Source organism: Prionailurus viverrinus, chromosome B3 (assembly GCF_022837055.1).
Source record: "Prionailurus viverrinus isolate Anna chromosome B3, UM_Priviv_1.0, whole genome shotgun sequence".
NCBI lineage: Eukaryota > Metazoa > Chordata > Mammalia > Carnivora > Felidae > Prionailurus > Prionailurus viverrinus.
In genome coordinates, this window is record NC_062566.1 from 85797138 (window position 1) to 85869226 (window position 72089).

Genomic DNA, 72089 nt, shown 5'->3' on the forward strand with positions numbered 1-72089 from the left:
TTGGGAGCCAAAGGAGAGTTTTGTAATTTTTCATGAAAACACTGTATAGATATAATTCATGAGACATTGAAATATGAAACTTTTTCTAAGGCATGATTAACTAACATATTTTGTGGACTGACTCTAAGAACCGTATGTCCCAGTATATAACTAAAGACCTGTTGCCTAAATTATACCAAAGTGATCTGATTTCCTTTAAGCTGTGAGATTTGGGTCCATTTTGGTTTTTTTATTTCTATTTTTTGGGCCCATTTTTATTTTTGTCATTTTCAGTTGTGATTCTACATATTGAAAGTTAGATCTCTTCTTTCACTTTTCTACATATAGTGGATTAAAGTTCCTCTGGGTTATTCTTCAACATGGTATATAATTTAGGAATTGCATTACTATAGTCCCTCTAGGAAACAGTTCACCAGTGGTTACAAATTGTTCCCAAATGATGAGTATAAAAGGACAGCATGTTAATATTTTTGATTTTAGGACTAAGAAAAGCATTGTTTTAGTTTTGTGATGAGACTAGAACCCATTACTTTGCAGTAAATGGTATTTTGTTAAGGCCAGCAAACCATACTGGATTCTGAACACTGACTCAGATATATCCTTCAAAAAAGAACATTTAAACTGTACCATGATATTTTTGAAAACTGTCTTAATTGTTATAAATTATTTTAAAGGACAGGTACAAAGCTTGTATATTCACAGGACTCTCTATATACAATATATCTGAAACTTTACAAGTCAAAAAACCCAAGTATTTATATGTCAAGATTTTGAGTTCAGTTTTAAAAGTTAATACCTGCAGTAGAAAGTTAAGTTGAAATGCCTTATTCTTCAAGTAAATGTAATGATTTAACAGATTTTCCTGAGTATCATAATATACTATGTACTATAATGTGAGTGATTAAAAGATAAGGAAGTTGTAATTTTTGTTTTAAATAAAATAGTTATATTTTGGGGAAATATGACAACCTCACAAATGAATCTAGTCAAAGGAGAATATGAATGGTGCAATAGGAGACCATGGGGTTATGAGGTTTTATGACAGAAAAAACTTATAAAAGTATATCTTATAAGATCTAGTTAGGAACCCAGAAAATATCAGGAAGAAGGATGTATCTGATATGGTTCTTGAAGAACTGGTAGAATTTGAGTGGTTTGAAGTGAGAGAGTAGGGATTTTATTTTATTTTTAAAGATTTTATTTTTAAGTAATCTCTCCACTCAATATGGGGCTTAAACTCACAACCGCAAGGTCAAGAGTGAGTCACCCACTCTACCAAGTGAGCCAGTCAGGTGCCCCCAGAGTAGGAATTTTAGAACAAGAGGACTGTGTGAAGAAAACAAAAGGAGGATGAACAAGTCATATTTAGGAATGACTAGTCTAAATATTCCTGGAGTTATAGGGTATAAATAGGATAGCAATGGAAGAAAATGCCTGAAAATATTTTAGAGGTAGGGAATTCATATGAAATTTTGATGGAAATTGAAGTTTAATGAATTGAAGTTTAATGAATTGAAGTTTAATGAATTGGGGAATTACACAGTTGGAACTTCCTTGTGAGTATAATCAGAAAATGGTTCATCTGATGAGTTAGAGAAATACTGGGTGTAAAGAAACTGGTTAAAAGACAGCGAAAGCATTCTGGGTGGGAGGCAATAAGGACCTGCATTGTGGAGTTTGTATCAGAAATGGAAATAAGCATCTGGCTCAGTGATCTCAGTGAATTCCAGTTTACTTTCATTAGAATTCAGGAATTTTGTTTTAATACATTTTCTTCTGTGAGATCACAGTAAGAGTTATTAATAAACTGTCTTTTGATCTCAAGCTCATAGAAGGGGATTTGTTTCATGGATCTCCCACACTCTTACTGACTATGGGCATTTGCTGTGGCCTTTGGGCCCCTCAGTACCAGTTCCATTGTTTAGGCCAGATAGAAAAAAGGTGCTCAGGCAATGGTCTTCAGTGGGAGGTGCTCCTTGTCAATCAGGCTCCTTTAGTCTATGATTTTAATTAGCGAGAATTACTCTCTCTTCTTGTACTTCCATCATTTTATGATGGTAGAATTATTTAGTTTTCAGCATGTTGTGCTCAGGTATATTGTTTTGTTTTGATTTAATTACATGGCACTTTGAAACTACCAGAATTGAGGTAAGGAAGAGGACGGGATTTTTATTTCTTTTTCTGAAGCTGCTTTCTTCCTTTCTAGGCATAAGCCAAGGTGCTGTGATTAGATCCAGAATCTGTCCAGAGTCATCTCTAACTCTTAAAGAATTCCATTCTGAATTTGTACACCCTACCCTTAGCCTGGTATCCCAGCGCAATAGTCAGAACTAGGATTATTCTATTTACCCAGTTTTGGGGTTTATCTCAGTCAAGGGCCAGGCCTTCTGGGGTATTTATTTTATTTTATTTTATTTTTTTGTTCTGAGCTTTTTACATTTCATTTAGAGTTGTTAGATAAATATAGGGTTGCTTAGGGATAAGTGAAAATTGCAGTGTATGTTGAAGGGCAGGATCAAAAGTATTAAGAGCTGCTTGACTTGCTTTTTTAAATTAAGAACCTGAGATATGATGACATTCTTCACAATTTCAAGGAAGTCTTTAAAACCTTGTGGCAGGAACCTGATCAAGTCATTTCAGAGCCTTGAACAGTTCTTCTGTGCCCCTGGGCTACCCTGTGGGTACCTAGGAAGGTTTCTTTCTCAAGTTTAAATTTTCCTCAGGGAATCTTTCCAGGTTTTGCATGAAACAGATTCCGTTCTCTGTTTACTCCCTTGGATATAAGAGATTTAAGATTGAGACCTTCCCTTATTCCCAGATTTATTTATGCCTCTCCCATCAACACCAAACCCACTTGGCTGTGGCCCTGTGGCTTCACCTATGAGGAGTTCTGACATTCTGAATAGATGCTATCATATGAGATGAGTCCATCTACATGGGTCATGAGACCCTGGATTCTTTATTCATCTCACAGACATGATGCAACCCTGAGGACTTTGGACCTCTGGGGTTTCTGCTGTTACTAGTGAGGAATTTATTGATGCTAATATATATTCTTGTTGTTTCTCCTAATTAAAATGGTAGGGCATTTAGGATTCAGGATGGTTCTACCAAGAGCTGTTGCATTTTCCTTCGAATTCAGCGGGGTTTTTTGTAGCAACTCCACACTGTCAGGGCCTGCTGTCCTCAGAAGTTACTGTAAGGCGGCTCACTACCCATTTAGGGAAGAAAAAATAAAGTTCCAACATTTTGTATAATATTCTAATTGCTTTCTCTTGCTAAATGAAAAGAAAAAAAAGCACTGAAAAATATCTGACTTGCTAACTTCTAGTTTGCAGTTCTTCTAGTGTTGAATATCAGTACTCACTAAAATTTATATTCTTTGAGAAAAAGATCCTAGTCCTTAAAAAAAGTAATTCTAAGCAATCTTAATTTTTGGAAGTCAGTTTTAAAATTAATATAACCTAATTATACGAGATATGTATTTTTATAACACAAGCTAAATTATAGGCAACATAAGCAAATTTAAATTGTGTAAAGCTTAGAAGTAATGATAATGAAATATGTTAACATACATTAAATATTTTTATCAGGGCCTTTAATTATGTTTCTGGAAATACATTAGATGTGGTACTTATAATACAGAAAGAATGATATTAATTTATATTTGTGTGTCTCTTTGCATCTGATAGAAAGCATTTTTCTCATGTCGTTTTATTTAATCCTTACAGAAATACCGTGAGGTAGAAAAGGTTGGTATAATTGTTGTTACAGTACAGATAGGAAATTTGCTCAATAAAACATACTTGAAAAGTGACAGAAATGGATTCCTAATATTTTAGTATCTTAGTATTATTCTGACTCTTAGTACCATTTTCCCTCTATCAAAATTCTAACAATTTTTAAAAATTTTTAAAAGTTTATTTTTGAGAGAGAGAGAAAGAGCAAGAGTACACATGAGCAGGGGAGGGTCAGAGAGAGACAGAGAGAATCCCGAGCAGACTCTGTGCTGTCTGCACTAGGGCACGGCATGGGGCTCAATCTCATGAACTGTGAGATCATGACCTGAGCCAAAACCAAGAGTCGGGTGCTTATTTGACTGAGCCACCCACGTGCCCTGCCTCTGTTGAAATTCTAAGATAATTTTTTTTTCCCTAGAGACAGAGCTCATGAACTACTCGTCAATAGCAGGAATCCATTCTTTTCCTTTTATGACTAGTATTTTATTAGGCATTGGGAATGCAAAGTAGATAATACTGCCTTCGCCCTCAAAGGATGGATGGTCTGGTTAATATTTTTTATAGACCATGTCATAGCCTAATTTGGAAATCACAGACATAGGGAATAATTTGCCTCTTGTTCCCTTAGCAAATGATAAGATTCAGTATTATTTTTTTTTCCTACAGTGTTACTAATTGAGCAAAGAGAAGGTCATGAATCCAGATCTACTTGTTTTTTTTTCTGCTGAGTTGGAGTGGATAGCCTTAAAAAGGGAACTCTCCTAAGAACAGGACATCTGGTTTTTGTCTTCGCCTCTGAAACTAACTTGTATGACTTTGAGAATATCATGTAAACTTCTCAGTACTTTTTTTCATTTATAAAACAATCATATTAAAACTTACCCCACTTACCTCACAAGATTGGTGTGAAGAAAAAAATATTATTTTTTAGGTGAAATTGAAATAGAAAAATGTGTGAGGACTAAACAAATACAGACTAATAATGTCTAATTCTGGATACTGTGTTGAGAAATTCCTTACAGATAACTGGAGTTATGATAAAAACTGCCACCTTGACAATATTTATCACATTCTTTTTTTAAATTTTTTAATGTTTATTTATTTTTGAGAGGGACAGAGTGTGAGTGACTAGGGAGCAAAGAGAGGGAGACACAGAATCTGAAGCAGGCTTTAGGCTCTGAGCTGTCAGCACAGGGCCCGACGCGGGTTTCGAACTCGTGAACTGAGAGATCATGACCTGAGCTGAAGTTGGACGTTTAACCGACTGAGCCACCCAGGCGCCCCTCTAGCACATTCTTTAGGTGCCATTATCTACTAGGATCAGAGGTGAAAGGAAATTTAGGTGATGGAAATGTCAGAGGTAAAAACATACTTGTCAGTCTGAAGATCCTGACATTCCAAGTAAGCTTTGTCAATATAGTCTTACAGTCTGAGGTAGATTGGAGTGCCATTTTTCCCTTGCCTTGGGCTGTTAATATAAAAACATATTTTTGGGGGCGCCTGGGTGGCGCAGTCGGTTAAGCGTCCGACTTCAGCCAGGTCACGATCTCGCGGTCCGTGAGTTCGAGCCCCGCGTCAGGCTCTGGGCTGATGGCTCAGAGCCTGGAGCCTGTTTCCGATTCTGTGTCTCCCTCTCTCTCTGCCCCTCCCCCGTCCATGCTCTGTCTCTCTCTGTCCCAAAAATAAATAAAAGTTGAAAAAACAAAAACAAAAACAAAAAAAAAACGTATTTTTTTATGCCAAAGCAAGTGGAAATATGTATAATAATTCCAACATTGGAAGACATCAGAGCACTATATGGTAATGCAGTTCTACACTACAGGAAAACTTCTGCTTTGGGATAAGCAAATCGAAGTTGTGTTTCCACCCCGTGATTGTTTCCATCGTGATGTTTATTATATCACATTTTACTTGCGTTTATATCATCAAAGGAGCGACACACAGGAAAGACTAGGACACTGTGAAGACAGAATCATGTTGGGAGCACTCATGAAAAATTAAATGCCCTCAGCATACCCAGAAGTAGGTCATTTCATTCTTTATCAAATTTATATATATTCTCTATTAAATTTATATATCATAGTCACTGATTAACCTGTATTTGGGTACTATAATTAAATAAATCAGAACTTTCTTTATTATCAAAGAATATACCATGGATAACAGACAGTATCAAGTTAAAAGATTATCCAAGAAATTTCTTAGTCAAATTTCTTTGCCCTTTGTCTCATATCTCATGATTTTACACCTCTGTCTTGCATACTTCTGAGATTCTCTACCTAAATGACCTATTTTTATCTTTGGTAGCTTATATCAGCGAAAGATGAAAGATCTCAGGTCTAAATAGAATACACAGGGCATTACCTTAGAACTATATCTGAATCCCCTGGTGTTAGAATTTCAAGGATGAGTATTTGAAGAAATAGCACTAAGAACTTTATGTTTTTCAAAGATATAGGATGGCTGAGTAGACAAAGAATAAAAAAAAATCACTCTCTCTCAAGTGCAAATTATATAAACTGTCGGCTGATATTCCCCTCCTAATGTAAAACCACAGCACAGTAACTTGAGACATATTTGATCATTTCTGGAGACAGGATGATCTTTGGTGGGCATTTGAAAGCAATATTCTGAAGGTCTGAAAAGGACACTGGATGGGTCATATAAAATATTAGCTATACATTCAAGTATTATATTAGAGAATTCCAGAAAAATGAGAATGCATTTGATTGTGGATTTCAGAAAAAAAATGGATGGATGCAATAAATTCTTATTTCTGTTTCACCAACATTGAGAAAATATGACCATGTAATCATTTTTGATTACATGCTTATAGGTTGGAAGAGTAATATTTTGGTTAATTTAAATTACAAATTTTAGCTATTTTATGATAATATATTTTTCAAAATAGTATATTTTTCTAAAACACCATGCTATACCAATAAGATTACTATTTTTCTCATTTCATGTACACATGAGTACGTTTAGTATGAAATGACTTTCCTATGCATTTTTATATGCATATATTTAGAGTTCTTGGGAAGATAACACAAAATTTCACACCAGATTGCTCCTTAAATTCCACAAATATGTTGCCAAAGTCATAATTATCAGGTCTGTAGTGTCCTATATCAGATATTCATGTGGTTCTTTGTGGTTTGATAATGGCTTTATGATTTAAAAGATTTTGAAAGGTGAAGGATAATTCTACTGCCCTGAAACATCACAAATTGATAATGTGAAACATTACTGTAGTCCATAAATCAACCGATTTCCCTTTGTTTTCATAGTTCAACACATTTTCCCTTGTTGAAAATGAGTGCATCAGCATAAAAGCCTCTTGAGCAAGAAAAATGTATATTGATCACTGAAAGTGCATTTCTGTAATACTTTGAAGTTATTGAAATTAACCCTAAACTATGTTTTATTTGACAATAGATTCCTTTCATGTTGTTGATATTTATTGTTTTATACCTTAATAGAGATGCAAAAATAATTTCCATTGAAAAAAAACCCATGTAAGACCTGTCTTACTATTTGAATTTTTTGTAACATTTGGTAAACATCACAAGCCTTATACTCAATGTAAGAGTTAACAGATTATCCATCATAACTTTTATAACACTTTTGTCCCCTGATAAGGTGTTGAAATATATATATGGATGCTGAATCATCTGTGTTACTACAAAGTACACCTGTCTAGTAAACATACAGAGAAGATAGACTCTAGAGCAAACGGATGTTTGTGTTGTAACCTGAATACTAGCTTTTCTGATTTACCATATCATCCCTTTGCATTTCACATTTTCCATTTGGAAAATGGTGATAACATTAGTCTTCATCTAGCTCAATGAATGTTACAGAAATAGATGAGACAGCATATTCGAATAGCTCACAGAGCTTTGAAAGAAAGTTGCTATGCAGATTGAGGTAATGTGTAGGTCAAAGCTACTGGCTAAGGCAGGTGCTTCCTCACTGATATTTGGTTTCTCCCATTCTAAGATCAAAGCAGGCTGTCTGCCAAGAGACATGAGAAATCATGAAGAACTGGCATAAATTTCGAGATTTTAGCCCTGTTCCCCACTTCTCCATTCCTGATGACTTGAATTAAATGGTGACTGCCAATGTGGATTGATAGAAAGACAATTTGCACCATGATTCGTAGACTTATTAACCAGCTTTTTTTTTCTCCTTTTTTGTTTTTTCCTTGGCATCTTGCACTCTGAAGTAAAAGGCTGTCTTATACAAAAAAGATGTCTTATACAAAATTGTAAATAATATGACATAGGTGTTTTGAATGCTAGGTAAAGGTTAGAGAAAGATTAATTAGCTGGGTTAAATCACCAGTCATTTAAATGCAAATCATTTGGTATGCCTATATGCTGATACCTCATCCTTCATTGTCACAGTTTATACCATATATATTAACAAAATGTAATAAAAACGGATTAATGGCCTTTTGTAATCAGTCACACTAAATTCAGTATAAAAATACATTTTAATTGATTTATAATTGAGCAAATCTAATGCTTAGGAAAATCATTTGTACTTTTGACTCTCCAGATGTTTTATTGGTAAACTAATTTAGGATTGTACAGGTATGAATTTTGTAACTTTTTCATAAAATAAATCAAGAGGAAAAGATACCAATCTGAATTTTAAAATATTCTAAATTTCACTATATTTGTTAGAACATGGTGCGTAAATAAATTTGGCCAAACAGAAATGAAACAATTGAAACCAATGGAATGTTGAATATATATTAGTGCAATTAAAGATATATATTTTGATTTATACAATATCCTGTGAAAATATTGAGGTGGAGAAATATTTTAGAATGTATTTCCTTTCATGGGTATTTTTGAAAGCTAAATAAAATATCTCCCCAACCCACTAATAAATTATGCATATTAGTTTCTAAATGTTCTAGTATATTTGAAACTCCATTGTTTTTACATGAGTGGGTTCCTTCAAGATCCTGATTCCATCTTCAGTAGCTCCCCAGCAGGCACTAAAAAAAAAAAAAAGGTAAATTCAATAATGTCATAAATAATGTCATTTCATGTTCTTCTATAAATTATCTTCCCTTGGGGCGCCTGGGTGGCTCAGTCGGTTAAGCCTCCGAAGTTGGTTCAGGTCATGATCTCGCAGTTTGTGAGCTCGAGCCCCACGTCGGGCTCTGTGCTGACAGCTCAGAGCCTGGAGCCTGCTTCAGATGCTATGTCTCCCTCTCCCTCTGCCCCTCCCCTGCTCACGCTCTGACTCTCTCTGTCTTTCAATAATAAATAAGCGTTAAAAAAATAAAAAAAAATTATCTTCCCTGGGCACAACCTCTCCCTCGCCACTGGGACACACACACACACACACACACACACACACACTTCCTGCTTAAATTTATTTACTGTCAATTCCATATATTCATTAACTGTCCGCTTTAGGTGCTCTAGTATTCTCATCTTTTCACACACAGGAAACCATTGTTTCCCTCTCTTTGCTTGTGCTCAGATTTTCCTGGGACGGAATACTCCCTATTCTAATCTCTACCTGCCAAAGTCTCAAAGTGAATTCTTCACTTTTCCAAAAGTAATCTTTTCCTCCTCAGAACCACTGTAGCCAATGCACAGTTTGGCAAATTGCCCCATATAACAGGTGGTGATGTAAAAATAAATTGCTAATGTAGAAAATTGAAATCAGAAGTAATTAGAATACTTTTCCTGCTTCTTGAAGTCACTGTTGACAATGGAAGTGGTGTTTTGTTTTTGATACTATTCACTGGCTGCTTTATTTGTGCAAACTCTGAGAGCTTTAGAGTTAACAGACACTCTGAGATCCTAAAAGTCCTATAAAATGATTGTAAGCAGTTTTGGTACTTCAGATACTTCGTATATGAATTTCAGACCAGCAAACTAAAACCATATGTATTTACAGTGTGCATGCAGGCAGATTCCAAGTGTTATCAGTCGGTCATTGAATCTCTTTTAAATAATATGGCTTTATCTTAGTGCACATTAAAAGATAAAAACCACAAAAGCCATTTATGTTGCTTTCAATAACTGTTCAATACTATCATGTAACCAGAAATATAGTTTCTTTAAATCTTCTTTTTTTTTAATATTTATTATTTTTGAGAGAGTGCAAGTGAGAGTGGGGGACAAAGAATCAAAGGCTATCTTTGCACTGAGAGCAAGCCCCATGTGGGGCTTGAACTCAGGATCTGCAAGATCCTGATCTGAGCTGAAGTCGGACGGTCAACTGACTGAGCCACCCAGGTGCCCTTGAATCTGCTTTTTAATGCTTCTATAGCATAATAATCTATAAACTATAAATTATGTTGTATAATAATTATATATAATGCATAATCTATAAAATGACACGTGTCCTACTGTATGCCATCGGTTTCATTACATATCATGAACCATATAGATATAGCACATACTATGGCAGATAGCAGTAAGCAGAGAGACAGAAAGAGAAAGAGAGTATGTGTGTGTGTGTTGGCAGAGGTAAAAGTTGAAGATACCTTTTGATGCCTGTAATGAAAGGGGAAACAGGGATGATCCTAAGTAAAATGTATGTTTCTGTCAGCATGAGTTTTATGTCCTTCCCTTGCTTCCTCCAACTTTCAGGCACTCTATTATTTGATAGTTCAATCTCAGACACCGAAGACCAGAACAGATGGAAGCCCAAATCCTGGGAGAACGTTGGCTAAAGACACGGGTTTATCTTTCCTAAAGAAGACAAGCACAGAGAATCTTAAAAGTGAGATGAGAAGAAATTTCAAGGATCATCTTTACCATTCCAAATTAAAGCACAAATTCTTTTTTATAGTCTTCTAAAATAGCTGTCTGCTTCCTTGAGAACAATCACAGCAAAGTAACTAATGTAATGGTTAATAGCTATTGCTGTGGGTAAGTCCAACTGGGTCTATCTCTTCTACCTTTGCTAGCTCAGAGAGCTTAACCTTTTTTATGATTCAGTTTCTTTGTAATATAGAGTTAGTAATAATGATACTTACTTCAGAGTGGTTGAGGAGATTAAAAGAGATGATGCACTTCAAGTATAGCATAGTGCCTGGAAGAAAACTCTCAATGCCTATTAGCAGTTATTTTTATATGATCATATTGTTGGAGAGCTCATTAAAAAGTTTTCCCCATATTTTAAGTCCCAAACAAGCATGCTTTTACAACTTAGAAGAGTTTATGCCTTTTGGAAGTTATTCAAAAGGACTGTCCATTTCAAATGAGAACCATTTAAGTAAGGATTTCAGTACCTGTAACGTTTCTCTAAATCTTTCTAAGGCTAAAAAGTCATTTGATCTCTTCATATGTCATGATTTATCATTGGGACTGTTCTCCTCTTGGTATTGAGTATGCATTAATATTTCTGTAGATATTCAATGCAGTACTTGTAGCAGATTGGACAGGCAGAGTCAAGCAGAATAATCACCACCCTTTCCTATGTTCTCTGCTTCTGCTGCCGATGGCACTTTTGCATATGATGGCAGTTGACATTTCATTTTAAACAGGTTAAGTTTTCTTGTTATGTTGAGGCAGTTGCACATGACGGTTTGAGCAGCATCACTGAAATCAAGTTTGCAGCCAACTCAAAATCTGAAATGATTTTATTCTCTGTCCCTATGATTGGATGCTATTGCCATGTTTCCTTCATCATGTATATCTTAGTTTTAGTTGATATATTTCTTTAAAAGTTTATTTATTTTGAGAGAGAGAGTACAAGTGGGGAAGAGGCAGAGAGAGAGAGAATCCCAAGCAGGCTGCACACCATCAGTACAGAACCCGATGAGGGGCCCGAACCCACGAACCACGAGATCATGACCTGAGCTGAAATCAGGTGCTTAACCGACTACGCCACCCAGGCTCCCCTTTAATTGATATTTTTAAGTCTTAGTTAAGAAATTTCCCTCTATTCCTATAAAAGTAATTGAAGCCCCTGAGAACATCTTGTCTGTTACCAGACTAGAGCAAGTATTGCCTCAGTTTCCTGGTGAGGATATTCAAAGGGGAAGGAGAAATAGTGTTCCCTAGACAAGGCAGAAGTCTCAGGGACACAAACTTACTGTTTCCATCCCATTTCCCAGGCTCACTTCCCCCTGTAACTAACCCCCAAAATTCTTTCCTTAGCTATGTAAGATAATATGAGAAATCTGCCTACTAATTATGCTCTGATGAGCTCACAGTATCAGTTTACATGGGGCTAATTTTTTTTTAATGTTAGTATATCCTCAGTTGTGTTAGAAAGTTTAGTTCAATTTAGTGAATATTTATTGAGTATCTATGCTGTGCAACACTGTGCTCCCTGCCATTTGGGGGATCTCTCCTCACAAAGCACCTTTGATAATGGCCGTGGGCCTCAATACAAGTTTGGGAGCCACCTTCTTGTGGACAAGTGTGACTGACAGGATGTTTCCCAAGAGCCTTCAAGTCTAATTGATTTAGAGTTGGATCAAGGCAGAACCTGTGTGGTCACCACCATTAACAAATGTAAATTTACACAAGGGCTGAGAGTATTCACAGAACTCTAGGACTCCATTGGTTTTCCAGGAGTCTGTGAGGAAGTAGAAGACATAACTGGAAAGGCAAGTTTGATGAAAGAGTTTTGAAGTGTAGATGTGCATATTATGCTTTTATTGTTATACATCCATATAGGCACCTGGACATTAGCTCAAAAATTATTTCAGGAATTGGCTCCCACCTTCTTTGAGCCCTGTCTCATCAAGTTCCCCTGTAGTTTATACTTTGTTGGTTTTACAACCAATAGCCCCTCCCATCCTGCTATTATAATTTATGTATTCGGACATCATGAAGAGATTTTGTTTCTGCATATCCTAAAATGCTTTCAGTGGTCACCACTCACCATATCACAGGAACAAAAGATGACACATAACAATCCCTGGCTAGGTACCCAGAATATGGATCATATAATGGGCCTGTGACCCCAGGTTATCTGGAAAAGCATATCAGTCATCAAATATCAGAAAAAAGGAAGTTGAACATTACTCTATAAATATTTTATGTTATGGAGGAATTTAGGCAAGAAGTATTATGACCAGCAATTTCACGTGGATAACAATACACAGGAGATGGGATTTGGGTTCCTCAGGAGACCTGCAGTAGGTATGAGCAGAAGACAAGAGGCCATGAAGAAGCACAATCCACAGACACTGGCAAATGAAGGGGGAAGAGAAAAGGAGGAAAGGATTAGTTGAAATGATACTATGGGGTTTTTGTCTGATTCATTAATGGAAGAATTATGACTTTAACAAGGGTAATAAAGGCTGGCGAATCTGGGTCATCAAGAAGAGGGAAGGCCAGTTTAGAAATGTTGATTTTAAGGTGATTTTTCAGTTGCAAGTAGGATAAGAGCAGGATACTTTAATATAAAATAAAAGTAAAAAGAGAGGCCAAAGCTGGATCAAGAGATTTGGGGTCAATTAGAGAAATGTTGAAGTGATTAGATGGATAAGCCTATCAATTGGGAACAAATTGAGAGGAATGGACCTACATGGTAGGGAGAATAATGACAAATTTTAAATAACAGGAGGAGCACTATCCAAACCCAGGGAATTTCATGAAGAGTAAAGATTACGTAGGCAAATAGAAGTGAATACAATCATAGCTAATAAGAATAATGACCAAACTACTATTCAGCTTAGTAGTTTGAGATCTGTCTCTATGTAAACCCGTTTTAACTTATCTGCATCTGTATCTTTCTCTATATTTTCATATTGTTTTAACACTTTTTAAAAATAGGAATACACTTTTGAAGCTAATATCCAAGTTATGTGAGCATCATGTCTAGTGGGTAACCATCAAATCCATTATTGGAAATCGAACAATAGCAGTGATTATTGTTATCACCAATACTATTTAACAAGGTTCTGGAATATGCCTAGCTGCCTCAGTTGGTAGAGCATGGGACTTTTGATCTGAGGGTCTTGAGTTTGAGCCCCACACTGGGCATAGATATTACTTAAAAAAATCAAAAGAAAATAAAATTAGCAAGGTTTTGGAATGGAAATTATCATTATTGTTTTACATTATTCTCATTGAAGTATACTAGAAAAAAAAATAAGTGTTGGAAATCAAGAGTTCTGTTTATTATTAATTGCAGATTAATTTTTCAATCTGGAATTCTCCCCAAATCAATAAATATATTAGAAATACTAGGAATTGATTCATATGCCTGGTCAGAATATAAATATGTACAATTGAGGAGGTTGCTTTTGAAAATCAGCAATAATAAAATGCTTCGGTTGTCAAAATAGTAACAAAAGCATAGTATACCCAAGAATGATAGCAACCAGATGTATAGAATCTTTTAAGTAAATAAAACTGTAACATATCATGAGGGAAACTTAAGATACAAATAAATGGCATTAACAACTCTTTTGGGTAAGATGTCCCAATATTTTAAAGATATCATTTCTCCCAAAATATTCTATTCATTTATTAGAGTCCCTGTATCACCCACTCCCTACAGATCTTTTTCTGGGACATGACCAAATAATTCCCAATTTCATTTGAAGAATAAACCTGTACGTTGAAAGAATAAATCAGGAAAATTATGGCAAAGAATAATAATAATATAAAACTTGCTCTGTTAACATGTTGTTTTCTAACATGTAATTAAAATATTGATGAAAAAGGGGAACCTGGGTAGCTTAGTTGGTTAAGCATCTGACTCTGGATTTCGGCTCAGGTCATGATCTTGCAGTTTCGTGAGTTTGAGCCCCGGCACAGACTCTGCTTGGAATTCTCTCCCTCCCTCTCTCTCTGCCCCTCCCCTGCTCGCGCTGTCTGTGTCTCTCTCAAAAGTAAGTAAACTAACTTAAAAAAATAATATTGATGAAAAAATTGACAAGGAATTCATTGGGACTAAAAAGTTATTAGGGAAGCAGGCCCGAGTAAATATGGCAATTTACTTTTGAGGCTAGAATTTTTACAATCTTGAGAAAAATTAGATTATTTAGTAAATAATGTTGAGGTAATTTTAAATTTGGAAAATACTTAGAGAAGATATTTATTTATCACCATAGGCCAAAATAAACATTCAGGTATTAAATATTTAGCTATTCAAGTACTAAAATAAAAAGAAGTGAATAAAATTTACTTTTGTAGTGCTTAAAGTAAGAATCATTAAGAAAAAAAGATTTCAGTATGTAAACATTATTTTCTTTGTTAAAAAACAGAAACAAAGTTAATAAGTCAATGATATACTAGTTAAAGATATTTGCATTGCATATGAAGGACAAAGATTTAATATGTCCATGATATAAATAAAAACATGACAATATAAAAAGGACCAGCAATGATTAGGCAATTTATAATAGGCAAAATGGTCAAAGCCAATAACAATGAAGATATAACTAAATTCATTGGCAGTCAAATATGTGCCTCAGTGCACAAATATGTGCAAGTCTGTGAGCAAATGGGAATTTACATGAACTCTTTGTTGGAAGATAAATTGATAGGTCCTTTTGAAGGGCCACCTGATTGTATGTATAAAATTTGAAAGTAAACAAAACTTTTAGTTCAAAAAATCCACACTGAGAAATACCTGTTAAAAAATAATTTTAAAAATATGAATACCAAAATATATTATAAAACTAGAAAAGAAAAGCATCTTAAATTATAAAAGTCATGGTTAAGTTAAAGTACATTGCTGTTGGGGCGCCTGGGTGGCGCAGTCGGTTGAGCGTCCGACTTCAGCCAGGTCACGATCTCGCGGTCCGTGAGTTCAAGCCCCGCGTCAGGCTCTGGGCTGATGGCTCGGAGCCTGGAGCCTGTTTCCGATTCTGTGTCTCCCTCTCTCTCTGCCCCTCCCCCGTTCATGCTGTGTCTCTCTCTGTCCCAAAAATAAATAAAAAACGTTGAAAAAAAAAAAATAAAGTACATTGCTGTATACAAATACACGCACATACACACACACATATACTGGAATATGGTGTGGCTACCAAATACTTAAACTAACATGTCTACAATATACTCTTAGGTAAATACTACAGGCTACATGTGTAATACAATCCGATTAGGTAAAAAAGAGACAGGTAGAGGAAAAGGGAGAGATACATGATTTTAATATGCAGTTGCTGGAAATATATACACCAAAATCACAAAAATGATGCTGGGCCTATAAATTATTTTCATTTTCTTCTTTGTACTCTTTTGTATATAAAATAAGCATATATTAATTTGTGGCTGCAGAGATAAGCCTATTTATAAGTATTGTCTTATTTATTTAGACATGAAAACAGCAAATAGATTCTGTGCTCAGCTCATGGAAAGAGAGCAAATTGTGCAGATTATTTGCTATTGCAACACTGTCAAGAATCCTCCACAACCACAGTCAATTTGAGCTTCTTTAATGGAAACTTTTAATGAGTGTTCGAGTTACACTATACTAATGCAGTGTTACTCAGATGACTTTTGCAGATAATGTTGAGGTCATTTTAAATTTGGAAAACACTTAAGGTAAGATATTTACTTATCACCAGAGATCAAAATAAAGACCCAAATATAAAATATTTAGCTATTCAAATACTAGGATAAAATGAGGTGAACAAATTGTACTTTTGTAGTGCTCCAAGGCAAGAATCATGAAGAATTTCAGGTTTCATTTCTTAAACATTATGTTTTTCTTTTTATAAAAAGAAATGAAAACACAGTTAATAAGCAAATGATAAGTTGGTAAAAGATATTCTTAGTGTAGAGACAAAAGTTTGATATATCCATGATATAAAGAGAAATATAACATTATAAAAAGACTCTTAGGATGGAATGATCTCCATGTGTTGAAAGGGCAGAAGAAGGTGATTGTGTCTAAAATGGTGTGATAAAAGAAAGTGGAGGGAGGGATTGTGTTCAGAGACAGAGAGAGAGAGAGAGACGCCTTCAGATTACAGAGATTTGAGAATTTCACTATAAAGTTTAGGTTTTAAGTGTAAGTATATTCCATTGAAAATTTGAGGCAGCAGAGTAACCTGACCCCCTAAACACTTAAGAAAGATCACTCTTACTCAGAAGGGAGGCTGGGCGAGGAGTATGGAGACCACTAGAATGGCTGCTCTACTGGTATTGGAAAGAGGTAAAGATGGACTCCAGAAGGGCTGGAGAAGTGGAAATGGAGAGAAGTCACCAAATTTTGGATATATTTTGGAAACACAGCTGACAGGTCATGCTGAGTGAAACAGTAATGTTCAACCACTGAGTTTTTTGTTTTTCTAATTGAGGTATAGTTGACATAACATTATATTAATTATAGGTGTACAACCTAATTCAATATTTGTAAGTATTGCAAAATGATCACCCCAAGAAGTCTTGTTGACATCTGTCAACAGTTACAATTTTTTTTCTTATTATGAAAACTTTTGCAATCCATTTTCCTACTACTTTCAAATGTGCCATACAGTATTTTTAACTATAGTCATACTTCTGTACATTACATTCCCATGACTTATTCATTTTACAACTAGAAATTTGTACCTTTTGATCCCCTCACTCATTTCATTTACCTCCTAGTCTCTTGGCTAAGGTAACCATCAATCTGTTATCTATATCTATGAGGTCGGTTTTTTGCCCTTTTTAAAATTTTTATTTTAGATACCACATATCAATGAGATCATGCAGCATTTACCTGTTTCTGTCTGACTTAATTCACTTAGCGTAATATCACCAAAGTTTATATGTGTTTTTGCCAATAGCAAGATTTTATCCTTTTTTATGGCTGAATAATATCCTATACACACACACACACACACACACACACACACACATATATATGTATATATATATATATATATATATATATATATAAGAAAATGGTGTGTGTGTATGTGTATACACACACACACACACATACACACACACACACACACACACATATATATATATATATATATATACACACACATACACACACAACATTTTCTTTACTTTCTTTATCCATTTATCATTTTGAATACTTATGTTGCTTCCATGTCTTAGGTGTTGTAAATAATGCTGCAATGGAAGTGCAGGTAATCTTTATGAGATACTGATTTTATGTCCTTCTGATAAATATCCAGAAGTAGGATTACTGGATCATGTGGTAGTAGTCCTATTTTTAATTTTTTGACTAATCTCATACTGTTCTCATAGTGGCTGCACCAATTTCTATTTCCACCAAAAGTGTACAAGAGTTCTCTTTTCTCTACATCCTTGCCAACACTTGTTATTGCTTGTCTTTTTTAAAAAAAAATTTAACATTTTATTTATTTTTGAGAGACAGAGCACTAGCGGGGGAGGGGAAGAGAGAGAGGGAGACACAGAATCCGAAACAGGCTCCAGGCTCTGAGCTGTCAGCACAGAGCCGGATGCAGGGCTCAAACTTGCAAACCATGAGATCATTGTCTGAGCCGAAGTTGGACACTCAACCAACTGAGCCACCCAGGTGCCCTTGCTTGTCTTTTTGATACTAGCCACTCTGACAGGTGTGAGATGATATCTCATTGTGGTTTTGGTTTGCATTCCCCTGGTGATTAGTGATGTTGAACACCTTTTCATATACCTGTTGGCCATCTGTGTGTTTCTCTGGAAAAATGTCTATTCAGATCCTCTGCCCATTTTTTAAATCATGTTGTTTGGTTTTGCTATTGATTTGTGTTAGTTCATTTTATATTTAGATATTAATTCCTTATCAGATATGTAACTTGAAAATATTTTCTCCCATTCTGTAGGTTGCCTTTTCATTTGTTGATGGTTTCCTTCCCTGTGCAACCTACAGAATGGGAGAAAATGAAATGAATGTTGTCTGAGCAAGAAGGATGTTGAAAATGTGAAGAAGGTGATGAATAATGAAAATCTGATATGGTAGAGAAGAGGCCTCCATAAGATCAGAAAGCTGTTGAAGTGATTATTTTAGAATAAGGGTGACTGGGAAGGATTGGATGTGATAGTCAGATAGGAGGTGCTATTCTCAGTTATGAGAGGTCTGTTGTACAACCATATGCTTGAGTGACTGAGGTATGATGGAAGACAATATCACTGAGCCAAAGATACAAGGAAATAAAAGCCCATGGTGTTAGATGGATCATATTTCTGACTTTAAATGTAGCTAAGAATGATGAGGGTGTCATTTGTAGATGAGGATACAGTAAACCAGGAACCAAAAATGATTGAATGAGGAATATGATACAAAGAATGTCAGCTGGTGAGAACAACTGGGGAGGATATGGAGTGGAAAAGTCTGATGACATGCATTTCAAAGGAGTTGGGGTTTTGAAAGAGGGAGGAAACAGTTAAAAAATACCAGGGAAGAGCAAAGAGGACACTTACTCTACCTCCATGCTTTTCTTACTCTCCTTATTTACTTCCTCTACTTCTGTGTATCAGAGGGGGAAAAAAGCCTCTTCTTGAGCAGGGGAAGGAGAAGCATGTCTTCAAGAAGAGCCAAGTATCAGAGTAATAAGTTGAAGTGAATTTCAGAGAAGAATTAGAGAATCAGAGAGCAAGTTTTAAAGGGAATAATAGTAAGTCTTGTGAGGGAATACAATACAATAATTGAATTATATTGTTTTAAATACAATAATCACAACAATTGGTGTTTTAATGATGGATGAGTGAGGAATAGTTGTAAGGTATCATAGCAATATCTCTGGTCCTTAGGTCTGGATGTTATTTAAAATATCAGGGAACCTACCACCAGGGACTGATGAAATTTTGTCAAGGAAGGAAAAACGTGCAGTGACCATTCAAGGAAGTTGTTTGTAGTCTTGGGAGAATGAATGCATGAAAAAGGAGGTGATTGAAGAAGGGCTGGACTCTGGGTGGAGGAAGGCTCTGGATTTTCCTATGGCTGGAGGTATTTTTAAGTCATTGTAGAACATAAGTCAGGAAGGTATCTGTCATCTCCTGAATTGCTTAAATCAGTGTCAATGCCAACCACCATCTAATGGGCCTTCCTGTACGACAAAGGCTGGAAGACTAAAGGCTATAGTACCCAGCCAAATTTCAACAGAGTTTCTGTATGTGTTTTAGATTTTGTCAATCAAATGGGTTTGAGTATGAATTGAATTTGGAACTGAGTTAAGGGGAGGAGGGCACACGAAGAAGGCCATCGTCATTCTGCTGGTACAGATGGCGAGAGGGCAAAATGCTTGTGCAGTTGGCAGTTCCCAGCCCCAACACCTGGTTTTAGTGGAAATAGTAGCAGCTCCTTTGCATTATTTTTGGAAGCATAGCCTGGAATCTGCCTCTTGGGCCCTGTCAGTGGATTTTTAAAAAGTCATCTCTATACCCAATGTGGAGCTCAAATTTACAACCCTGAAATCAAGAGTTGCATGCTCTACTGACTGAATCAGCCAGGTGCCCCTGTCTTAGTGATTTAAAAAATATTTTTTTAATGTTTATTTTATTTTTGAGAGAGAGAGAGAGAGCGCGCGTGCAGGGGAGGGGCAGAGGGAGAGAGAGAGAGAGAGAGAGAGAGAGAATCTGAAGCAGGCTCCAGGCTCTGAGCTGTCAACATAGAACCTGACCCTGGGCTAGAATCATGAACAGTGAGATCACGACCTGAGCTGAAGTTGGCATTTAACCGATGGAGCCATCCAGGTGCCCCATCTCAGTGATTTTTTTAAACCATTGTATATCCTATGATAAATGTCCTTTGCTTAAACTACCAGAGTGAATTCTTTCCTTTCCTAAAACCACCCCTCCCCAATGTAGATGATTCACCTGAGGTTGGGCAGCCGATCTAATATTACATTTGTTGGGAAGTTAAGAAGTATTAACTAGGATCATCAAATTTTCTCTCATGATTTTTTTTTAGAAATAAAGTCATTTATGAGAGATAATGGATGTTACTTACAAATTTTTTTTAATCTTTATTTATTTTGAGAGAGATACCGAGTGTGAGCAGGGGAGGGAGACACAGAATCAGAAACAGGCTCTAGGCCCTGAGCTGTCAGCACAGAGCCCAACACGGGGCTTGAACTCACAAACCGTGAGATCATGACCTGAGCCGAAGTTGGACGCTTAACTGACTGAGCCACCCAGGCTGCCCCATGGATGTTACTTATAAAAGGTGAGCCTCATTCACTGGATAATTGGAGAGAGATAATCTTGAGTGGATTTGTAGTGTGTGTGTGTGTGTGTGTGTGTGTGTGTGTGTGTATGCACATGTGCACACGTACTCGGGTAAGCATATGTCTCTGAAATATTGCTGAGTAGCTTAGAAATGCTATAAAGTGACTCTTGATCATGACACTGTTTTCCCAGAATCAGAAACTGCCCTCACCAACATACTATCGATTCTTTTCTCCTATTCACCTTTCTATTCTCAATTAGACAGAAATGTTACTTGAAACAAGTCACTCATTAATTTCTGAGATATTTATGGTAAAGCCTATGTGTGTGTCAGCCAGTAGGCTAGGTGTTGGGAATACAGGTAAGGAATGAACAAGCAGGATCTTTGACAGCATAAAGCTTTCTGTCTGCTACAGAGGTAGATGCTAACAAAACATATTAATTAAATATGATGAATATTTTGAACAGGGAAGACTGGGTTTAGGGAACAACTTCAACAGGGGGATGTAAGCTCGTGTAGGTGGTTCTTCTTAGGGAAGTTTGCTGCCAACTGATTTCTGACAGATGTAATAGTAGGTTTAACAGTACATACGGTAGCAAACGCAAATCTCAAAGGCTTGACCTAACAAAAATTTATTTCTTGCTCCCTTGAAGCAAATGGAGGTTGATTGGGTGGCTTTCCTCTCAGTGTGAACCCACATGTCCTTTCCTTTCTTCCCATTGCTCTGTTTTCTCTAGGGTGTCCTCACATTCCCCTGCTGCATCGACAGCATTCAGCTGCCCAAAGAACTGAGTCGATTTGAGGAAGATTGTGTATCTGATAGTTAATAATTTCAACCTAAAAGAGATTGCTCACATTCCATAGAGAGCAGTCACATGGGCCTGCGGAGATGCACAGGCAGGGTGGAACAGAGGCATTTGGGAAACACAGTCCTTGACAGAGAAACTGCTTCCCAGTACTCTGCAAAAGAGGGAGACATTTACTAGTTTAGTAGCTAGTTGTCTCTGCCACAGGAACAGAAACAAACACACTTGCATTTTTGAGAGATAACTAGCCTCATAAAAAGCTGACTTAGAGAACAATATGACTGAAAGTGAACTGTTACTATTATTAACTTTAGTACCTTTGAGGAAATGCTGGACTTAAATAGATATTTTCATCCAGCACATAGAAAATCTAACCCTTTAAATTTGGGTCAGAGATTAAAGTGAATAGTGGGTATGATGTGCTCTGGGAGCTAATGCTAGTGTTCTATGGAAGTAATCTCCTAGAATTTAACCCATGACCCCATTTACAAACTTGAAATATTTGGGAGAATCCCAGTGGTAGAAAAAAAGTGAATTTGACACAAATTCTACTTTCAGTTATTGTGTAATCTTCAAATTTAACCATTGTTATTGACATGTTTTTATAATAAATTTCTAATATCTGAGAAATCAATGCAAACAATGGAGAAAAGCTACAGAATTTGAATTGTTATAGAAGAATTGCAGGGTACAAAAAACTCAGTAGTAATACAAATGGGCCTGGGACAGCAAATTTTTTTCTTTTTTACTTTTTAAAGTTTTTTAAATGTTTCAAAATCTCTAATGTTTTTAGAAAGCAGACTGTGATAGTGTGATTTGTCATAAAAAAATATATGTATCTGGTCTTTGTCCCTGTGTTTTGGCACTGAGCTCCTAAACTCTTGGAATTTCCAGACAGAAGCAGCAAAGGTGTTTCTTGTTATGTTAATGAGGTGACTGTTAGACACCCCCACCCCCACCCCCCAACCTGAGGATGGCAGCTGGTTGCCAGGAGAACCAACGTTTGATTGAGAGTTGGAACTCTAAGTCCCACCCCTGAGCTCTGGGGAGGGGCAAGGGCCTGGAAACTGAAACTGCCCAAGGCTAAGGATTTAATCAATCATGACTGTGAAATGAAGGCTCCTTAAAAACCCAAAAGGGCAGGGTTCAGAGTTTCCTGGTTGGTGCATGCTGGGGGAGTGGCCTCCGGGAGAGGGTATGGATGCTCCTAGCTCTTTCCCTCTCCCTTGCCCTATGCATCTCTTCCGCCTGGCGGTTCCTGAGTTATATCTTTACCATAAACTGGCACTCTAGTAAGTAAAATGTTTCTCTGAGTTTTGTGAGCTGCTCTAACAGGTTAATTGCATCGAAGGAGGAGGTTTTGGAGCCTCTGATTTATAGCAGGTCGGTCAGAAGCAATGGTAACAACCTGGGCTTGTGCCTGAGCATCTAAAGTAGGAGGGGGTGGGGGATAGTCCTGTATGTAGGACTGATGCTATCTATCTCTGGGTAGTGTCTGAATTGAATTGAATTGTAGGACACCCCACTGGTGTTTGAGAATTGCTGGTTGGTGTGAGGAAGCCTTCACACACACATGTTGGGTCCAGGAACCCAAAATAGAGCCTTTTCTCCAACTATTTTTGAAAAAAAAAATTAGCAGTAAAGCTGAAAAAATACATTTCCAATAAATTTTCCTCGAGATGAGTAATATTTTGTCACATATTTGTTCCCTCTTCCTGTTTCTTTCTCAGATAAATGGATAGCTAGCTAGCTAGAGATACAAATGTTTTGCTGACTAGATGAGCTATTGTAGTTATCATGACCCAAGACCTCTATATACTTGAGCGTAAATCTCCTCTAAGAACCAGGACATTCTTCCGTATAAAAATAATACAGTTTGCCATGCAAGAAATGTAACACAAATGTGATACTCTTATCTAAATATAGCGTGCATTCAAAGTTCTCTAATTGTCTAGTCATGTCATTTTTAGCTAGCTTTTAACCTAATCTGGGATGCAAACAGAGATCATGCATTGCACTTAGTTATTGGGATGACTTTCTCTGCCTTTAAAGATAATATTTTAATGGCACTGACATTTTTGAGGGGTCCAAGCTAGTCCTTTGCAGAATGTTTCTGAGCTCTCATTTGTCTGGTCATTTTCTCATGAGTAGATTCAAGTTGAACATTTGTCATAGGGTATTGCATTAAGACGCCTGTGATACTAGTTTCCCCCATTATTGCTGATGTCACGTGTCTATGTAGTTAACAGTGGTGTCTGACTTACTTCTCCATTGGAAAGCTACTACCTTTTTCCCTTTTGTCATTGATAAGTAATCAGAGAGGTGATATTTTAGGAATATGTAAAAATCGCTTTCCTTGACAACTTTAATCCTATTGAAGAACATGGACTAAACTGAAGGGTTAAAAGCTTATGGCAAAGTGATTATTTCTATTTTGATTGTTCCCGTGTCACTCCTTCCCTACACACTACCTGTCTCTCTTGTTTTGTCCGGCCCTCTTTTCCTTCCTTCCTTCCTTTTTCCCTTTCCTTCTGTGACTTCACTGCAGAGTCATGGGTTCAATCTTTATACCTACTGTGATCTCAGTTTCCTTTTCTATAATTCCACTAGGCAAAGACATTGTGGTGGTGTCTACCACATCCGAGATACGTTGCTGCCTCACACGCAGTAAAATGTATGTCATATGCAGAGTTGATTTGGGGAGAGCACACAGAATGATGCCCTATACATGATAGTTATGAAGTATGTATATCCTTTTGATACAACTTCTCAGTTTTCCAGTATTTCCTTACTTCTGGCACAAGAAGGTTGCTTTGTCCTCTTCCTACCAGTCTTGTTATCAGTTATGTCTCCAGGAATTCTAGTTCTTCTTAATAGGATCTGTGTTTAGAAACCAAGGTCTGGGCATTAGGTTTAATGATGTCTTTTAAAAAAGCAGCCTTGGGACGCCTGGGTGGCGCAGTCGGTTAAGCGTCCGACTTCAGCCAGGTCACGATCTCGCGGTCCGTGAGTTCGAGCCCTGCGTCGGGCTCTGGGCTGATGGCTCAGAGCCTGGAGCCTGTTTCTGAATCTGTGTCTCCCTCTCTCTCTGCCCCTCCCCCATTCATGCTCTGTCTCTCTCTGTCCCCAAAATAAATAAAAACGTTGAAAAAAAATTTTAAAAAGCAGCCTTATAACAACAAGTAGAAAATAAGTGAGGGCAGGGCATTCCTACAGTACTGCTATTGTAATAGCATAGGTATTTTTAGGTCACTGGAATTTATCTAGAGAGCAGTGTGTTCAGTGGCTAGGAGTGTGCACTCTACCACCACATTACACAGTTGTTGTTGTTTTCCAAGCTGCGCCTGATCTACCTTTGTGACTTACTAAGTTATTTTATCTCTGTACGCCTTTGCCTCTTCATCTCTAAAAGGGATGTAACATAGAACTTACCTCATTGAATTGTGATTCCGTTCTTTTGTTCAACGTATTTTTATTGAACACTTAATATGTGACAGATACTCAGCTGTGTACAAGACAGGCAAACTGTATCTTGGAAGCCTTCATTGTCATGGGGGGATAGACTCCCGTCCCCTCCAAAACAAGCAGACAAACAATATATATGTGTATATGCTGATAGGTTCCAAGGGAAAATGAAACTGGCTAAGGGTGGGTGGTTTTGGGGAAGCCTGCGATTTTATACAGACCGGTTGGAGAAGTGCTCAATGATAATATTTGAACAGAGACTTGAGGCAAGTTGAGCACTAAATCATGCTAATGACTAGGAGAGTTTTTCAGACAAGAAACTGCAAGCACACAACCCCTTAAAAGGGTGAGTGATACCTGGAATGTTCTAGAACAGGTGGCCGTGGTAGTGGACCTGGGTCAGTAGGAGGCACAGTTAAGTGGCAAGGATGAAGCCATGTCAGGAGGGCCTTTTAGAAATTTGTAGAGACCTGTATTCTGCCTGGGGTGTGAGGAACCATTAGAAAGTTTCGAGAGAATAATGGTGACACTATCAGATATGGTTTAAAGAGATTGATTATTCTGGCTAATTGGTTAGAAAACAGACTTGATTAGGAAGAGAAAGAGTAGTTATTGCAATGATCCTATATTATTCTGCAGATAGGGTGTGGCAGATGGTGGGAGGAGGTCAGATTCTAGATATATTTTGAAGATGAAGACTGCAGGATTTGTTAGGTCAGATGTAGAATGTGGGAGAATAAATGAAATCAAGGATGGCTTCACAATTTTGGCCATTAATTTTAGGGCTATGATAAAGATTACATAGATAATTCATATAAAGCATTTTCAAACAAGGCCTAGGACGTGATAAACAATCAATATATGTGGGCTTTTTACTATTTTTCATGGGTGTCACTCTTTTTTCCACTCTTTTCTTTATGCCTTTATGTTTGTTTTCATGTTCTTGACTTCTGGATTTTAACTTGGCTGACACCTTAATGCTTTTTCTGTCAACTGCTAACCATCTAGCTATATAAATTTTAGTAACGCAGTAATCTTAGTGCCAAAGACTAGGCCTGAAATCAGCATATAGTTCACTTACTGTGTAGCTATGGGCAAATTACTAATCTCTCAATTTCATCTCCTATGAAATGAGGATAATGATATTTACCTCCCAAGGCTATTATGAAAATTAAAGAATATCTAGATTCAAAAATGAAAGTCACTACAAAGTATGAGTTATTGCAGTTTTTATTGTTGCCTACACTCTGAGAAGGCTCTTTATGCTAATCCTAGCCACTTAAAGGCATGAAAGAAATGAATTTGAATGCATTAGTCATTCACACTGAGTTTTATTCTTGTTTGGTGATATTTGAATGTTTTTATTGGTGAGATTTGTTTTTTATATTTCGCAGTTTGGGATTTATTGAGACCTGAGCAGCTCTATTGAACCACTTTTAAAAAGATTTAATGAACCCAAATCTTTCACTCAGGATGAACATTGGACCCAGGAAGGGAGTGAGGCAGAAGGCAGTTTTGAATATATGTTTAAGTCATTCAACCTAAGAGGGCTCCACACCTTAGTGCATATTAGATGCTGCCAGGGTACGACTATGGAACACTACTGTTAGGCTTTGAATGCTTTGATCACTTATGCAAAAATTAAGGAAGGAACACCAAGGGACTGAGGGTGGCTTTTGTTCACCTCATTTCAGTTGTTAGGTTCTTACTGAGACTGAAGTTGGGGGGAAAAAGCCCTGTATGTTTTTCTTAAACCAGGTAGGAACACATAGCACCACCACTGTTCATTATTTTATAGGAGTTTGCGGCTCACAGATCTCTTCACGTAGACTTATTTTAAACTAAAAATCCTCATTCTCTCACCCATGGAGTTATGCTTCTTAGCCTGATATAATTATTCCTAATTATTAGAAAAGGGAATTGAGGCCAAAGGAAACTAAATCACAGGGTCATTTGCTTACTAAGTGGAAAGACAGGAATAGAACCTTGTTTTCCAGTGGGTCCTCTGTATCTCCCATCTACATTTCGGACCTATGTTTGCTTATGAAATATTGGTCTTTAGGTATCAGAATTGTCCGAATCAGCAGAAAAAAAAAAAAGGTGATATTTGAGCTTTTGCATTTCTTTATAAAAGTTTTATGGAGAAGAAGCAAGGTTATATTTTAATTAAGTTTTAAACACAAGACAGATAAAATAACTTCACAATCCTGTTTTCAGTAAAGGTTTGGGGGTCCTTATGTAATCTGTTCAGCCAGCATGTGCATATGCATTTCACTTTTACCATAAATGATGTAAGAGCAAGTAGAAAACTGTGCTTGTCACCAGAATTAGTTCTCCTGTCTGACCCATCTCAGGAGAATATCAGAAATGTAGCATTTTAGAATTAAATATAAAATAACTGTATAAAAATAGTTACTGCATTTGGTAGGAAGCTCATAAGGTAACTTGAAAAATTCCTTTGTAACTAAGATACAAATAGGATTTAAAACCCTTTGATATTTATGAGCACCTTCAAAATATGGGAAAAACATTTAAAGCCATTTAAAATATTTAAGTATTTTTTTTAACATTTATTTATTTTTGAGAGACAGAGAGAGACAGAGCATGAGTAGGGGAGAGGCAGAGAGAGAGGGAGACACAGAATCTGAAGAGCCTCCCGACATGGGGCTCTAACTCATAAACCACGAGATCATGACCTGACCCAAAGTCAGATGCCTAACTGACTGAGCCACCCAGATGTCCCTAAAATATTTAAGTATTTATAACTTGTTAGGCAATATTGTGATCACGTGATAAAGCCATATATATATGTGTGTGTGTGTGTGTGTGTGTATACATATATATATGTATATACATATATATATATACACATCGTCATTTTGAAAGCTTAGTTATAAGGGGAATAGGTATGAAATAACTTAATAAGTCCAAACCCCCCCCCCCTTTTCTTTGTCAAAGACACCTTATGGAATTGATGAGTCTTAAATATATTTGTTATCAGGAATATTCTTGCTTTCTTTTACACAGAGAATAGGAATAGGAATTGTTTGGTTAGATGAAAGAGGCTTTTGAATATGAGATTTGAAAAAAACCCTGTAGCCTATATCTGCATTTTTTCAAGCCTTAATTAATTTTTATGAATTAAGCAGGAATTTTATTTCTAAGTCATCAAAGATTGTTACAAACACAAAGTATCCTTTTAAAAGTATCCCACATTAAATCAAAGGCACATCATCAAAGTAAGGGCACCTGGGTGGCTCAGTCTGTTAAGTGTCCAGCTTCAGCTCAGGTCATGATCTCACAATTTGTGGGTTTGAGCCCCACAACAGACTTTGTGCTGACACCTCAGAGCCTGGAGCCTACTTCGGATTCTGTGTCTCCCTCTCTCTCTGCCCCTCCCCTGCTCATGCTCTTTCTCTCTCTAAAAAATAAATAAATGTTAAAAAATTGAAAAAAAATAATTCATTTAGGTTGTAGTATTTTCACATTATTTTGTTTTTAATCATTTGCACTTGTTCTGAAGATCACATTTAAAAATTTTTTAAAGACATGAAATAATGCATTTTTATTTGTTTTTAAGTATAACCATAAGTATAAAGTAGAGGAACTTAAGACAAAGACCTAATTTGCATCATACACAGACAGGATGGGGCAATCTAATACACAACACAATGTGAATCTTTCCAAACAAGTTTGCTAAAAATACAGCTCCCATGTTTAGTGTTACAAATAAAACAATCTTCTCATTTAGAAAAATCAAGACATCATCTGATTAATAAAGCCTGTTCTTCCCCCTGTTTTAGCGTTGCTTGTCTTCATTTAGAAACTGTAAATTCATGAGGAAAAAAACAGGTTTTGTTATGGTCTATAAAGATCTTAGGAACAAATTACAAATATGCACTTTTTTAACAATCACAAATGTTTTCTTTCTCAAAATGTAAACATTCAATAAATAAAGCAAACATAATATTCCAAGTATAGAAACACTAGTAATTCATTTATGAAAGAGGTATATTTTAGTATATATTTGGTGGTGGTGATGTAGAAAACATTGGAGCTCAAGGAAGAATTCTTGAGCCGTCTTTGGGGCAAAAAGGTGGTTTTATTAAAGCACAGGGACAGGACCCATGGCAGAAAGAGCTGCCCAGGGTTGACTGGTGACTGATTATATACCTTCAAGTTGGGAGGGGGTCATGGACAGTGTTAAGCCTCTAAGGAATTTTGGAAGCACGGTTTCCAGGACCTTGAGGGGGCTAGCTATTGTTAAGATAAGGTTATTTACTATTCTCTAGTAAAATATTAGTCATGAGACCCTTCAGATGTATTTCAGTGGGCCATAAATTTGGAGGATTATTGCTAACATATATCTGGGGCAGGGGGGTGGGTTGGAGATAAAGGAAGTTTCCAAAGGGATTTTTATATGTTAAAGAAGACTTACTGGGTCCTAGAGGTCTGGCTCATGTCAAGCTAAGGTTGCCTTCTGCCCTTAGCAAAGTGTCATCATCCCCGCAGCTGAGTTCCTAGAGGATTGTCACTGCCTGTTTCAAGGACTTGTCCATGGGCTGTAGACAGTAGGGAAATTTACTTTTTCACTTGCCTTAGTTTCCCACACCAGTAACTTTTTTTGGTCTTAAATATAAAAGCACTTCACCAACAGAATCAGGCCATTATTATTTAGTCTCCTTATCAGAGGCGAAACAGTAGAATTTGGCTCTAGGATCAGGTGACAGGAAAGGATTGAAATATCTAAAAGTCATTTGGCTGGAGAAAAGTGTTTTCTTGAGACTTGGAGGCAGTCATTCATTGCTTTGCACTTACAAGTATTCCTCAGTGAACTTCTTCCCTACAGACTTTAGAATAAAGCATAGGATCTGGACTCCCAAAGGGGTTCCTTCCAGCTGGAGCACCTACCAGCAAGGCACCCTTGCGAGCATGCAGAATGCTGTGCTGTTGAGGCTGTGCTGTTGATAGCCACCTGCAAGACCTTGATTTTCTCCATGCTGGCCTCTAGCTGGAGCTGCTCCCTCGGGCAGTGTGGGCGTTCTCGCTGGCCCCGGAAGACAGGGTGGCCAACTGTGCTAGGTGCCCTCAGGCCTGAATTATTACATTCATCTGTAGTCTAATAATTTACAAAGTACTAAATAATCAACAATTTAATACTACTTTACCATTAATTAAAGGAACAAGAGATTTTCTTAAATCTTAAACCTAAAAAAATCATTATTTTTGTGGGGTCCTGTGCTTAAAGAGTTAAGTTATGTCACAGGAATCTATAAATCATTTTAGACCCAGTGCAGACAATAGCTGTTAGTATTTTACATTTGAATAAGATATTGAAAACACATTTGTCAGAGATATTTGACCTTGAGAAAATACCAGACTGATTTTCCAATGAAAAGACAGGCATTTTTATTCATAGAATTATGAAGGGGAAAGAAGAACCTATAATTTTACTTGATATACTTGTGGTAAGTGTGTGATTGGCACTTAGACCATCTTCCTTTAATCACGACTTAATTAATACATACAACTTTGTTCAGGAAAAGTGGTGAATAATAATTCATTGATGCTTTAGTTATTCACTTTTTACTCTCTGAAAGTAACCTCTAAAATCTTGTGTCTTTCAAACCGTTTTTTTTTTTTTGTTCAATGTGTGCCATGGAATTCATTTCTAATATATCAAAATTTTCTCATGTAAATGTAAATAATTTATAATGAACTTCATAAAAATTTTGCATATGTAGCCAATGACAGATATTTATCCTATTAAAAGATTGAATTACATGTACCTTTTTCAAAAAATTTTTAATGTTTATTAGTTTTGAGAGAGAGAGCATGTACACACGAGTGGTGGATGGGAAGGGGAGAGAGAGAGGGAGAGAGGGGATTCCAAGCAGGCTCCATGCTGACAATGCAGAGCCCAATGCTGGGTGGATCTTGAACCTGTGAGATCATGACCTGAGCCAAAATCAAGTGCTGATTGCTTAACAGACTGAGCCACCTGCGCCCCTAGCTTTTTCAAATTTTTAGCATAAGTTTCCCAAATACTTTAATGCCTTGAAAATTTTCTCACTGTTTATTTTTCAGTTTAGAAAGAAGGACAATCTTTATTTACTATTAGTTTACTATTACCTATGCCCTTGGATATGATATATCAATGGTCACTACATTTTAATACACGTAGTTTTTGTTCAACCCATCAGATGATTTCTAATCACAGATTTTTGTTTTTTTAATGTTTATTTTTGAGAGACAGAGAGAGAGAGAGAGAGAGAGAGAGAGAGAGAGAGAGAGCAAGCGAGCAGAGGAGGGGCAGAGAGAGAGGGAGACACAGAATCTGAAGTAGGCTCCAGGCTCTGAGCTGTCAGCCCAGAGCCTGGCACAGGGCTTGAACTCACAAACCACAAGATCATGACCTGAGAGGAAGTTGATGCTCAACTGACTGAGCCACCCAGGTGCCCCTGTAATCACGGATTTTAGGGTTAACACCAGTTTATCTAATTAAGCAAAACTGGTTGCACTTACTTATTTTTTTTATTTTATTATTTTTTTTGCATTTACTTATTAATTCATAATTCTCTTCCTTAATTGTTCTTTTCTCCTGCCTCTCTGTATACTGTTTTTATTGCTGTTGTTGTTGTTGTTTGTCTTAGCCCCCAGAGCCTCTTTCTACTCTTTGGTCATCTCTCAGATCCTGTTCATTGCCTTTCTTTCTACCCAGAACTATGCTGGATCAAAATTTTTGAACATTTGCAAGGCACTACTTATATACTGGATTATAATTGTATCCTGGCCCACAGCCTTGATTCTCCCACTCCTAAAGTCAGAAAACATGCTGTTTTAGTCCACATGACTGTGCAAGGATTTTCTGTGCATGTTCAGAAGACTGGCTTGCATAAGACATTAGAGGATTTATTTATCCTTTTGTTCTAGAGATTGGAGCAATTCATTTGTCATATTTACCTTAATGTAACTACTTAGATTATGTGGATCAGTGGTACTCCGATGGTAGGTAAGTCACCTGGGGTGCTTGTAGAGATACTTACTGTTGGTCAAACATTCTGATTCAGTAGGTAGTGGGTGCTACCTGGGAAACTATAGTATTAAGCAGAAACCTAAGTGATTCTGGTTCATGTGGTCCAAGGATTATACTCTTTAATAAAAAATGGTAATATTTCTCCTTCTATGAACTACTTAGGGTAAGAAATTAAAGAAGTTAGGATACTTTGGCCAAGTCCTTTACTTTTTTCTACCTATTTGCAACAGTAAGAATAGCTCTAGCCCCAACTTTGGATTCATTACACTTAAATCTCTTGCATCCTTATATGACTTGAAATTTATTTCTATGACGTACAAAAGACAGACCCCAGTTTCAGATGGCTTAGAGGAAATTTAACTTGCAAGTATATCACTGGTTCTTCAAATTATTAAAACTAAGAGAATGTTTTAGAGATAGAAGATACATATTGTAGATAATTTATTCTAATCCCCTGCTTCTAAATTAAAAAAAAAATCTAGTCTTTTTAAAGGTTTTCTAAATTAAACATAAGCTAGTTATTGGTATCGTCACTAGTAGAAGACAGGTCTCTTCAATCTAAGTAGGAACTTCTTCCCACTGAACCAATATTTTATTTTATTTATTTATTTTTAAAGTTTATTTATTGAGAGAGAGAGAGAGCGAGAGAGTGAGCACATGTATGCACGAATGGGAGAGAGGGAGGAGAGAATCCTAAACAGGCTCCATGCTGCCAGCAGATAGCCCAATCTGAGGATTGAACTCACAAACTCAGGAGCTCCTGAAGCAATATTTTAAAATTTTTACTATTTATGAGAATAACCTGAGATACCTATCAAGATGAATATTCCTGGACTCAACCTTGGAAATCTTGTTATATAGTAAGTAGGGAGCATAGGAAACTTTTTTTTGGTAAATGTTTATTTATTTTGAGAGAGAGAGCATGAGCAGGGTGGGGGTGGGGCGGGCAGAGAGAGAGGGAGAGAGATAATCCCAAGCAGGCTCCATACTGTCAGCATAAAAGCCCGATGTGGGGTTCAAACTCATGAACAGTGAGATCATGACCTGAGCTTAAACCAAGAGTTGGAGGCTTAACCAACTGAGCCACCCAGGTGTTCCAGGAAACTATCTTTTTAACCATCATCTAGGGAGATTTGAGTATAAGTGGTCCAAAGACCACATTATGTGAAATATTGTATAATATCCTGCTAAAAGGGTTGAAGAGTTAAATAAATAAAACATGATAACAAGCCTTAATTAGTTAAGGAAAATCATTCAACTAGGCTCCACAGGAGGCCCTGGGCTAATAGATTTAGTCTTTACCCTTCAAGAAACCCACTGGCTAGAGGTGGTGGTGACAATTAGGCAAATGAATTATTTACAGCGTGTTAGATGACATGGAGCACAGGGAAAGGAGTGTCAGTAAGGCCATCAGGAAAAATACCCAGAGAAAGTGACCTTGATGGGGTGAGTAGACTGTGACCTAGGGCTCTCAGGCAGTGCGTGTAGCTTGGGTGGGGGGAACCATAAACAACAAAAATTTGTGATGAGGGAAAGCATGACACATAGGATTGTTACAGGATATAATATATGTGCTTAGCACCCATTGTAAACATTCGGGAAATGCTTGTCATTATGTATATTTAACAGCAGACTAAGGCTGTAAGAAATTGGAAAGAGAATCCCATGAGAGACATTGATTTGGGAGGGCCTCAGGCCACTTGAAGCTTTATATCAAATAGTGAATAAATACTTAGGGCGGATGCTACTGTCTATAGCTCATTTTTATGAACTCACTAATTATTTGTGGGAGAGCCAGCAATTTTCTAGGACCTGGGCCTTGAGCATCTGGGAAGATGAAATTTCAAGGAGATATCATAAATGGTATCAAATATTGCAAAAAGGTCAAATGTGAATAACAGCTGAAGAGTCTCCAACAGATAAGGTTGTTAGCTCTTCATGACATGATTCTGATGTGGGTGGTTAAGAATAGTTTAGGAATGCTGATAAATATTCACACCCCTGCCTTCCAAATTGGGACTATTAAATTAGAATCTCTGGGGTATATGGCTTAAGGATCTTGACTTAAAAAATATCTGGGAGATTATTTTGCAGACTGGGGTTTGAGAACCAGTGAACTAGAGAAATGTATTTCAGTATGTGGTAGGAACAGAACTGAAAAACTTTAACCAATATACAGGGGAGAGGAAGTGTAGATAAAGTGTAGATAAGATTTGTTATGTAAGCAAGGCAGGAGTTAGGAAGGTGATTAGGTCAATGGAGGATTTTTGTTTTTGTATTTTGTTTGAATTAACACAAACCCTGGGAGTCCTTAAGTATGTTATTGTCTGATTAGAGACTTCAGAAGATACTCTGGGATAATTTGCTTACTACCAAATAACTTGTATCTTTATTTGAGTTCTGAGGCTGTAGGTTTTTACTAATTTGCCAATACAGTGATCTAATTTATCCAAAAGTTAAACATTTAGGAATCTTCAAATTTGAAGCACATTCCCCCCAAAAAAAGACTTAGTAAAAGGACTTAGTAAAAAGATTTAGTAAAAAGACTTAGTAAGTGGATCACAGAGCTGGGATGTGAGAAGGGCAGAACAGCATTTTAAATTGTCACATCATTCATTTTAATAAAAAGTTTTTAGGTTCTTACTGAGAGGTAGTTTAGCACACCATTCTCATCATTCTTTTTTTTTTCTTAGTTACTTTGTTTATTTTATGTATGTATGTATGTATGTATGTATGTAATCTCTGCACCCAACATGGGACTTGAACTTCTGATCCCAAGATGAAGAGTCGCATGCTCTTCCCACTGAACCAGCCAGGTACCCTTTAACACATCATTCTTAACACCCATGTTTATATTTCTAGTACTAGCATGATTTTTATGCCAGATAGCATTAAACTCTTTAACTGTCTTCTATGCTAAATACCAAATAATGACTATGCAACCACGTTTGTCTGCAAAAAGACTGTCAGGAAGTTAGATAGATGCTTCACTTCTGCTTTCTAAATCTTGCAGAATTTCAACTTTTGGTTGACTCTCACCTGGGCAATTCAGAGAAGGAAATTCTGTGAAGCATAGTTCCCAGCTTAACCAAGTTGCCACAGCACAATCACCCCATAACTTATATTGGGAGTACTTTGTGTTTAGGAGTCTTCTGTACTTTGTATTTAGGAGTCATGATGGTTCCACATACGTTATGAAATTGTGCCTTGACAACAACAGAAGGGATGCCATGTGAATCAGAAGGCAGTCTTTACTATTGTTCTTATTTCTCCTCTTCCTCTTACTTTATAAAGAGATAGCTTTTATTGGCTATGGTCTGCATGAACTGTGGAAATTGTTTACCCACAGTTTAATTTTATTTTCTTAGAAACATGAGAGCTAGGGTAACATTATCATTTTCTTCTAACAGATGAGAGAGCTGAGGTTAATGGATATTGAGTAATTTGGCAAAATTATAAGATCTTTCTATTTAAAAAAATGTTACTCATAGTTTGTTAGATTCAGGAGTATAGTCAAACCACTGTGCTATGGAGAGAAAAACTAGGATTTCATTATTAGTTTGAATAATGGTAAGAAGAATGACCAGAGTTCAGGTAGGTGTTTATACTTCTTCCTGTTTGGAGAGGACTCACTTTGATCCCTTGATGTAAATAGGCCAGAGGTTGACAGAAAGGCCAACCAGAAGGTCACAGCTCACCAAAACAAAGAGGACTGGGAGACATAGTACAGAGCCTCACAGGACAGAAAGAACTGATAGGAGGTAAATTGCTTGCCTTGGTATTGGTAGGGGAAAGCCTCCTAGTTTCTAATCTACTCTGAATCCTTTGTGTAGAGACAGAGCGGGAAGAGTACCTAGAAATATCTAGTTATCAGAAAAAAATAAGAGTAAGGAAGGATCAATTGAATGGAGTATAATTTTCCTTTTAGAAAACATTGCTCATATGTAAAGCAACTGCTCATAAGAATTATTCCATTCTTCACTTTCTAGCATAACGTGACTGTCCATTTTAGTTGTGCATTGATAGCCTAGTGAGAATCTGGCAGAGAGTTTGTTTGTTCATATGTGCTCTGTAAGCTGGTCTTCATGCAAACAAAGCAGGACATGGAGCCATGAACTTGGAATTAAAGAATGTGGGAAGAGTTACTAGTTATAGGGAGAAAAAAGGTAAATGATACCTGTCCAGTCTAGTTTATAAAGGGATTATACTTAAATATTAAGGTGAGCTGATACAAAAATCAAATGTTATTCTTTGAAAATGAAAAATATCTCATGGGAGGGATACAGCTTGATCAATATACATTAAACAACAAAAATAGGTTTACCTTATTATTTTTAAAAATTTTTTAATGTTTATTTTTGAGAGAGAGAGAGAGAGAGAGAGAGTGTGAGCAGGGGAGGGGCAGAGAGAGAGGGAGACACAGAATCTGAAGCAGGCTCCAGGCTCTGAGCTGTCAGCACAAAGCCTGACGCGGGGCTCGAACTCACAAACTGTGAGATCACGACCTGAGCCGAAGTTGGACGTTTAACCAACTGAGCCACCCAGGCACTCCCAAAATAGGTTTACTTTAGATTGAAATTGTTCATATGTTCACAGTAGCAATCATGATAATATGTTTTCCATTATTTCTTTCCTCCCCTTTTTTTCTCACATAATAGTCCTGAGTGTTACAAACACTGGGAAAATATCCTCATTTACCTCACCTTCCATCATTCCCAGAAACATAACTACAAAACTAATCTCTCCTTATAAGTGTTTGCAGATCATTTGTATGGAATACATAGGAGTTAAAGTTACAGTAATATTCTCTCCCATAGGCAGTTGCTAATTTTATCTGAGTGCTGTTACACCTTTAGTATTTATTTATTTATTTATTTATTTATTTATTTATTCATTCATTCATTCATTCATTCATTCATTTATTTATATTGAAGTGTAGTTGACACACAATGTTTCAGGTATACAACAGTGATTTCACAAGTTTACATGCTATTGTTTAAAATTTTTTTTTTTGAATTTTTAATGTTTATTTTTTGAGAGAGAGAGAGACAGAGCTCAGATGGAGGAGGGGCAGAGAGAGAGTGGGGGTGGGGGGTACACAGAATCCGAAGCAGTCTTCAGGCTCTGAGCTGTCAACACAGAGCCCATCGCGGGGCCTGAACCCATGAACCGTGAGATCATGACCTGAGCCAAAGTTAGATCCTCAAACGACTGAGCCACCCAGGTGCCCTACATGCTATTCTTTTAACTAAATTTTAAAGTGGTGTCCAAAATAGCTAATAAGTAAACAGTATTTAAAAATGCAAAATGTATGCTATTTTTCTAACTGCAAAAGGTAACAGCACGCCAGAACATGTTTAAAGCAATTTTCAGTTATTTGTGCCAACATTTTGTATCTTTTTTCCTAGTGGCAGTTTTTCTTGGTGGTATTTATTACTAAGATTAATGAGTTTGACTTTCACTAGCTTGAGAGCTAAGTAAATAAGTTCTTAATTTACTTGGGGTGTTTTAGCACTCAGACATTCTGGAATTTCTTTTTTAATCCAATGACATTAAAAAACCACTTAGGAATAATTATACAATGTACATTCAATCTCAGAAGAATTGTTTTTCTACTGTGAGGTAGAATCCAATCAGAAAGAATTTTTAAAAGACTTTCTCCTAACGTGTTCGTATTGATTGAATTGAGATATGGTCCACACAAATCAATACATGAGAAGACAAGTTGTGTGTGATGACAGTAATTCTATCTGCAGGGTAACTGCCAAATGTCTGGGTACCAATGATTGTATTTCAGCTGGCTGGTCAGCACATGATAATTTGTCAGTAAGTCATTTTGCTTTCTCAGACTTACAAAATAATACTTATTTTCCTCAAAATATACATTTTGCTTACTATATCAATATTATTATATTATATATGTAATATATATATTATATATTAAGACTAGAAGGGTTGAAAATGCCCATTTTTAAATTTGACTTCCTTATCTGGCTCTTCAGAGAATGGATGGTCTCAGAATCCACATGCTGTCTGGTTTCCAGTATTGGTTTAGGCAGGAAGGTGCTTGTGCCCAGGTGTAAGACAATGATACGCTACTGCAGCTACTGAAATGTTCTCTACTAGGGACATTTCTGCTTACCAAGGCTAAAGAAAACCAAGGAAGTAGAGCAGCAGATTACATTAGGAATTTCTATAAGGGACTATCAAAAGAAGGGGTAAGAAGTACCATTCAGAGAACAATGTAATTGGGTGGGACTTAGAAGTCTCTAATCTATCCTCCATCCAGTGCAAGAAGCCCACCGGGGCATTTTCTCCCACCACTTACTCATTTCTTAGATTGGCAGTGTTAATTATCAGTCAGTGAAACACATTTTACATAACTAAGAAATGATAAACATCAGAGTACCAGAAAAACAACCCACAAAGAAGAAATATTTAGGATATTCAGTTCAAGGGCAAATACACTTTACTATCATATGATCCTGCTTAGTTTCTTACCTTTTTTAGTTCTGAAATTTTTAGTAAAAACATGCAATTTCTATTTTTAGAAACCAGGAATGAGATGAAGCTGAAGTTCTCTTCAACAAGAGAATAGTGGTTCTTTAAAAAAGACCCATTGCAGTTTTAATGTCTACAACTGATACCCATTATTCACCTAAATTACAAATTACATTTCTTTTATGATATATATGTCCATTTCTAGTTAGAAATGTAAATCCAACTATAATACTGTGTTAAATTTATTTTTACATCTCTCATATTCCATTGTGACTGAATATTTCATAAAATTTAAGTTACCAACTTTGTTATCAAGGCATATTTTGCATCAGTGTTCAATATGTTTGGTTGTATATTAATTCATGGTTGTATTTTCTTTTAACCAGAGAGATTTCTTCAGAGACCACTTCTCACTCCAAATTTAACCGCATTCTGTTTTGTTCTCTTAGGAAGAATCTGTATTATTAACAGTAATTGAAAGATGGTAAGAAGTCACATATTCTAAGAGTTTTTACATTATGTTATCTGGATGTCTGTAGGTGCCTTTGAAAGAAAATTGTTTAATTTGTGCTTTTCTTGTTTTGTCGACACCCTGAGTAGTAATTGTGGTTACAAGGCATTGAAGTCCATTTAGAGTAGTTTTACACTTTTTTTTTCTTTTTTGGTAGGCAAAGGGAAGAGTGCAGTAATTTTATCATATGATTATCATGACATTGGAAATGTATCTCTGGGTTGTAGAGGACATTTTCTGCAAAACCTCATGATTGTAATTTTGGATCATTGAGGAAATGTTTGAAACCAGTTTGCACAGAAGAGTTTCACAATTTAAAAAATCTCAAAATCCTAGCCATAGAGGAAGATACTAGTTTTGTCCCCATTTTTCAGAAACGAAAACTGATATGGGACGTGTTTAAAGTATGCTGTGCTGGGCCACACTAACCAACAAAGATGATATATTTTAGTAGTTTCCTTAATGAATATTTCAAATGAAATATACTTCTGTGAATGGCCAAGTGAATCATGCAATAGATTTTGCATTTTTTTCCCCTCTGTGGTTTCTCAAGGCTCTTTTTAAGTAGGGAGCATGCATGTTTTTGAGGGAGAAATGCGAGCTAGAGGAATTAATTTTCAGTTGATGAAAGTGTTGTTTTTATTGTTGGATTACATTCTTTTAAAGTTTCAATTTTGTATTTTAGGAATTGTTCAGCTAAGGAAGAAAAAAAAAAGCCAGGAAAATTCTGACTTCTAATAGGACCTTTCCATGGGGTAGAAGGTTCTTTGCAAGGGCTTGTCAGCAATTACTTCTGGAGTTTGTGAGTAGTAAGGATCAAGGTGAACAGAACATATTGGACTGTTGGTTTAGACAAGAATGATGATATGACTTCAATATGCAATGTTGGCTGTCACTCACTCCTTGTTTTTTTCTCCTGACTCTATATTCTCAAATTTTATGGTTATACATACATGCTGTCCACATTAGGGTTGGAGTCACTTCATTCTAAAATTTGACATAAAACAATAATAGAGAACAAAATCACCCTATACTTAGCAAGGGGAATATTTGGTAAAGTTGATATACTCTAGCACTGCTGTTTAATATAATAGTCGTAGCCATTTGTACTCTTTAACACTCGAAATGTGGCTCCTGTGATGGAAGAACTGAATTTTCAATTCTGTTTAATCTTAGTCAAAGTTAAATAGCCCCATGTGGGCGAACACCCCTGGGCAGTGATGTGTGTAGCTCTAGAAGTGACTGCCAAATGTCCATGCCCCTGACTCTTTCCTGAATATGTGGAGTGCTGGTTCTTTCTTAGGGCTCATTGACACCTACCTCATTGACAAATTTGAGCATTCTTTTTTCCCTAGTGTGGGCCCAGCTTGAATAGCTAGATCTCTATCTATAAAAGTCTTTGGTTAGCCAACGTCTCCTGGTCATCCTCTAGCTTTGCACCACTGGTTGCCTGTTTGCTTTCTCTGAGTCTTCTTGTAATTGGGACTGGATCCTGTTCCTTCCAATTCTGGCTTACACTGACAGCTACTGAGCATGCCTTCTGTCAGTTATAGATACCATTTCCAGCCAATCGAAAATTGGTGATTTTCGATTCTTGGACATAGAAGTTCCTTTCAGTAATGTGCAGTGGACATCTTGGCTGTGTTCATTAGGGCACCATAGCTAGTTTCTGCAGCTGTCATAGATGCCTGCATGTCAAATCTGGTGATGAAGCTGTCATTTTTCATTTTGTTGCTGCACAGCTGGCTCATTTGGCAAATTATTTAATCTGTTTGCTCTAGCTTCCTTATAAAATGGAGATAATACTCATATCTAGCTCACTTGGTTACTTGAGGAATAAATGAGTTAATACAAGAGAGGGGCTTTGAATGGTGCTTGGATATATGATTGTTGTATAAATCACCATTAGTAACAGTACCTCAGTGGTTTACATCAGATGCTCTGATTAAAATATTTCCATTTAGCTCTTCATTTTTATTACATGTCAGAATATTATAAAAATACATTCTTTTAATTTTTTCTGTAATTTAGCCTGAAAATGTTGTAGGGGAGGCTTAAGAAAGTGACCATATTACATATTTAACTTCAAGAACTTGAAATTTTCATTCAGTGCTCGATTTTCATCCTAAATGATCTAATCTGTGACCTTGGGCCATTAAATATGTGTGTGTTTTCTTTTTCTCTCCTATCTCACATTACTGTCTAGTTTGATAACAAATCCTGGGTCAATAGGAACTTCTTAGAAGGTAGTTTAAAAACCATCAGTTATTAATTACATATGCCCTTTTGAGTTTTACTGCTACCCAAAAAGCTTTAGAATTTTTCCACGCAGAATCCCCTCCCCAAGCCCAAGAAAGCTCTTCAAATAACTTGTAAGAGAATCATATTACATTTATTGGCTAGGATTAGTGTCTCTCAGGTTTGAAATAATTTGTTAATAATTGGTGTCTTTACCAGATACTAGGCAGATTTCCTAAAGAATAACAAAGCCAAGGACACTGTGCACTTATCTTCATTCAGAACCACTGACTTTATCTGTTGACTTTAGTTCTGGCTTCTGTTCTTCTAAACAGTCAATTCATATATAAATATACACATACATGTGTATATGCATGTATATCTTGGTAATTTCTTGTTGTTTTTAAGCATTTGTGCCCTGTAGAAGAGAAGGAAAAAGTGGAAAATCAAGATGAATAATCTTGGCAGCTATGTTGTAGAAATATATAATTTTGTTTACTGAGACAAATGACTAGTCGTGTTGTGAGAAATGGTTAGCCAACTAGCAGAAAACAAAACAAAACAAAAAACCATATTCCAAGATGAAAAAATAAAACATTTATGTGTAAAATATGAAGTCTTAGTAATATAAGAGGAAAACCTGAGAGAATTTATAATCTTACAATGGAGCAGTGTTTCATAACCATAACTCCTAGTCTGGAGCCCATGGAAGGAAGAATGATAACATTACAAAAATCAGTTACATTAGAATAAAATCTGTATCGCAAAAATACCAAAATCAAATACATAGGCCGGGAAAACTATTTGCAATTTATATCACAGGAATGTGTTAATACTGCTCAAGATTTTCTAGAAATCAAGAATAACACAAAAATTAAACCTGTACACAAAGGGAAGACATTTTTAAAAATGTTTTTATTTATTTTTGAGACAGAGAGAGGCAGAGGGGCAGAGAGAGAGGGAGACACAGAATCTGAAGCAGGCTCCAGGCTCTGCACTGTCAGCACAGAGCCTGACACGGGGCTCGAACCCACAGACTGTGAGATCATGACCTGAGCTGAAGCTGGACTCTGAACCGACTGAGCCGCCCAGGCGCCCCAAAGGGAAGACATTTTTAATAAAAGAAGATGATGAAATGGTTCTTGTACATAGGGAATTATGTCTTAATCCTAACCCTAATGTCCATCAGAATCCTATAGAAATTCAAATCCTAAAGCAACATTGATAGAATTTTTTAGTCTCTTGAATTGATGGACATCTGTAAGCTTGTTAAACTCACACTATTGGTGTAGTCACTAGTAGCAAAATAACACTCTCACTTGTTGCTTGTGAGAATGTAAACAGTACATCTCCCATGTTGGACAGTTTTGCAAGATCTATAAATATTAAAACTCCATGCATATTTTAACCCAGACATTTTTTTCTCCCATGAATTTATTACTGGTTCTATGGTTGAATATTCATGACATAAAATTTGTATAAAAATTATACTGTTGGGTGCTTGACTGGCTCATTCAGTGGAGCATGTGACTCTTGATCTCGGAGTCATGAGTTCGAGCCCATTATTGGGGGTAGAATTTACTTAAAACACATGCACACCCCCCCACACACACACCAAAATAAAAAAGCATTAAAAATTTTATACTGTAGTATTATTATAATAGCAGAAATAACTTAAATTTCTGTAACATTTGATGGTTAAATGAATTAAGGTATGTCCGTACAATGGAAACCTCCCCAACTGTAATAATTAATTAAAAAAAAAAAAACAGAAGAATAAGGAAGTTTCCTATACAGAGATATGAAAGACAGCCAAGCTATAATGTTAAGTTAAAGAATCAAGGCATTGTGGGAGCTCTTTCCTTTCTCTCTCCCAGCCATTTTGGCAGCTGCTCTTGGTTGGGGCTGTCCTGCATCTAAGGCAGGGAGGTGGTGGCTGAAAAGAAGAAAAAGTCAGTGGAGTCAATCAACTCTAGGTTCCAACTCATTATGAAAAGTGGAAAGTATGTGCTGGGGTACAAGTGGACTCAGAAAATGATGAGACATAGTAAAACAAAACTAGTCATCTTTAACGACTGCCCAGCCTTCAGGAAATCTGAAATAAAGTAGTCCACTATGTTGGCCCAAACTGTTGTCACTATGTGGCAATAATATTGAATTGGGCACAGCATGTGGGAAGTACTACAGAGTGCACACTGGTTCTCATTGATCCAGGTGATTCTGATATCATTAGAAGCATGTCAGAACAGACTGGTAAATTATAAATCATGCAAAATTTTTCCTTAATAAAACTGGCCAGACCTTCTTAAAAAGAATCAAGTTTCTATATGGCATGTGAAGTAAATAACATAATTCAGAAATACAGTCCAATAAAAATATGTGCTTGTATATTCATACATATATAAACCTCTGGAAGAATGCATATTACTGGAACTTTCATATAGGAACTGGATGTATGAACATAAGGATTAGAAAGAAACTTTTTACTGTATAATTTTATATATGTTTTGATTTATGAACAGCATAGATGTATTACCTATTCAAATATACATATAAGTTGAATAAAAATGTTAATTAAGGGAAGTATCCCTTTGAGAAACTCAAAATAAATTGTATTTCTATAACTTATGTTTCAAGCCATCTGTAACAATATTAATTTCATTTATTATTTTGGCACAGTGGATCTTTGGGCCTCTGAAGCTCATTGTTTTAAATTTCATATTTGGTTATATTTCGTTAAGTTACGAACTCATAATTCCTCACTGGAATAGTCCCGAAATTTGTATCATTTTTATTTCAGCCAATAGCAAAATAAAACCCAGGAAGATTACCTTTGCATAATGTCAGAAAGCACGACTGTGGGAGAAATGGACTAAATTTTCTATTTTCTAACTTTCAGTCAGTATTCCTTCAATGATGTTGAATTCTATTACATTGCACTATCATTTCTTACATGTTCTATTTTAGTGCTAAAAGCTTCTATTTTATTATTTTGTAAAAACCTTGAACAGCCTCTTCAAGGACAAAATGTTAGCAAAATGGAACATGAGAATTATGAACTAAAAATATTAATATCTATTTTTCTTTTAATTTATTATTAGTCTGTTAAGATCATCCTTTGCTACAAAGGGAATTCATTTTCAAATATGAGAATACTTTAAAATATGTCTAGAATATTCTACAAAGTTATGTAAAGAGATTTCTATTAAGAAATTTTATAATTTAAAGACGAATCAAGTTCTTAATACAATAATTGTCTAAAATGAGAATTTGGACTTTCTTTTCTGAAGTCTAAAAATTGTCTTAATGGGAAACTAACAATTATTTTAGCCCAAAAATGAAAGACAACTAACTAGCATTTCCCTCTTTAAAGTATTTTCCCCCCACTCTTAACATCTTTTATTTGCTGCTCTTACATCTTAGATACCAGATGCTTCAGCTTGTCATCTGTATTTGTTCATCCTTGCCTCTCTTGAGGCAATTAATCCTTGTTTCTTTCACTCCAGTACCACTTTCGACAATCCACCTCTCTTCAAACAAGATTGTTAAATAAATCTTTCTAAAGTACCACCTTCTGGTATCACTTCCAAGCCCAAAGAAGCTCTAATATCTCACAGTATGTTCAAGAGAGATAAAATGCCTCAGAGTCAAATCTTGATTCCAAATCTATTTATTGAGCATCTAGGCATGTTGCAAGGTCTACAGAGACTTATTTCCTCTCTTCCCTATATCACTCTTTCTGGAGGTCAGAGTTTTAATTCATTTTCAAGTTCTGGCTCTCATAGGTAAGCAAGGGCCAGTACCCTTCCTCTAGATGCCACAGTCTCCTTATTTGTGAAATTGGAATGATAAAGTATACTTACATTACCGTTGTTAGGATTCAATGAAGTTGATACATGTAAGATGCTTTGGAGATGTGTTTGGTATATAGTAATCACTCTATAAATATGCACTATTTTTATTCCCTTCCTCCTTGAAGAGTCAGGGTTGTGTTTGACTTCTCCCTTAGGTATATCTGTTTCCTGTGTTTAAGATTCTCTTCCTCCTCATCTCTACTTATTCAAATTCTGTCCTTCCTTCAGATCACAGTTTAAGTGGCTTCTTTCTGATACAGATATCTCTGTGCACTCCAGCCAGACACCTAATAGCACTAGACTGCAAATTCCACTTAGCTCTTAATCACATACTACTCAGGAGTAGAGATCATGTTTTAATTATTTGATTCCATCAATGCCTGGGTGCTGAGGCTTCTTTCACAACAAGACAGAATCAATAAACAACAAATTTCTTACATGTTAGGTATATACATCTTCTGGACCCAACTTGAAAAAAAATTATGACCTTTAGTCCTTTCATCATATTGGCAATCCACATGTCTTTTATTTTTACATGATACTCATTGGATGTTCCTTGAATATAAGAATCCTGTCACTGGGATTTGTGAATGGGCTTCAGAAGGGCAGCAAAGCCTCTGAAATTGCAGAATTTGGGGTATGGGAATATGTGTATTTTCTCCAGGCGAAGTGGTACGCCCACAAAAATACTAGGAACCATTCTTAATTATTTGTTTTTATCCACGTTTGGTAAGTAGGAACCAAATTAATAATATTCAAATTGATCATTAATGTTATATATCTTATCATTTGCTTAAACTTCCATGTTTTCAATGCAAGATATGCATTTTAAGAATTAAGTATATGAGATTCTTATGATTCCATTTTTATTGTTTTTTTTAACTAGATGAAGACTTAAAGAATATTTCTTTTTTTTCCCCGTAATTGTCCAAATGAAATTGATGCTTTTAAAAAATGAATGGTGAAAGGTGTGCCTGTCTGGCTTAGCTGGTAGAGCATCTAACTCTTGATATTGGGGTCATGAGTTGAAGCCCCATATTGGGTGTAGAAATTACTTAAAATTAAAAAAAATAATATAAATGGTGGTTTGTTAACTTCTGTCAAGATGAAGTAGGGAGCTTGGCAGAACTCCTCAGCAAAACAAGTTACATGAAAATTATAAAATATTGTTACTTAAAGTCTATTGAAATTGGGGTGTTTGGCTGGCTCAGTCAGAAGAGCATGTGACTCTTGATCTCAGGGTTGTGAATTCATGCCCCACGTTGGGTGTAGAGATTACTTAAAATAAATAAATGAATAAACTTTAAAAAATAGTTTACGGAAATTAACCATAAGGGAATGTAACAAACAAATATCTATTCAAGAGTATCTACTATATTTTTGAAAGAACAGCAAGAGACTGTGGCATTTGAACCGTGACTAGCTGCATTACCTTTATACCCCACAGCTCCATGTTATGGAGGCTCTATTATAGGCATATGTAGCCAAAAGCTGAAAGGCTACTTTTCTACCACATTTCAGTCTAGGATTATGATTTTACCCTGAGAGGACTCTTATGATTAGTGGTTGCCAGGTTATTGTTTTTCCATTCATTTTATTTACAATTTGTCTATGTCTTTAGCCTATTATACATTCTAACAATCTCCCTTTACAATTACTGTTTTGCTTTTTACGTGTTTCATTTCTTCTTTGTATGTTTAATATTCATTATATGATCTATCCAATACTATCTCCTACCACTTGTACAATTATTTTTTTTTGTAAATGTTTATTTATTTTTGAGAAAGAGAGAGGCAGAGCATGAGCGGGGGAGGGGCAGAGAGAGAGGGAGACACAGAATCTGAAGCAGGCTCCAGGCTCCGAGCTGTCAGCACAGAGCTCGAGGTGGGGCTCGAACTCATGAATCGTGAGATGATGACCTGAGCTGAAGTTGGATGCTTAACCAAATGAGCCACCCAGGTGCCTCTTGTACAATCATTATATCAGCATATTCTATAAACTTCAAAATACATTGTTAACTACTTTTTTGCTTTAAGAAGTCAAGAAATTTCTACTCCTGATTGGAAGCAGAAGTCTTCTTATTTATTGTTTGATTATCTTATAATTACTGTGAGACATGTTAAAATCTTGGATTTGTCTATTTCTTCAAGTTTTGTAATTTTTCTTTAAATATCTTGATGCTATAAAAAGCAGAGATTTTAGTAATTAACATTTCCTTTGTATTGACTCATTAAATTTTCCTCTTTATCTATATTAGAGAGTTTTGTTTAAATTTTTTTTTTCAATGTTTGTTTATTTTTGAGAGAGAGAAAAACAAAGTGCAAGCAAGGGAGGGGCAGAGAGAGAGGGAGACACAGAATCTGAAGCAGGCTCCAGGCTCTGAGCTGTCAGCACAGAGCCCAACGCAGGGCTTGAACCCATGAACCATGAGATCATGACCTGAGCCAAAGTTGGACACTCAACCAACTGAGCCACCCAGGCACCACTAGGGTTTTCTTTTAAAATATACTTCTCTAATGTAAATGAAACTTCACCAGTGGTTTTTTGCTTTTGTTTTGTGTGTGTGTGATTTTTTTTTTTGAGAAAGCTGTCTTTTTCCATCCCTTTATTTTCAACTTTTCTATGTCCTTTTACTTAAGGTATAACTATTATAAACAGAATATAGTTTTTAAAGAGTGTCTCAATCTTTATATTTTAAATGTATTTTAAATGAAATTCTGGTCTGCTTACATTTTATGCAATTAATATGTTTATAAGATTTTATTTTATACCACAGACAACATGGGTTATTAAAATATTTCTGAAGTTAAAATAACATGAGGATTTTACTGTAGGAGAATTAGATTATGTCATTGCTAAGGCAAGGAATGAGGTCAGAGAAATTAGAAAATTATTAAAATTAACACATGTTTGAGATATTGATTTCCTATAAAATCAATAAGGCTGGGGTGGGGGTGGGAATTAACAGAATTGGTGCACAGAGAGGACAGATGTAATTTTTCCCTTTTTTCTAGTTTTATTGAGACATAATTGACATGTAACACTGCATTATCTTAAAGTGTACGGCATAATGACTTGATATTGTGAAATGCTTACTATACTGACTGGACTTCCATCATTTCAAAGATACAAAAAATATTTTTTCCTTGTTCTGAGAACTCTTAGAATCTCCCCTCTTAACAACTTTTAAATATACCATATGCAGTGTTAACTATAATCATCAAGTTGTATGCTACATCTCCAGTATTTATCTTATGACTGAAGTTTGGATCTTTTGACCAGCTTTATCCAATTCCCCAACCCCGACCCCCTGCTTCTGTTAACCACAAATTTGATCTCTTTTCTATGCATTTAATTTTTTAATTTTTTGTATTTATTATTTTTTTCTTGTATTTATTTTTGAGAGACAGAGCACAAGTGGGGAAAGGACAGAGAGAGAGAGAGAGAGAGAGGAATAGAGGATCTGAAGCAGGCTGTGCGCTGATAGCCGTGAGCCCGATGTGGGACTTAAACTCATAAACTGCGAGCTCATGACCTGAGCCAAAGTCGGACGCTCAACTGACTGAGCCATCCAGGCACCCCAGTTTTTTATTTTTTAATTTTTATCTGTAGATTCCACATATAAATGAGATCATATAGTAGTTGCCTTTCTCTGACTTATTTTACTTAGCATAATGCTCTAGAGTTTCATCCATGTTTTTGCAAATGATAGGATTTTCTTCTTTTTCATGGCCAAATGATATTCTATATTATATGTAAATTTTTTATTTGGGAAAAAAAAGGCAGGCTATAGGTTACACTTAGGTGATGGACAACTTTAAGAAATTTGTAGAGCAAGAGAAACCTATGAAAAATAAAGGGAAGGAATCTGAGAGATTACAGGAGAACCTGGATAGTTTACATTCTGAAACTCTTCCTTTTGGACTAGGGGGTAACTTTGCCAAATGCTATAGAAACTTCTTATTAAAATGTGGTTCTAGGGGCGCCTGGGTGGCTCAGCCGGTTAAGTGTCCGACTTCGCCTCAGGTCATGAATCTTGTGGTTCACCAGTTCGAGCCCCGCGTCAGGCTCTGTGCTGACAGCTCGGAGCCTGGAGCCTGCTTCCGATTCTGTGTCTCCCTCTCTCTCTGACCCTCCCCCCATTCATGCTCTGTCTCTCTCTGTCTCAAAAATAAATATACGTTAAAAAAAATTTAAAAAATAAAATAAAATAAAATAAAATAAAATAAAATAAAATATGGTTCTAAAACCAGTAGCATTAGATTCACCTAGGACCTTTATCAGATTCTACTTTTAAAAAAATTGCAAAATGATTTCCTACACATTAAATCTGAACACTGTATAATGCAGTAGTTCTCAATCTTGGCTGCTTATTAATATTACCTGTGGAACCTTGAGACACTGCACCATGTAGGCTATAGCCCAGACCAAAGCAGAATCTATAAGTCTGGGACTCAGAAATCAGTATGTTGAGAGCTCCTCAGGTGGTTCCCTTGTAGCCAAGGTTGAGATCCAGTGCTACAGAGACACATAAGAGAACAAGGATTAGAACTAGATGATTCAGAGCAAGGAGAACTGGGAAGGATTTCAGAGGCTAGATTCTAGTCTTTGTTCTGCTATGGATAGAATTCTTTATTCTCTGTAAAATCTGTTTTCTCTTTGTATTTTTGTTCTTATATTTGGTAAATATTTATTAAGGCCATGCTTTATGCCAGACACCATGAGAGGATTTGGATTAATAATCTCCAAACCCCACCAGTTCCTAAATCATCTGATTTTACTGTCTATGATTTATAAATTGGGAGATCATTGGTAATAGCTAATGGATTGGTGGTAATCATCTGTATACGGTCACTGTGCAAGTGGGTGGTAAAAAAAAATTTGCTGGTTGTAACCGAGGGATTGAACGTACAGTATTGATCAGAAGCATCTATTGTATCAAAAATGGAGAAGTGATCCAAGTTGGTTTGTAGAAATGAAACTGTATAAGCCAATGAATTTATTAGAGTATAAGTTGAGGAGAGTTTGAGATGACAGACTTACAGATTTTTTTCCCCATTTTGACCACCAGAGAAATGACAGGAGCTAGATCAGGGCATCTCAAACATTAATGTACACAGGAATCACCTGGGAGAATTTGTTAAAATGAAGATCCTGACCTAGTAGGTCTTGGGTGTAGGGCCTGTTGCTTTTCAAATAAGCTTCAAGGTGATGAAATGCTTCTGGTATGGAGACCACACCTACAGCAGCAGGGTCAGAAGCTCTCCTGCAAGGTACAAGCAGAGTGAGGATCTTGCTAAAAGCTAATCTGCTCATGCCTGTTTCTTAGTCCTTGGGCACTACTTCCCCACCCTCACCCTCACCCCTACCCCCAGAAAGATAGGGGCACAACTTTAAAAGATACATGTGAAAATGAGATAAACTGCAGTTAGAGATAAGGCAATATGTCAAAATAATACGAGGGAGGAGTTTGGGGAGAGAGGTTCTGCAGTTCACAAAGGTAAGACTATTTCAAGAACTTGGTTCGTCTTTGAAAGAGTAAGTAGAATCTAGGGTACAGCAGGGCTGTTTTGTTTCCAAATGACTTTGGTCATAGTGTCAAAATCCACATACCTCATGAACACATGTCCTTACCTGTTTATGTGACATTAATATCACATGGATGAGAGCCTTACTGAGAACAGGGTCATTGAGTCAAGACCAGGTACTAATCAGAAAATGACATGCACTGTATATGGAGATATAGCCAATAGTAAAAGGAAGACTATTACAAAGAGCAATGAGAGAAATAAAATAAAATTAAAATTGAGAGTAACCATGGAAAGAGAAAAAGACCCATTTTTGTCTGTTTCAACAATGAAAAACAAATTGAAGAGGGAAAGTGTATCATTGGGCTATTCACATTAGGAGAAATAGCTGTCAGCAATGAAAAAGAAGAGAGGATTTACAGATCAGGAGAAAAGTAATCAGCAAGACATGACTAAAGCACTTTTTTTTTCTTTTTTGAGAGAGGGAGAGAGGGTGCAAGTGAGCGAAGGGCAGAGAGAAGGAGAGAGAGAGAGAATCCCACAAGGGGCAGAGAGAGAAGCAGGCCTCACCCCAAGTGGGGCCCGTGCTCACCTGAAGCAGGGCTGAGGCTCACCCATGAGCTGTGAGTTTATGACCTGACCTGAAGCCAGATGCTTAACTGACTGAGCCACCCAGGCGCCTGTGCCTAAAGCACTTTTAAAGCAACATTAAGAGTGTACTTGCTACTTGACCCATACATTTTTGGATGAATAGATGCTTGGTGTTGATGTCTCCTCCACCTATGCTCTGCAGCCTAGGGGAGGCAGCAGAGAAGTAGTTGAGTGTGTGCAGAGAGGGACTCATTGATAGCATCACAGAGGATACTGTTGATAGTATCACAGAACCCAATTGTGGAGAGGAGTAAGGTTTGCTTACTGGGAATGGGAATGGCTGACCATACATTTCAGGGAAAATATAAGTAGCTGGAAATGAACCAATGAATTGAGTGAATTAGAAGGCACTTTGGTTTAAAGTTTCTGATGAATATAAAGAGGGAAATGTTTTACTTTGTGAGATCTGTGGGTGAAAAGATATTGGAAACGGTGAGATTAGAATATGGTAAGAGATGATAAATTACAAAACATGGTTGTACAAGGCACAGATGACTGACACAGAGTGAATATTATCATAAATGGCTTGAGGGAGAGAAGTTTCACAATGTGATTATTAAAGTTAGTAGATGTCTGCAAATTTGAGATGGAAAATAAACCATACACACCAGTTCTTGGATTTATCAAGGAGGGAGAAAATGTATCCCAGTTTTGAACATTTGGAAAGAGTGTATAGTAAAATTATAGATTAATAGGGTTGGGAAAGGATTTAGAGCTAATACAGTCCAATACTTATAACTTATAGATGAGGAGGCTCATAATGAAGAAGGTAAATTACTTGTCCAAAAGAACTGGAATTAAGATATAAGATGATTGACCCCTATTGTTCTTTGTGCTGGTAAAGATGATGGCAACAATTTTGACAATATGAGCTAAGGCATACGTATACATACCAAGGGTTTACTGTAGACAGGAACTTTGCTCATAGCTAATGCAAACAAGTTAAAATGAATTTCTGATTCTAGTTCCTCCTCCAGAATGTTCCCTCCACGAGGGAAGTGACTTTTTAAAAAATTTGTTTGTGTGTTTATTTATTTTTGAGGCAGAGAGAGACAGAGCATGAGCAGGGGAGGGGCAGAGACAGAGGGAGACACAGAATCCAAAGCAGGCTCCAGGCTCTGAGCTGTTAGCAACAGAGCCCAATGCAGGGCTTGAACTCACAAACTGTGAGATCATGACATGAGCCAATTTCAGATGCTTAACCAACTGAGCCACCCAGGTGCCCCGAGGGAAGTGACTTTAATTGGTTTATTCCCTGGTATATCCATAATAGGTATTTGGTATTCCATGTGTATCTGCTAGATATATGAGTAAATACATTTTTTTTTAATTTAGGATTTGCTAATCAGCTAGCTGCTGCTCTAAAACTATGACTTTGCAAATTTTTTTTTTTTTTTGGTGCTAATCACTTCAAGTGCTCATTAAGTATTGATGGACAGTAAGGATAGATAACACTTATTTAACACAGACTGTGAACCATATGATGTACATATTATTTTTATCTACATAACAAGTCTTGAAAGTAATAATTATAATATGGGAGACCTAATGTATTTAAATTATTTCCTACTACTGAAGTTCCGGCTAGTAATATATGGTGAACTTATTGGGCAAAACATACAGAAGATAATTTAGAAGGAAGATTAACGATTTTCTTGGAAAAGAATGTCTCCTAAAACAAAGACGATGCCAGCCAGAGTGGGCTCGAGGACAAAGCAGGCAAAAACCTCTTTGATCTTGCCCGCAGCAATTTCTTACTCAACGCATCTCCAGAGGCAAGGGAAACAAAAGCAAAAATGAACTACTGGGGCCTCATCAAAATAAAAACCTTATGCACATCGAAGGAAACAATCAGCAAAACTAAAAGTCAACTGACAGAATGGGAGAAGATATTTGCAAATGGGATATCAGATAAAGGGTTAGTATCCAAAATCTACAAAGAACTTATCAAACTCAACACCCAAAAAACAAATAATCCAGTGAAGAAATGGGCAAAAGACCTGAATAGACACTTTTCCAAAGAAGACATCCAGATGGCCAACCAACACATGAAAAAATGGTCACTCATCATCAAGAAAATACAAATCAAAATCACAATGAGATACTACCTTACACCTGTCTAAATGGCTAACATTAACAACTCAGGCAACAACAGATGTTGGCGAGGATGCAGAGAAAGAGGGTCTCTTTTGCATTGTTGGTGGGAATGTAAGCTGGTGCAGCCACTCTGGAAAACAGTATGGAGGTTCCTCAAAAAACTAAAAATAGAACTACCCTATGACCCAGCAATTTCACTACTAGGCATTTATCCACGGCATGCAGGTGTGCTGTTTCGAAGGGACACATGCACCCCTATGTTTATAGCAGCACTATCAACAATAGCCAAAGTATGGAAAGAACCCAAATGTCCCTCAATGGTTGACTGGATAAAGAAGATGTGGTATATATATACACTGGAGTATTACTCAGCAATCAAAAAGAATGAAATCTTGCCATTTGCAACTATGTGGATGGAACTGGAGGGTATTATACTAAGTGAAATTAGTCAGAGAAAGACAAAAATCATATGACTTCACTCATATGAGGACTTTAAGAGACAAAACAAATGAACATAAGGGAAGGGAAACAAAAATAATATAAAAACAGGGAGGGGGACAAAACAGAAGAGACTCATAAATATGGAGAACAAACTGAGGGTTGCTGGAGGGGTTTTGGGAGGGGGGATGGGCTAAATGGTAAATGGGTAAGGGACATTAAGGAATCTACTTCTGAAATCAGTGCTTCAGTATATACTAACTAATTTGGATGTAAATTTTAAAAAATAAAAAATAAAGTTAAATTATAAAATAAATGAATGAATGAATAAATAAATAAATAAATAAATAAATAAATGAATAAACCATTTAAAAGGAAAAAAACCCAAAAAACCAAAAAACAAAACCATTAGTTACCAAATGGGAGTTTCTGACGTGTTAGATGGAAAATTTTCCCAGTTCAGCTGCATGGATCCATTGTTGCATTATACCTAAGTAATGGTGTAATACTTAGGGAAATGAGTAATGTGATGGAGAGGTAAATTCCCTCAATTCTTTTGACACAGACAGTTTATTATTGGGAAAGGCTCAAGACAATGGTAATAGTATCATAGCAAAGGAAAATTGAGTTTAGCACACTAATCTGAAAGTCTGTGACCTCTCAGATTTAGCCCATGGGCCAGCAGCAGCATCTGGGAACATTTCAGAAATGCAGGACCTCAAGCCCCACCCCAGATCTACTGATTCATAAACTGCAGTTTAACAAGCCTCCCACCTTAAGGTAGGTGATCCCTAGCCAAGCAGTTCACTGAAACAGAACCACACAGAGCAGTGACAATGGCAAGGAGATCAGTCTTGCCCAGGAGTAGATGTAGGATTTGTGAAGATTCTGTACAGATATGGTAGATGGATAAAGATGTTATGGGAGCAGAGGGGTGATCATTTAAATGAAATCTTGGTAATGATTATTGTCAGGACTCCATCTGTAAACACAAGTCAGTGAAGCCTAGAAAAATTGAGGTCTTGTCTACTTTACCAATGAAGACACCACAGGTCAAGAAAGGTAACTTCCTCAAAGTGGTGCAGAGAGTCTGTTCTTGCTCTACTGCCAGTATTTTAAATGAAAAGTGACCTGTCTAACAGAAAGTATGCCCTCACTACATTTTCACACATAATCAGGAGCCAAGAGAGACAATATGGCCTTTTCGTAATGAGCACTTGGGCAAGATGGCTGTTGATGTGTGGGAAATGCCAAGTTTCTGCTAACGCAAAAAAGTGGAGATGGAAGGTGATAAAAATTTGGTAGTAAAAGGACTCAGTTGATTTGAAATGTCATCAAAAGAGACAAAGCTGACTCAAATGCGAGTTACACAGTAAGAATTCCAGGTGTAGCTCACAAGAATGATAGCAAAAAATCAGAAGAAAGATGAGAGGCCCCCAGAGGTAAAGGAGGCAAAGTAACTTATCAGAATGAAGATAGAGTTGGTTGGGGGTGCTGGCAGGAGAATGATCAAACAGTAAATCCAACATCTCACAGACAACCTACACTTCTGAATTAAGTCAATATGAACACATTGGCACAATACCTAACTAAAATCCTGATTATAAAAAGTCCAGTTTCTATTTAAGGGCTCAGGAATATTTTACAAGCCTAATCACGCTAATTCTCACTCTACTCCCTGGAAACCGATGTATATACAATACTATTTAAATGTATACATTTTCTATTTCTCAGTTGAGACACAGAAAGAACTTGGTGAAACAGCCTCCTTCTCTCAAGCTGAAGTAGTTCAAAGTATATTATTATGTGCTTTAAGTAATCCAGCTAGCTCTTCAAACCATGGTACTCTTGTATCACTGTCAAATTCTGGTGTCTGATTTAATTATTAGAAGATCCTCTTAGATGTCCTGGTAAGACTTCAAGAAGAAAGAAATGAAAATCCAAATTTAAAAATTAGGAATATTTTAAGACTTCAGTGTAGCCATCAAAGGCTGATGATGATGTCTATATTTATCCACAAATGGAATATAGTTGCTTAATTAGCAATTAAATATTGTCATTATTTTAATTACTTAATTTATTCCAATCTTTAAAAAAAAATTATGTTTTATTTTATATTAGAGAGAGAGAGAGCAAGCAGGGGAGGGGCAGAGAGATGGAAACAGAATCCGAAGCAGACTCCAGGCATCGAGCTGTCAGCACAAAGCCCGATGTGGGGCTCAAACTGATGAACAGTGAGATCATGACCTGAGCCCATGTAGGATGCTCGACTGACTGAGCCACCCAGGAGCCCATCTCCCAATCTTTTTAATGTAGATGATGGGTAGTGATATTCGGTGATGAGTCGACTTACATACCATGTGATTATGTTAGAGGAAATTTAAGATAATTAATGTTGCCTCAAAAATGTCTCCTTAGAAGAAAACTTTTCTACAATCTAGCATTGGACTTTTTTTTTCTTGAAAAATCAAATTATTCTCCATGTCCATTGAATCAAAATATTTCCTGCTTTTAAAAAATAGCATTAATTACTGTCTATTTGACCAGTTTTCTCAGTGTTCTTTTTGAGTACATTTTATTTTCCCCATTAAACAGAATGGCCTTCAGAGCAATGGCAGTAAGACAGTGCTCTTTCCCGGCTAAAGTGTTTTCCTTTTTAAAAGGGCTGCAGTTTTTGCTCCTTGTCCTCTTTCCTTTGGGAGAATGACTATTTATAAATACTTGTCTAGAATGCTGTGCACTTTTCCCAGGGTAAATGCCCCAGATTTGATGATCATTTCATTGTAAAAGCCCTTGGAAATCAGTACACTTCAGTCTCTAAGACGGTATTGGCAGGTGGTACAATAGATGTCAAAGTGTTTTATCAGTATTATTATGTCTGCCTTTTTTTTTAAAATCACACCCTGATAGTGTATTTTTTTTTCCTTTGGAGGACTTTAACCTTCATGTATTTTGGTTTCTTAATTAAAATGGGTGGAATATATTCTCTACCTTGCAAAAAATACTTCACACAATATATAAGCCCCTCTGACTTTCCAGAATACTCAACTCTTACCTGAATGAACGCTTTGTGTATAAATGCAGAGTGTTTTCACATCAAAGTGCTTTCTCCTCTGCTTAGTTCCAAGTTTTTGAAGTGGGAGAAAAAGAATATACCTGAATTAAGACTATAACTTAATTTTGCACACCCCTGAATTACTTAAGTTGGATGATTGATACTAATCCATTCTCTGGGACCAGAAAAGAATGCAAATATTTTTAATATTTTAATATATGAGGATTGGTGGCATTTTCAGATTTGACTCTCCTAGAGACAAACTTTCATTTTTATTCCCTCCTTAGCCTATACTTAGAATTAGCCTAAATATTGATAATAGCATTACTTCATTCTTTAGGGTTGTAAGTGATTGAATATCTTTTTCTTTCTTTCATTATATGTGGGAAGTGCAGTATTTCCAAATACGGCTCTTCTGGAAACCAGCCTTAATATTTAATTCATCCTTTTTCCCTGGAAGTAGGGGGAGCTCATAATTATGGGCAGTAGATGATTCAGTTGGATGTGGGAAAATGGAACATCAGGCATGTTCAGCTCCAAAGCTGCATAATGCATAAATGATCCTGTAGCACTGGGTTCTGAGGTGCATTTCATCACACTGAGAAGACACTTTGACATCAGGTTGACCCCCAAGGTAATGCATTTCTGGTTGAGATTTTAATCAGTGTATCTGCTCTTCAGAGCTAGATTAGTATCACCTGAGTTGGAGGCGGTTTTCTTTTCACCATAATTCTATGAATGAAAAGATTCCTCTTATGGAAAGTGTTTTATTTTTAATCCTCTACCTTTCCAATCCAGTCATTTGTAAGGTCTAGCACCTCTTTATGTTAGGAGATTCTTCCTGGAAGTCAGCCTCCAAATGTTTTAGGTAGCCATGTTGAGATTCTGTTTAAGTCTGAGGTAATTTTTGTGCTGCTTAAATTAGTTTTCAGAAGTATTTACTTATTCATGATTAGAAACACTTTCCAATCTGCTGAAAGTCATAGTACATTAAACTATTAAATTTCTGAATTTTGATCTGTCACGGGACCAATTATTTTTTTAAACTGTTTATTGAGAGAGAGAGAAAGAGAGAGAAGGAGAAGTTATATAGAGAGAGGAAAGAGAGAATCCCAAGCACTCTGCACGATGTGAAGCTTGAACTCATGAACACATGAGCTCATGACCTGAGCCAAAATCAAGAGTCCGATGCTTAACCAAATGAGCCACCCAGGTGCCCCTATTTTAAGGCCCAATTGTGTATTGGTCAGGGTTCTCCAGAGAAAAATAACCAATAGAATATATACAGAAAGAGAAATATGTATAAGAGGAGATTTATTATAGATATTGGTTCATGTGGTTAAGGAACCCAAGAAGTCCCACAATCTGCTGACTGCAAGCTGTAGAACCAGGAAAGCTGCTAGTATAATTCAGTCTGAATCCAAAGACCTGAGAATTGAGGGGCTGATGGTATAATTCTTGATTGAAGTCTCAGAGCCCAAGAATTAGGAGCACGAATGTCTGGGGGCAGGAGAAGATGGATTTATTAGTTTAAGCAGAGATGGAATTTGCCTTATTCTACATTTTTGTTCTACGTGGGTTCTCAGTGGAATGGGTGATATCCAATCACATTGGGGAGGGCCATTTGTTTTACTCAGTTTACCAGTTCAAATGCTAATCTCCTCTAGAAACAGCCTTGCAGACATACTCAGAAATAATGTTTTACCAGGTCTCTGAGCATTCCTTAGCTTAGTCAAGTAGAAACATTAAATTAACCATCACAAATCCACCCCTTGTCAATTGGACATCTGTACTCATCTCTATAAAGCATATTTAATCTCCAAGCAAAACCAATAACAAGGTCATAATTTCACCAAACATGATACAACTATTTTGTGTATAACTGAAAACACTAATCCCTTCCACATAGAATCCTTAAATGTTTATTCTTTTGATAATCAAATGCTATGATTTGAAATTAGCAATACTTAAATACTGATATAAAGTCCATATAACTTTTGTCATGTCATAAGGGAATAAGAAAGAAAAGAAAAAAAAACAGGAAAGAGAACAACCAGAGTCATTTGCCTAATATTTGTATAGATACATATAAACATAAAAAATAAGGAGAAAACACTCATCACGAGTGCAATCCCTATTTCTGTAACAAGTTACATGCTTGTACACTTCTTTTTATAGTCACTTTTTTTAAGTTTATTAATTTATTTTGAGAGATATAGAGACAGTGTGAGCAGGGGAGGAGCAGAGAGAGGGAGAGGGAGAGGGAGAATCCCAAGCAGGCTCCACACCATTAGCACAGAGCGTGATGTGGGGCATGAACTCACAAAACCATGAGATCATGACCTGAGGTCATGGTCACATCATGAGGTCATGGTAATACTAAGAGATACCTAAGGCATCCCCTATATTCCAGACATACTCTTCCTTACCTCCCTTGTAGAATAATAGTCCAATTTCACCTTCGGTATTCGGTATCAATCACTCTAGCCAGCACTCAAAGTTCCTTCCTTGCTTGTTGATTCAGAAGCATGAGGAGCCCAAAATGGACAGGTGACAGTCTTAACTTCCAGTTCGATGGAATCATTGTTGTGTCTCATGGTGGAAGCATTTCTTTCTCTGAAACTAAGATCTCTAGGCCAGCAGAGCATCAAGTCATGGGAACAGGAATCAAAAATTTTGCTAGTGAGTCACTAGGGGTAATGGTGAGTAGTGCCACCTGCATTTCCACCCTTGATTCCTGGACTTATTGGATGTTGTAGACTCTGGGTCTAAAGTTCTATCTTATCTAGCAAAAGAGCAGGATGTGAGGGAGAGGGGGATTTTGAAGATATACAGTGTTTGGGGTTTGGGTCAATATAAAACAAAATCCTGGTGCCAGGCAGATGAGTAGATGGTTGTTAACAGCAGATAGGAGGATCTGTGCCTATTAATCTTTGCTAGCCTAGGGAATAAGGAAGATAGGGGGGATAACCTCAGGGTTAATAAGGCACCTTTTCTTTTGTTAACCATCTCCACTCTGGGCTGCTTTGCCTACAGCACAGTGGTCCATAGTCCACTTCACCAATTTACCTAACCTGGCCCTATCCTCCTGTGAAAGCAGCTTTTCTGCTATGGTACTAAATTTGGGGTGCTTCCGCCCTGAATATCTAATCTTGTTTATTTCATATACCTATGTATTGGGCCCCTATGCGCCTGTTCCTATTTTAGGCCTTTGCCTTTCCCTCTCTATTCTGAGGGCTCTGCACCCCCTCTCTATTTTGGGGTGCCTTTGCACCTCCCTATTCCTGGCACCTTTGTGCCTCACTATTCTAGGGGTGCCTTGCACCCCCCTGTTCTTGGGGTACCATTCTGATTTACCCAAACTCAGATGTGAGCATTTTATGGCTTTGTATTTCTTTATGCCTTGTTAAGCCATTGGTGTAAGCCCAAGGGATTCCCAAGCTTATCCCCCACAACTGGATACTGATTCAGAGCATAAACAGTTTTCTGAAGAAAATTTCCCCAGCCTTGCAAAGTATTGTCACCTCAATGGTGTTACCTGTTATGGGCCCAGTCTTATTTTAAGGTTGAAGTGTTTCCTAAAATCCCTATTATACAAGTATTACTAGGGGAAATCACTTCACTTTTAGTTTTTTAGTGGGACATTTTTGAGGGGATTTTTTTAATAGGACTTAATACTCATGATAATGTGAAGCACAGTGTATAGGTGGAGAGGTTCTCAAAACTCTGGGTCTGATTTGCTTATCACTACAAACTAGTTAGCTCCATTATTTACCCCAGAACTTCCTACTCTGAGAATATGACCTCTATATTCTAGATTCAAGGAGATAATATCTCCACAAGAAATTAAGGGCAGTATATTTTTAAAAGTCTGTGGGCCAACAGTGGCCAAAATAGACTTTTCCAAATGACTACTGGATTTTATCTTATTTTTTAATTAAAGAGTGCTATCTTATTCTCCATACACAGAGGCCATGTTTAGATGGCATCACCCACAGGTGTAGTTTGGGGAATTATTTTAAACTCCCAGGGTAGCCATATGATTTCTCTTTCTCTCCTTTCCCTCACATTGTCTCATCTTCTCAGTACTTTATGACAGGTACCATATTGCTTGTACCGAGCCTCCAATGAGAATTTCACATCCATTTTCTAGACTGATTACTTACTTAACATCATTTTCCTTATCCTCATGTCCAAAATATATTGTTACTGATTATATCCATTGCTAGGGTATTTTTTTATCCTTTGTACTTTTAAAAAAATGATTATTTTTGAGACAGAGAAGGAGAGAGTGCATGAGCAGGGTAGGGGCAGAGAGAAACGGGGATAGAGGACTCAAAGCAGGTTCCATGCTGTCAGCAGAGAGCCCAATGCAGGGCTTGAACTCACAAACTGTGAGATCATGAACTGAGCTGGAATCGAGAGTAGGGTGCTTAACCAACTGAGCCACCCAGGCGCCCCTCTTTTATACTTTTTTTAAAACAAATTTGTTATTCATTTGTAAGCTTGTTTTTTAGGTTTGCAGATAGTTCTTCTGCTTTTATCTGTTGTCAATATTTAAGACAAGTTTCTTTGTAACAACTCACTTCCTTGGCTGATTTTCAAATATCATATCCACCATGAAGTATGAAGGATCATGCCACTCTCTGAGCAGCTCCTTGGTTTGCACTCAACAGGGAGTAAATGCCTTTCTAAAAATATTTTGGGAGAGGAAATAAAGAAGATACCTATTATGTTAGCTGGAATATATGGTATATCTCTGGGGAAATAAGCTTATTGTAAGTAATTAGGTTTCTGGATTCTATCTGCTCATGACTTAAATGCTCTTAATGAAGGATAAATCTAAGATATACTTTGTTATATCTCATGTGACTCTATCCCTACGCTAAGTAATCCTTGGCAATATGCTTATAATGTTATCTGTCTCATCATGCTTACATATCATATATATGATATGTATGGGGTTTACATATTTATAGTAAATGATAGTTACACAGTCCATACATGTGTCTTTTGTTCTGTATTCTGCAATACAATTTTTTCCATTATATCAAACATACACAAACCCCATATTTATGCATGTAAGTTATCACTGTTAGCTTTTATGAGCCTGGGTTCACATTATACACATTCATTATTTAAGCATACTTTATGGAAATCCTGTCACATCAACTAGCATACCTCCAATTTATTTATTGTAATTCCTTCATAATAAATCTGGTAGTAGTTGATTCATCCATATACTCATTGATATCATTTATTGATATCACATTGGTTCTGCTGATTTTTACCACTAAAACCATGCAACATAAAATATATGATTGTTGTCCATGGATCTTTAAATTCTTTTTTTCCCCCTTGAATGAGGTGCATTTCAAGAACACTTTTTGGGTCAAAAATTCAATGAATATTATCCATTTAATTTCTGAAAAATGCCATCACAATTTACAGTCCTGTAGCAATATGTGAGTTTCCCCTCATATCCAGGCCATCTGCTCTTCTTCTTTTTTTAATATGGAATTTATTGTCAAATTGGCTTCCATACAACACCCAGTGCTTTTGTTATTATAATTGTTTAAATTTCTGTCAGACTGATGGATGTTATCTAATATCTCACTGTTGTTTGAGCATCTTTTCATGTGTTTATTGGTTATTCATTTTTCTTTTATATGAATTGTGTTCTTATTGTTCATTAGAGCTAGCTTCAGCCACATTAAAATGGTAGTACATTGAACCACACTGAAGGTTGATTCTCTTTGTTATAAAAGAAATCTACAAGTAGGCAGTGCAAGTATTGGTGGCTTTCTGCTGTGACCTGGGTTCTGGGTCCATTCGGTGCTGTACCCTGCTTGGCAAATATTTGACTTGGTCCACTCGCACAGGCTGGAACTTTAGCTGTTAAATTCGAGACACTTGGAGGTAAGAAGAGAAATTAGTGTTTGCTCCCTCCCTTTAAAATAAATCTTCCTTAAATGCACATATTCGCTTTTCCTGCCTATATTACATTGGCTAGAAGGTGGATGCTGCTGCATGGAGTTATAATATAGTTTGTGAAATATGATATTTTATAGTGTTGGCAGAATACCTGGCTTAACAGCAGGTTTCTGTTACTAAGAAGAAAGGCAAACATACATATTAGGAAGCCACGGGCATGCTCTGCCAACCATATTCTTTCTTATATTGCTTTGGATTGTCTTTTCCATTAAATTTGAGGTAATTCCCTGATGACATCATTGCAAATATTAAGCAACGTATATCATTCATATATTAACTTTGTTTATGAAATATTGCATAAAAGTTTTAATTTTCATATAGTCAATATGTGCTTTTTTTCTAAGGTTTCTGTGTTGGTTAGAACACTTCCTCAATCACTGAATGTACATGATTAGATAAAGTTTTTCTAAGACTATTTTTGCTTTATTCTGCATGTTTTAAATATTTAATCAATCTCGACATCGACATACTTTCCTAAATAATGTGGCTAAGGGTCAAAATTATCTTTTTTGTTAATGGATATTAAGTTTGTTACCACTATTGATTAAAGTGATGAAATTTAGAACCTTTTTCTTACTGAACAAAAATAGCACCCTTGTCATCTATTCTATTTTTATATGTATTGAAATCTCTTTTTAGACTTCCTTTTCTTGTCTTTTCCCTATTCTTTTGTCAACAACATACCAATCTGAAGTATGTTGAATATCATACATAATTATCTGAGGTTGGAAAACGAATGTTCATGGGCCAAATCCAGCCCACTGCTTATTTTCGTAAAGCATGTTTTACTGGAACATGGTCGTGCCATCAATTTGCATACCATCTATGGCTGCTTTTGTGCTACATTGGAAGAGGTGAGTCATTGTGATAGAGATCGTATTGCCATAAAACCAGGAATTCAATCGTCTGTCTCCTTACAGAAGTTTACTCCCCCCAAATGGCTAATTGGGTGGCTCTTTGCCAAATGTATAGGTATTCAGATACTAAACATCTACTAATGTTTAAATATCACGTGTGAACTATTTTGAACAGTAAATAAGGTGACATATATACACACCAATACAAAATATATAGTTACATTATCAAAATCAATTGTTGACATTAAAAAAAGACCATCATTTATGCAGAGAATTAGACAGTAAAACATTTTGTATCAGTACTTGTTTCTCACTATTAATGAAGTTGTTTCGGAGATAAACATCCCTAATAAGGGTTGTCTTACATTACATTTTAAATAACTTTGCAATTTTTATTACAGGAAATTTCAAGCTTCCATTTTAAAAATTAGAGCAGTGTAATAGACCCCCACGTACACATTACCCAGCTTCCATAATGATCACCAAATAGCCCATCTTATTTCATTCATCTAGCTAATAACCTCATCGTACAACTTCAAATTATTTTAAAACAAACCCCCACATCATATTATATCATCTATAAATGTTTGAGCATGCATTGTTAACAGTTATGGAATTTTTAAAAAAATTAAAGTTAGGAAATGTTTGTTTTAACACACTGTCAATACTCTTATCATATCTAAAAACATACCATTACTTCTTTCTATAATCAAATAGCTAATCAGTGTTCAGATTTCCATATTTGCTTCATAACATTATTTTCATGATTGGTTTCTTATAATTAAGGTCCAGAGGTGTTACCAAAAGTGCAATTAGTTGATGTTTCTCAGGTATCTTTGAATCTATGAATTCTCGTTCTTTTTTTTTCCCTCCTTGCAGTGAATTAATTGAAGATGCTAGGCTATTTTGTATTTTATAGAACTCTATCTTATGATTTTACTGACTACTGCTTTTTTACATATTTTCTGTTGACTGTATTTCCTGTAGACTGATGGTTAGATATAGAGGGTAGATAAGATTTAAATCCACTTTTGTTTTTTCTTGACTAGTATTCTTTGTTGATTGTGCTGTGTATTTCCAATTGTTTTCTATCAGGAGGTAATGATATCTGGGTTTCTCTCAGGTATGAGCTCTCAGGTATTGAGAACTTGACACATCTGTTATGTAGTTTCCTTTAGCTGTTCGCTAACGACTTGTTGATCACTGCTGAGATTCGTTATTTTATTATGGTTTGCAAAGTGGTGATATTCTAGGCTTATCATTCTTTCTTCATCTATTAGCTGAAAATCTAGAAAGTAAAACTCTCATCAAGTATCTGTTATACTTAGGTATAGTTCATGTAAAGGAAGAGCAGGATAAAAGCTTGATTCTTTTATATTATTTACATATTTTCAAAATTTTGGTTTCCTGACATCCTCCGAATATAATCAGTATGTTTTTAAATTGGTTGGATTGATTGCTTGTTCAGTTCCACTATTCTTAAGTTACCCCAAATTTGTCTAGTATAGCTCCTTTTTTTTTTTTGCTTCCTAAATACTTTTAGTTAGACCTCAGTAGTCTTCCTTAAACATTAGATGCTTAACATTGCTTAACATTAGATGATCCAGATTCTTCTTGTATATTTTTGAACACAGTCCTGGAATCTCATTTGGGTTTCTGAGGAGTAGAACTTGAAATTACTTTTCATTTTTCACATTGTTTGTGAAACAACCATATTGACAGGCTGATACTTATATTGATTTTCCCATTTATGAATTCTCCTTACCATATTTTGCTTTGAATAGTTCCTAAAATATGTAAAAGGAGTGTTTTATGCCTATTAAAAATCTCACCTTCCAGCCTTTGTATAGCATTAACTATGGGGTTGGGATTTTCTTTTGTAAGCAGGAATGTCCCTGTGTGCCATCCATCTTTATTTAGTTTGTATTTGTTTGAATTCAATTATTTTCAAAATATGTATTCAGAAAATCCAAATAATATAGTGTGAAAGTTAAAAGAAAATATAAGATTATTTTGGAAACATTAAGTAGATTTGTTTCAATTTTACCTAAATATGAAAATATAAATATATCTTATATAAAGATTTGGAGGAAAATATGGCATATTCTGGCCCAAGTGACTTTATTGTTAGATGTAAGGATGCCCAAAGAAACAACAACCAAAGAAACAAAAAGTAAGACCAAACAAATTGTAATACTGAAACTCAGGGTCTGAGTTCAGATTTCTTTCTCGGGGCGGGGGGGGATAGATTAACTGAAGTGTTACATATAAATTTTATCTATTCTAAACTCAAATGTAACGAGAGAATACATAGTTCTTTAAAAAAATATATTGCCTAATTTGCAACTTTAAAGACTATAAATCAGATTGTTTTTGGGCAAAACATTTTTAAAGTAAGGATATAAATACATTAGATGAGTTATTTCTGCACCCCAATACAAAATTACATGGAAGTATTAATATATTAGTTTTATATTAAAATTAATATATAAGTATCAATATATTATTTATACTGATATCAACATATTAGTATGAAGTAATTCTAGATCCTGACCAGTTGTCTTAGCTTCCAATCACTGAAAAAAACTAAGGTTAATCAAGTTTCATAGATGGCATATTCTTGCATCATCGGTTATGAAAATTACCTCAGGGCAAAGTCATAGAAAGCATTTAGCATAAATTTTCTAAATCTTTTTTGAAATAGCTAATGTGGTTCTGTTAAATATGTACCCCATAGAGGGTTTCCTGTTAATGCAAAATGTGTTTACAGTAACAACATCAAACCATTTTATGAAGGTAACAGTAGTTCATATCAAGACAATAGTGTTACATAAGATGCATTTTTAAATTTGTTACATTTAATGATCTATAATTTAATGGCTCTTAATTCTAAAAGTTACTCAAAAAATAACATTTGGAAGTATATATTTAAACTTTGTTTATGAGTTTCTCTCAGAGAAGGGAAGATCTGACATCCTGAACAAGTATCTTAGTGTAAATAAGAACACTAGTTAGTTAAATATCACACACACACGCACACATGCACACGCACACGCACGCACACGTCTTGCAGGAAATGCATGAATACTGACAGAAGCATAAATGAAGTTGAAAATAGAAACCTAGAGAGGTAGGCAACTTACAAACTTGTTAGTTGCTCTCAGAAAGATTTTGAACTTTCTTGTTTTAGATGGGTACATATGGTAGACAGTCAGGGCATGCATCAGATGCGGTAACTCATAGGAGATGACTCTCTAGAGCCAAAGTCCTGGAGAGTGACATACTTAGTGAATGAGAGAAGTAAGAAAAGATGCTCTACACAGAGGGGAAAAAACAAGCAAACTTTACTGCCTTGAGTATAACACTGGACCTATGGGAAGTGTGTAAATAGTCTCCTGAGAACTCAAAACCTCAAAGTGGCTATCATATATGGGATAGATTTGTAACGTGAATGTATCATACTTCTGATTCCATGCATTCTTAAGCTGTAAATTATTTTCAAATTAGTTCCTGGTTGGTAGTGGTTACAGACAACTGGCAGATATAATCCTAGTTTCTCCCTAAAAGAAACCCTCCTTAAATACAGGATTCAAATAATTTCACAGATAAGATTTTATTAACATAAATCCATAATAAAACGTCACAAAATATACAAGGGGGAAAAACACTATTTATAAGACAATATGACCAAACAGAAGTAATTGAAAAAAAGTCAGACTCAGTGTTTTCAGATTTTAGAAGGATGTCAAAATATAAAACCAGTGTGTGTGTGTGTGTGTGTGTGTGTGTAGATACATAGAAAGGAATTTGTAATAACATATTAACACATGTTATATGATATTAGTTATTAGGTGACATGAAAAGAACCAAATGAAAAGAACCAAACGAAACTTCAGGAAATAAAAAAAATCTTGAAATTAGTAATACAATGAACAGCAGATTAGACACGATGAAAGGAAGAATTTGTGAGTTGAAGGGAGAACTGGAGTAATTACACAAAAAACATTGGAAGTAGAAATGGGGATATGCAGAGACATGAAGGATAGTTTGCAAATCTAATATATGTTAAAACAATCTTATCTATAAACTGGGCGTATCTTTCTATTTTTTTGTGTGTTTGTGTATTATCTAATGTCTTTCAAGAAAGGATTTAAAAATTTCTCTAATGATTATAATTTTCTCCAGGAAAATATTTCGAATTTTGAGTTAGTGTTACTTTTTGATACCTTCTTCTAAAGACGACCCATAGATTAGATGTTGTTCCAAACACAATTATAATAGGTTTTATTATGAAACTTGACAATTATAAAATTAATGTAGAACACAAAGTATCAAGAAGAGCCAAGACAGATTTAAAAAAATGAACAAGTTTAGGTCTTGGCCAAATCAAATAGCAACAATTTTCATATAACTTGAGTAATTCAGGTCATGTGGCATTAGAACTGAGATATTCAAAAAAGAGTCAAAGTAAGAAGAATCTACAAACAAATCCACACAATTATGAAAATTATACAAAACAGAAGTATCTTTGCAGATAAGTGGGGGGAAAGAATCAATTATTAATAATGCTTTGGGAACAATTGATTATACATCTGAAAATACTTGAGTTTTGTGACTATAGTATTCTAAAATCAGCTGCATTTGGAGTAAAGATTTAAGTGTGAAAAAATGAATCTTTAAAAATGTTTAAAGTAAATAATGGGAAACTGTTGATGATATAAGGGTAAATGTTTAATCAATACACAGAGAAAAATGTGCAAACCATACAGAGTAATATTGAGAAATGTGACTCCTATATTATTAGATTTTTAAAAATCTGAACATTCCATAAAACACAGATAAGTCATAAGCTTCCCTTTGTTAACATAAACTTGAAGATCTATATGTTACATAACTGACAAAAAATTAGTATCAGGAATGTGAAAACTCTATACACAAATTAAATCTCCACATTCATCTTGTAAAATGGGTGAAGGGCATAAATAGATATTTTCCAGAAGAGGAAATAAGAATGGTTAATAAACCAATAAAAGTGAATCCACTATTACTAGTAATCAAAGAAATAAAAATTTAAGGGGTGCCTGGGTGGCTCAATTGGTTAAGCATCCTGCTCTTGACTTCGGCTCAGGTCATGATCTCATGGTTCGAGCCCCACATTCGGCTCTGTGCTGACAGCATGGAGCTTGCTTGGGTTTCTCTCTCTCTCCCTCTCTCTCAAAATAAATAAACTTAAAAGAAAAGAAATACTAATTTAAAACATAATCAGATACCATTTCACGTCTACCATTTTGACAAACCCTAAAATATCTATAAATAAAATTGTTAGAGTACACAAACTAACATTTGTAGTTTTTGCTGGTAAGAGATAAATTGATACAATCTCTTTGTGAAACAATTTGTCATTACAATCTATAAACTTGAATATGTACTTATCTTATAACCTGATAATTTTACTATAGGAATATAATTCCAGGGAAGCTCTTCTTAATGCAGATAAGGAGACAAGCGTATTCATGGCTATATTTCTTATAATAGCAAAAAGTCAGAAATAATCCAAATGTCCACTGACAGAGCAGTGAATATATAAAATTGTGGTATATTTGTACAAGGGAACGTTATACAACCAAAGAAATGAACTATAAATGCATAAACAGGCACAATTAATGATATAATGGAAATGGAAATCATGAGACTCAAGAACATGGTTACTGCATATGGGTGAGACAGAATGGGAAGGAACATAGAATGAGAGTCATTATTATTGTTTTATTGAGATAGTATGTACATGTATGGATGCTTGTTTCTTTTTTTTTTTTTTTTTGGCAGCCTACATATATTTGGTCATTCTTCTCCTTGAAGATCTGCATTAAGCCATGAGCTTTACCAAGATAGTGTCAATGTATTAATTTACCTCCAAAGCTGAATAATACTTGATACATAATTATCATACAAAAATGGCTGCTGAATACTCTTCATTATTTATAAACTATTCTTGTTTAACAGTTTCAGATTAAATTTCTCCCCTTGCCATAGTGAACTGTTGGTGAGCTTTCCTACTCTAATAGAAATTTAATTTAAATCAGACAGACTTTTCTTATTTTCTAAGGTACAGAGGACAGTGGTATCATAGATTTTTTTTTAAATATACTAAAATCATCATGATTTTCCAGAACTTTTCATCTCAACAGTGCTATCCCCATAAATTCCTCAAACTTCCCAGAATAAAGACTAATAATGGGGTTATATGAAATGTTCCTGGGGAAGAATATATAGAGGCAGACAGATTTTCAGGATCCTCATATTTGTGAATAACATACCCATGAATTGAAGGAAATTGTATATTTAAAAATATATATGTATAATGAAATGGAAAGAATGAAAACTAAATGAGAAAGAAAACATCACCCAAATCTAGTGCTTCCCCAAATAAATGGCTCCTCACTATTATTCTGAAATGGTTTAAAAAATCAAAGAGGAATTCTAATAATACCAGATCTTTGACATTTAAAAAGATGTTTCTTCTTGTCTTGTTCCTCTTGTATTGAATCATCAGAACATTCTATCCTCTGATCCAATCATGTGGACTGTTTAATTGACTTGATCTTGTTTTTTTTTTTTTTAAGTTTATTTTGTGGGGGGGGGGGGAGGAGAGAGAGAGAGAGAGAGAGAGCGCGCAAGCGAGTGGAGAAGGGACAGAGAGAGAGGAAGGTAGAGAATCCCAAGCAGGCTCCTCACTGACAGCCCAGAGCCCTATGTGGGGCCTCATCTCACTAACAGTAAGACCATGACCTGAGCTGAAATCAAGAGTGTGCACACTGAACCCACTGAGCCACTCAGGCACCCCTATCTTGGCTTTTAAATTAGCTTTATAATGTAGGAATCAGAATGGCTTTCTATGGCACCTATCTAAGGTCGAAATTCCAACTCTGGCTTTTTGGTTTTTATTAACCTCCATCTTTAACAGAGGCACCTCAAATCATATCTCACATTGGTCTTAATTTGCAAGTGGAGACTGTTCTTTCAGAAACAAATAAATTTGTAATTCTCCCTGGTTCCTGTTTGTTTTTCTTCCTGGCTTCTCTTCTTTAATTCATAATTCTCAATGGAATCTTTGTTTTGATGAAATTGCTTCTCTGAGTTCTAGTTTCTCCCTTATTCTTTCAATCTTTGTTTTTTATCAAACCAATTTGTTTCCTTAATCTTTTCCTCTCTGCTTTATACTTACTGCACTGGAAACACACATGCACACACAGACACACACACATAATCTCATGATATCAGTGATCATTTTCTTTTCTTACACACTCCTGTGATACTATTTCATGAGCTTATAGATTAGTGCTTCCAGTGTCCATGTCTATAGAGAAGGATGAAAACAGTGATGATACTAATTAGCAGTTATAAAATGTTTTAAAGTTTTATTTTTGAGAGAGAGAGAGAGAGAGAGAGAGAGAGACAGAACAAGTAGGGAAGGGACAGAGAAAGACACAGTCTGAAGCAGGCTCCAGTCTCCTAGCTGACAGCACAGAGCCTGATGTGGGACTTGAGCTCATAAACCGCAAGATCATGACCTGAGCTGTAGTCGGACACTTAACCGACTGAGCCACCCAGGTGCCCCTTAATTAGCAGTTCAAGACATTGTGGTTATCCTCTCTACATCTACTTTCCATTATATCCCATCTGGTCATCTTAAACCAAACATGCTTGATCTTTCTGTCTTGCCATGATACAGTCGGCAATGGCTTGGGCCAGGCTTGGAATCAGTCAATGCATGTTGAGGACACATTGGCTGGGCACAGTTGTGACAGCATATTCTTGTACTTAAAAGAGATCTATAAAACTGTATTTGTCTATCTCTTTGCTAAATGTGAACGCCAAAACATATAGCTTTAAACTCAGTGGCATCTACATGGTAAGGGGCCCATCTTTAGAGTAAAATGAACACTGCATGTAAAGGGAGCTAGAAAAACTTGAGTCCCTAATAATCTGAGTCTCTGATCACTGGTGAAGCCCATCCTCCCCACAGCTTCCTTTATGCCAACTAATACTTTTTCTTCTTTTAAGCCAATTTAAGTTAGATTTTCTTTTACTTGTAGTCAGATCTGTGCTAATGGTTACGTTAGCTTTCATTAAGTGTCTATTCTGTGTCACATCCTGAGGTTGATATTTTACATATTTTATAATTCTAATGGGCATTGTAGCAAGTTTTCACAACCTCATCAACATTGATTTTGGAGTC